Source organism: Ricinus communis, chromosome 1, assembly GCF_019578655.1.
Source record: "Ricinus communis isolate WT05 ecotype wild-type chromosome 1, ASM1957865v1, whole genome shotgun sequence".
Classification (NCBI taxonomy): Eukaryota; Viridiplantae; Streptophyta; class Magnoliopsida; order Malpighiales; family Euphorbiaceae; genus Ricinus; species Ricinus communis.
The window spans coordinates 34,912,920-34,984,778 of record NC_063256.1 but is presented as its reverse complement, the minus strand read 5'-3'; the positions used below and the strand labels follow the sequence as shown (position 1 = coordinate 34,984,778).

Here is a 71,859-nt window from a genome sequence, read left to right as displayed (position 1 = left end):
ATTTTGAGAAAGTAAGAGATTTTTCTACTGTTTGTCTCTGTTGAGACGAACTGATATTAAAAGGAAAAAAGCTAATAAAATTATATAAGATGTTAACATAGTGCAAATTTAAAATTTTTCTTGGAATGGACTTGTTCATATTCATTATTAAGAAACACGAGGATGGATGCCTCATCTTGTTCCTTTTGCAGGGTTAGATCTCAACATAATCATATTATTGCTGTTGGGCAATGAAGCCCTAAGCAGACACGATGCTAGCTTTTCCCTTAATAAGCTGCGCAGACACTTTGAAAAATTGGAAACTTTTAATGTTACAATGTGTTTTAATTGAGCTACAATCTCTTAGATAGATTTGGTCAGCAAAATAAGAATGCTAAATTAGTACACTGCTGGGCATCATTAGGATACCTAGCTAACAATTCCTAACCTACTTCCATCCCTCACCAAACCAATATCAGCCAACCATTCAACATAACACAGGGCAAATGGGCTTACACAAGCCATATGAAATTTTCATGTGATGATTTATCTATTGTGATCCTCCTTTCTCTGCCTCTAAAAACATCTAATAATCAGTTAAAAGCATTATTATTTGTGGATGAAGATATGATGCTTTTTCTTGCCTAGGCTTTTCTGTCAATACTTACCTCCAAATGCATGTCTACTAAAATGAGCTGCATCAAGCAGTTTGATCCTGCTCATTTAAGTCCATGCTACCAGTTTTGAGCTTTAATAATTTTGCTAGCATCCGTATTTGACTATTAGTATTCATTAAAGTTTTCTACTTTTGGTGTTTTGTCTTAATTTTTTCATTTGACTTCTGACTCTAATACTCAGTTTATCTTTATGGCAGCGCATCACAATTCCTGAAATCTTGGTAGATGAATGGTTTAAGAAAGACTACAAAGTCCCTGTGTTTGAGGAGAAAGAAGACACCAACTTGGATGATGTTGAAGCCGTTTTTAAGGACTCAGAAGTGAGTAGAAAAATTATAAAAAAGTTATGCAATATATGGAAATTGCTGCAATTGTTTTACTTTTTTATGGTAGTTTTTTTGAAGAGTATATCATTGGCATTGCTACAGGAACACCATGTAACAGAAAAGAAGGAAGAGCAACCAACGGCTATGAATGCATTTGAGTTAATTTCTATGTCAAAAGGACTAAATCTCGGAAATTTGTTTGATTCAGAACAGGTTCGCATGTTAAAGGCTTTCTTTATGTTACACCTTTAAACTCCTATATTGAGGACACCCCTTTTGTGCTTTTAAAGTAAGAGTTGATGCCTGTGCATATCCTAGGCTGACAGGTTCAGTAGTCAGGATATGTTGTCTTTTCCTGTGTTGCGCGTGGGCATGCGCATTTCGCATGGGCATGTATAATTAGCCCCAGTTCTATTGTTGTTCAAGCATCTGAAAATAGGGAATTTGAAGGATATCACAAAATTCAACAGGGAAGGAACTCAAAAAATAGATACATTCATATGCATGTTAATGGGAAACAATGGAGTACTCTCATTACTAGTGGATTCTTAGTCCTCATGTTAATTCATTAAAGGCATGTAATAGAGAGCATGATTCTTTTTAATCTTGCTAGAAGCTCCATTTTGAAAAGCAAGGATATTTATTCGGGCTAGAGACATTCTAACCTGTAAAGTCATGAACTATGTAAGTGAAAAGAAATATTCTTTTTTAAAGTGGTATTTTGTTTGTTTCATTATCTGTTTAAACTAGTTCAAAGTGAGGTTATCTTTGTGACACCTATGTGTCAGAATTTATAATTGGTTTATGGAAACAAATTTATTGATGGTTGATCAAGTTTGATGGAACCGCCATCTGAGACAAAGATGTTCTGGAGCCACTTGTACCAATCCTTAATCATATTTGTATTATATCATGTGGTTGGCTGCAGGGATTTAAGAGGGAAACAAGGTTCACATCCAAATGCCCGGCCAATGAGATAATCCATAAGATTGAAGAAGCCGCCAAGCCTCTTGGTTTTGATGTTCACAAGAAGAACTACAAGGTGAATAAAATATACAGTTTTTTCTATTTGGCTATGCATGAGTGTTTGAGGGTGATGTTTATTCTGTGTCTTTCTCAGATGAGGCTTGAAAATATGAAAGCTGGGAGAAAGGGAAACCTTAATGTTGCCACCGAGGTTAGTGAAAATGAAACTAACTTGCTGATAAAGTCCAGTGCGTAGTCATTATTTATTAATCGTGCTTTCTTCTATCAGATTTTTCAAGTGGCGCCTTCTCTACATATGGTTGAGGTGCGAAAAGCAAAAGGTGACACTTTGGAGTTCCACAAGGTATCCTTTCTCTTATTTTCAAATTCCTTTTAAAGGGAGATAAAACAGAGATTTTATAATATGTCTTGCTGCATTTTACAAGTTTGGAATTACTTCTCACCTACTTCAGGCGAAAAGGAATGGCCACCTAATAGTACATGTATCATTGGTCACTACAAAGAAGACCATAGGAATGGAATTATATCATTCCAGTTTAAAGATTGCAATTTGGTCCAACAATTTGAGAAACATTAGTGTGCAAATTGACACAAGCCATAAATAATGGAGGAGACTGTAGGCCTTGATGCTACGAGGAAAAGAAAAATACCTTGGCTTATCAAAATAGGTTTATAGTTGTGCAGTAAAGAAACAAATCCAAATTCTTGGAAATAATAGATATACGAGATGCTGCTAACCATGCCGATAATTAAAGGAGGAAGAACTTAGGGGAGAGAGAGAGAGAGAGAGAAAGGGGTTCAAATTTAAATACTTACAAAAATTGTGAGAATATATTGAGGGCGCTGAAGTCTTTGTTTATTCTTTTGATAAGTGAACTGTATCTACTAGCACAAGGCACCAATGGAGTTGCCATGTAAGCGTGTGAGGGTAGTTGATCCTGTCAAATGCTAAAGAACTGTAAATTTAGTCTTACAATGGTTGTGGTTACTTTATATTACTTATGTTTTCTCCATTTGATATTTGTGGTTTGCAGTTCTATAAAAACCTTTCGACCTGCCTTGACGATGTTGTGTGGAAAACTGAAGAGGACATGCAAGAAATGAAGTAACAATAGAGCCTGTTTTGAAGCGCGCGCTGAGCATCATCCAACTGTGTCATACTTGTTCTATATCTTCATTCTTTATCGCCCTCTTTTCCTGGGACCATTTTCTGTTCTGTAGAATTAGAGAGACATGAAAATTCAGGAATTATTTTCCGTGCTATTGTTATTGTAAAGCATGGAAAATTCTGATAGGCTTGTTTGTTTGTCTCTCATCTGAACGAAGTCAATAACTTGAAATTTGGCAAATGGAAGTGTTTGTATATGTTTCTTTTTGTGTTGTTAATATTATTTACTTGTGTTTTCTCCTTGGAAATCACTCTCTGAAAATCTTTACGTTGGTCCCAATTCTGTATCCTTTTCTTGGTTCTTTACATATCAATTTCCGAAGGTCGACTACATTGACTCGTAGATTATTAGTTTATAAAATTTAAAAAATTTTACTACAGTACAAAGAGTGATTTATGTATTGGTCCAAACTATTTAAGATTTAAATATTTAGAAATACATTTGGTAAAAGAAAAATAAAAAAGAGAAAAAAGACAATAAAAGAACTTTAAAACTATTTGCAAAATCAAGAAAAAGTTTAGGAACCTTAATGTAATCATGGATGAATTCCCCTCTGGCAAATCTACTTTTAACGTAGTTTTTGGTTAAAATTCATAAAATTTTTAGAATTTATTTGTAATTTTAAAATTTATATGCTTTAAATAGAATAAAAGTTAATTTAATATTCTACACAAATTATTATAGAATTGATTATTGACTAAACTAAATTCTAACAAAATATGTAAAATTTTCAAATAGATTTTATGTTAGTAAGTCAATATATTCATGACGGGTTAATTGCACCGCTGGTATCAAACTTTCACACTTTTTTCCAAATGGTATCAAATCTTTAATTTATTTTTTTTGGTACCACTCCTATTATTTTTGTATCTTCCACCAGTACCAATGAGTAATCCGGCACTTATTTGCTGATGTGGTTGCCGGATTTATGAAGGATAACTCACCACTTACCACATCTGTTGCTGACTTTTTCATTTTATCCTAGTCAGCAATTAACTAAAAACCTTTAATTTTACGAGGAATTTCCATTCCAAACACTCCTTTTTCCACTCGCATCTTTACATAAATTATTATCATCTTCTTCTTATGGATTTCTAAGATCTAGCAAATGGGTCTTTGATTTTCTCTACCTCTTTTGGAAGAAACGAAGGAAACTCCCCATCACCACCACCACCACCTGCGGTGGCCAAAACTTTAAGACGACGACAACTGCCTTTGAACTCACTAACACATTCCACACTCCCATTGTTGGCGGAGACCCCAAGTTAAGAGCAACCATTGGTAATTTTAGAATCGTAAAACAAGAAAAGGGAATTAAAACCCAGAAAAGCTTTGGTGGCTAGATTCCTGAATATGAACTAAACATTCACTAAAAACCACTTGCCACCGGCGGTGACTTCCACTAACGTGACCGGAGACATTACTAGTAGTGGTGCTTCTCCCTCCACCACTAGTCAATCTGACAACCTCAGCAGTCGCTTGAGCAGCGGCAAGTGCGGCCTCAGCAACCGCTGCAGTGGCTGCTGCCACAGCTATAACGTGCTTGTTCGCATCTAAACTATCATCAAACAGACCTGATAAAGAAATATCATGCTTATTGGAAAGTGAAAGAATTGTGTTTGAAGATCTAGCAAAACTCCATCGCTTTTTGTCCTTGGCCGTCGAGGAAGAACCGGAACTTGCTTTTTTCGGACCAAAAAGTTGTCGGAAAAGTCCCATGTCTCATAGTTCAAATTTAAATAATAATTTGGTAAAAGCGAAAGACATTTGTTGGGAGAGATGAGTGAAGAGGGAGATCATAGACAGAGAGTGTGAGATTAATCTTTTAAATCTAGTTAACTGTTGACTAGAATAAAATGAAGGAGTCAGCAACAGATGTGGCAAGTGGTGTGTTATCTTTATAAATCCGTATCGGAAGATACAGAAATAATAGGAGTGGTACAAAAAAAAAACAAATTAAAGGTTTGATACCATTTGGAAAAAAAGTGTGAATGTTTGGTACTAGTGGTGCAATTAACCCTATTTATGACACTAAAGTATCTCTTTCAACTTTATCATTTCTATTTTATCTTATCTCTTATGTCTTTTTTTTTAAATGAAATGAATTCTTTTACAGATTTCAACCAAATATGGCATAAGAGTAAATTCAACTCCTCTACTGTGAAGTTTTGATTTGGAGTTGTATTTAACTTAAAAACTGGAGAAGAAAAAGAGAAAAGTGATGATGAGGGTGGGGATTTGGTAATGGAGAGAGGGCCAGTGAGATTTAAGATTGGAGAAGTGAAAAATGGGAGAATTATTGATATTAGAGTATATAAGAGGAAGTGAAAAATGGAGGAATTTTTAATATTAGAGTGTATAAGAGGAACTGAATAAGTAAAGGAAGGAGAAGAGTATGCTTGTGATTTATTTATGAACAAATTTTATCATTTAGTTGAAAAGTTAAGTTGTCATTTTAGTACTTTCACACAATACTAAACACTTAACAAAAGGCAATTAACACGAGGAATAAAAAGTGCATTATTGACCTAAGGGTCAATTGATTTTTATTTTGATCTTAATACCTAAACTAAGTGTTGCTAATTAGTTGTTTGAGTATTTATAAGATAGTGCTTTAAGGATTTAAAGATTAGATAAAAGTGCCTTAAGCTCTTTAAGAATGGTTTAGGAAAATTCATAAAACATGAGGGTGCCTTCAAAGTGCGAGAGTGCTTTTCATTTGGTCAAGTTGACTATCTATGTGTAAAGAAAATTACTTTTTGCCAAATTATCAAGGTTTGCAATTTTCATTCAAATCCAAGAACTTCGTAAGCACTTTTAGACTACTCCAATTATTACATATTGATTTGTTTGGACCAACTAGAGTAACTAGTTTGGGTGGAAAGTCATATGCATTTGTTATTGTTAATGACTACTCTAGATTTACTTGAGTTAATTTCCTAACTTCTAAGAATGTAACTTTTAATGTTTTCAAATATTTTACAAAACGTGTTCAAAATGAAAAAAAATATTTAATTTCTTCAATTAAAAATGGTCATGGAAAAGAAATTTGAAAATAATCACTTTGGGATGAAATTGTATTTTTCATAACTTTTCATCTCTTAAGACACCAAAATAAAATGGAGTTATGGAGAGGAAAAATTGAACTCTAGCGAAAATGGCTAGAAAAATGCTTAATGAGTATAAACTTCCCTCTTACTTTTGGAAAGTTGAGGGTGCTTCCAGAACGCGATGGTGGTATTCAAATTTAATGCTAAGCTAGTGACCTTTACACAGACAACTGCTAAAGCTGTGCCACATGTCTGGAGCCATTGGAGTCCCAATAACTATATTCAAAAAGGGCGGATGCTCTATAATTGTAAGGGCGCTTTTTAGACATAAAGTTATTTTTTGCCAAATCATAAAGATTTGCAATTAATGAGAAATGTGCTATTTGTAACATCTCTTTAGGGGTTGATATGAATATAAATACTCCTCATAAAAATATATAATACAAGTGTTTGAATTTTTTAGTCCCCAAACTTTTTGCAAATTTATTACTCAACTTTCTATATTTAATTCTTTTTTTGTATAGTGTATTAAGTTGAAATTTTTCATTCAACTAAACAAAAAGGATTGTCGTATGAGCCTAGGTTAAAAACACAAAGAATCAGCTATTCATTAGAACTTAAGGGTTAAAAGACTTAGTAAGAGATAGGTTCACTAAGAGAAGAGGTTTAGTGTTAGCCTGTTAAAATACCAAGTTGTTGGGTAAGCTTGCTAAAGCAAAGGTTTTATAATCAAGTTTAATTATAGTGAAATACTTAGGTGTGATATTAAGGAGTAGACGTAGGGAGAATTGCATCCATTGTGTCAATTTCTAATCCTAACTCTCATTCCATTTCCTTCATATTTTCTTTATGATCCTTGTATATGTTTACTTCAATTTTATTCCATAATTTGGCATCACCAATTCAATCTCCCTTTTTAGTTCTAAGGGACAAAATGCATATTGTTTAAAAATAAGAAATATGCAATGTTGTTTATTCCAAATGTCAGGAGGGTATTTATAAATTTTCCTTTTCAATTTTGAGTGACGAATTGAAAAATACAAAAATTCACAAATCTCTATATGCAGATGTTTTGAACGATTCAAGGAAGCGTGCTTTTGCTCTTACATATCAAAAAATGACATCACTTTGTAGACTTTCTCTTCTGATAGTTGAGCTACCCCTTATAAAAAGAAAAGAAAAGGTAAATTATAGAATTTATAAACCTTACTTTTACATTATATTTTAAACTTTAATACCTTTTCTATTTACCATATAATTCCTCCAACCAAACAATAAATAAAATCTCTCTATTCTCAAAATAATCATAATCTAAAACCATCATAATTTGTTTTCGAAAATAACATCAAGAACAAGACTGAATGCATGTCTTTTATAGATTTTAGATTTTACTCTCAATTCTTTTTTTATCCATATTCATCTTCTTTTTAAAAAATTAAAATAAAAATGGCCATGGATTCTCACATTTAATATCAATTTTAGTTCATAACCTTGATTTAGTTTCAGTTTTTCAATTAACAAAATGAATTAAACTTGTCTTATTATTATTATTATTATTATTATTATTATTATTATTATTATTATGTTTTTCTACTGGTATTAATCTTTTCATGTTTTTGATTGCTACATGTTGCTTTTTGCCTTGGTTTGTTATCGTTTACTTCACTTGTTTTTACTGTTATTTTTTTGTTCATTTTATCATTACTTTGTTATTACTAAACCTTGTCATTATCTCTTACTGTTATGTCTTGTTTTTATTGTTGGTTCATCAACTAATTACTTTTAAGCTTTTGTTCAAATTTTGTAAGCTTTTATTAAAATCTTTAAATAAATGAATGCAAATGATTTGATTTTGTCCCGAGTTGATGGCCTTACGAAGCTTCAAAGAGTGTTGTTTTACTGTGCGTGAAAGCCATGAGTTCCACAATTAACACTTTTTTGAAATTTTTCACGAGCCTTATGTGCTGCTTTGCTCTAATCCTTATTATATCCTACACCTCATCAACACAATCAATAAAATGACATTATATATGAATGGTCCTAGGAAGTTATTGCAACCAATATGGGATTATGACCACCACTATTTCTTTATAATAAATACTATCTTACTCCTTATACTAATGATGCACACCATATGAATATCTTTTCTATTTTATGATTTTGTATATTTTATTGACGTTTTTATGAATGCATGGTCTAATTGCAGGGATGTTTTCCTAACTAATTTGATTATGCACTTTTAAGAGTCTATTTACTCAAATTACTTAAGTCGGTGGTTATTCGTATAATATTGATCATTACAAATTGGTTCAAGATTCATTGAATGAAAATGGGATGTTGGATTTATTGATTCCAACCATACTAATTATTTTGGTAACTGATTTTGCTAGTTGCAAGTTTTGCTATCAGAATCTCATACCAAAATTGAGAAACATAATGCAATAGATAACATAAGATGCAAGCTAAAAGGAGAGTCAATGAAATAAATGAATCATTGTTTACAACAAGTTATATAAAGTGCATCTATATCTATATATATATGTGATTATATCAAACTCATGAATGCATCTTTATTTAAGGTACTTAAGAATTACTTTGCATAGTTGTTGTCTTCGTTGTGATAAAAATAGAACGAGAGAGCGAACCGGTCAAGGTGCCATTTACTGATTCAATAGGTTTGATCAGTCCAATCGCTGGTTAGGCCGATCTAATAAAAATTGATTTTATTTTATTTATTATACTTCAAAATGTTAATTATAACAAAATAATACTAAATTAATAATTTTTAATAGTATCTAATAAAGTATAAACACTAAAATCTAAATAATTAAATAATAAATTTAATTTGATGCGTATAAATAAAATCATATCCTATAATAAGATAATAAAAGCATATACATAAATTATTAAAACTAAATTTTTTAAAAATATTTTTTATAAAAGTGATAATGATTTTAAACATAACTTCATCAAATTTTTGGTGTTATAACCATATTTTTCTTTATTTTATGGAAAAAATTATAAATATATAGGATTTAGGGTTTACAAATATATATATACATATATATATATATACATATATATATATATATATATATATATATATACATATATATATATATATATATATATATATATATATATATATCTAGTTGAACCGTTGTTTTCCAGTTTAGCTAATTTAATTTTGTTCAACTCCGGCCAAATCGGTTCAACCAAAAATTCTATGTTTTAGGCCAATTGGACTGACTGATTGTTGGTTTTCAGTTGAACTGACTCATCCAATTTTTAAACACTAGTTATGTTTTAGTTATGTCATATAGTGTTTTTAATGAAAAAATTATTATAATATTTATAAATATTTTATATTTTCTATAAATATGCAAGTAGTGGGTGTCGGAAGCTATCAAATGATTATTATCCACCTATTGTATAATATTTAAATATAGCAATTAATGAATGCAACATAAGTTGAATTTTTGTTAAAAAAAGCTTTAGTTTTTAAGAACTTAAGATTGAAGGATAAGGTTCAATAAAATTAAGCTTTTATCAGTTAGTAACCATAAGTTATAAAGGTAAGAAGACACAGAAGCAGAACCAACAAATCGATTTTTAGAATTTTCCTATTATATGCTCTATAACCATATCACGAAGAAGGGCTAGTAATAGTGTTTTATATGTTTTAAGTATTGAACTTAATTTTTCTATGCTGTAGGATTGCCAATTAATTTAGATGATGACTACACTTCTCAAATAAGTAATAATGTCTTCTATTTATTTTTTAATAGCATATGATTTCATTTTAGATGTGCTAAAAAATTATTTTATTTATCATAGTAATCGAGCATATTTATGAATTGAAGCTTGAATTATTTACTAAATAATAAGTGCGTTTTATTTGATTATAAAATTTAAAATAATGATACTTGATCTGTTGTTAATCTCATACTCTTTTTATTTTTTTCCAACTATAAAATATTTCAGAAAAAAAAACATATGAAAGAGCTTTAAACAAAAGTGAAGATATTAAAAAGCTCTAAGAAAATATTTCGAAGACAATCTACATGAACTTATTAATGGGACGGAGAAGAGTGGTTTTCTGTAAAATTTTAGCTTTCCTATCAAAACTAAGAATCCAAATGATGTAGAAAATTCTAAGAATAAACTAAAAACTTTAATGGAATACTTACAAAGGATTATAATTGGCTACTATTGGTTCAAAAAGTTTTTAGATTTCAAGTTGCTAACAAGTATTACTTGAAATTAAGTGCTTGTTTTTGTTGTATGGTAAGTAAAACTCTAAAAACTTTATAGAGAGATTATCTAAAACTTCTTAAAATAAGCAGTGAAAAGTCCATCTTAATTTGATTATATTAATTTATTGTATTTGTAATTTAACTAATTGGAATAACTCTTCGTTGTTATTTTTGTTGGTGAAGAAAATAGACGAGAAATTGCTTTATAGGACAGGCGATTTCATAATTTATAGAATGAAAATTCCTTCATAGATGATTTACCCTTTTTTTTTCAAAGAAGATACTTTGTATTGCAATATTTTGTGCTTAAATATTCTCTTTTCCAATCATGTACCTTTGCACACACAAACATAGTTTGATAATTGTTTGTTTGTTTCAATTTATAATGTGTCATGAATATATAATAGTTTGTTTTTGCTAAGAATTTATTAAGAGTATCATATCTAATCCACATTTGTCAACCTGCTTGAAAAGGATACTTGTGAAGTTGAAAATGACTCTTTAAAGATCAAAAGGAGGAAGGGTGAGAAGAAAATTTTTTACTTCAGATATCTAAATTGTAAAATTTTTGGTTGAGTTTGATGAGAACCAATTTGCATTTAATGCTCCTTACATAAGAATTAGAGAATTCTCTTCTCAAATGAAAGGAGGTATTATCTTTTAGCTTGTGCATATACTTTTATTTTAATTAATTTTCACGTGGTGATATTTTCATAAATCACATGTAGGGATATATTTTCTTAATGCAAATCTTTTGGACGGTTATTAGAGAGATGTGTATAAGAGCTTATAAAATATTATAAAAATGTAATTTCTTTGATTGTAAGTTTGATAATTTTTTAATTCTTAGGCTTAAATATTAAGTTTATCTTCTTTGTTGTTCGATTGCTGCATATTTCTTTTTGCTACATATTTTTTCAATTTTAAATTTTATTACTTATTGGGCATGCTTATATGCACTTTTAATCTTTTACTGTTGTATTCTTCTTTTATTGTTGGTTCATCAACTAATTATTTTTATATCAAACTACTGAGAAGTGTATTCAAGTTTTTTAAACTTCTATTAAAATCTTTAGGTGAATAGAGGAGGCAGACGATTTTATTCTGTCCTGGTTTGATGGCTTATAAAGCTTCAGAAAGTATTGTGTTTAGTATGCATTGAACCATAGATTTTGCCATTAACACTTTTTAAAAATCTTTAAGGCTTATTTGTTGCTTCTCTCTAGAAAGTATTGTGTTTAGTATGCATTGAACCACAAGTTTTGCCATTAATACTTTTTAAAAATCTTTTAAGGCTTATGCATTGTTTCTCTCTAATTAGTATCATATCTCACACACACATTTTAAAGCTATAAAAGGAAGCTTGAGGGAGGTACCAAAACAAGGAGAATCCATGGGAATTAAGTACGTAAAGATGATCTTATGATTTTCAGTAGTAAACTAAGCTTTATCAATACTCTTGGTTAAAATTTTCTTTTCTCCTATAAGTTTAAAATACTTATATTTTGAGAATTTAGAAAGTGTATGCTCTATATTTGTCAATAATTTTAAATCTTGTGCTTAGAGAATCTAGTTTCTCTAAGTATAACTTTGAAAGACTATTGTATTTTGTTATTTTTTTCTTCTAGAATTAGAAATAGTGAAAACTGGGTCGGACTATATTATTCATTATATTCTGCCTAACAGTGTATTTAATTCACTACCTAGAGTTAGAAAAAAAGACATGACTTAAGACTTCTATGTACTGTCTCTGTGTTAGTCTAAGACTATAAATACCCCACTAAAGGAAATTAATGATTGATCAATTATTTCATTTAAGGCCAAAATATAGTTTTTTAATTTCTCAATTTCTACATTTAACATTCTTGTACTTTACTTTGTTTTTAGTTGTTGGAAGAGTATTAAAAACTCTTGAGTAGTTTGAGTGTTAGCCAAAACACTTAATTAGGTTTAAGAGTGAGTCTTGCATAAGCCTTAAAAAACACAAAGAATTTAAGGTTTGTAAGTTTTGGTGTGAACTCAAACACTAAATTTGGAGTGAACTTATTAAAACTCTATTGAGTTAGTAAAAATTCCAATTGTGAGATTGGAGAGTGGATATAGAGTTCATTAATACTTGAACTATTATATTCTTACATCTTCTTTCTTTTCTATTAAAAGTTAAGTTCTTTGTTAAACTTTTAGGATATTAACTATTTCTCTCATGTATTTTTTCATATTATACTATTTACCTATAATATTTTAAAATTTATATTTTTTTATCCTTCTATTTTATGATTTTATACTAAAAACTCATTCTGTCAGAATTTTTCTTAAACAATAATTAACTAGGTCTAGTTTTATACTATTTACTTTTTGATTTTTGACGTAATATACAAATTGCCCCCTTGTAATTTATTTATTATACTAGAATCCCCTTATCTAATTTTTACATAAAAATTAATTTTAGTGTGTGAACAAAAATAATGAACTAGTGTTTTTTAATTACTCTAATTTCTAACATAACTAAATCCAAGTAAAATTTAAATATCTTAAAAGTACTTATTTTATCAAACTATTGAGAATTTATATAATCTAATTTTAAGTTATTAAAATAATATAGTTATTATTCTTACTATAAATTTTATTACACTAGAATTATAACTTTAATAAAAAGTTTAAGAATTAAATAATATTTTTTATCAATTTAGCTCTTTAATTGCATTGACATTCAAAACGTAAAAGAATTTTAGTGTAATAAATAAAATATAGGAAACAATTTATATATTACACCAAAAATTAAGGAGGCAAATAGTATATATTAAACGCAGTTAATGATTGTTTAATGAAATTTTTTTAACAGAATAGGTCTTTTTTACTTTATTTCTCTTTTTTTATCAAATAAAATAAATTATTTGATAAATTTCAACCAAATATAGCATTATATTAGTTTATGCATTACATTATATATTAGATTTTACTTCAATATATATATAAGGATTAGTATTTCTTTTTAAAAATCAAATAGATTCGGTCTTATACATACGCGAGGAAAGTAATCAAAAAAGAAAGAACTAGCCTTCTTTCTTTTATCACTTAGGAGCCGTGTGAGATGAAAATCTCATGCATGGTTCTGAACGAGAGAAAGAAGTGAGAAATCCTTTTTTCGACTCTGATCTCCCACTCCAGTCTAGACATAGGTGGTGCATAGCTTTCGTCAGCTCGTGTTGTAAGGTGTTGGGTTCCGCAATGAGCATAGCCCTCGTGTTTAGTTGCCACTATTGAGTTTAGAACCCTGAGCAGACTTCCGGTGATAATCCAGAGGAAGGTGAGGATGACATCAAGTCATCATGCCCCTTATGCCCTAGGCGACACACGTGCTATAATGGTCGGGACAAAGGGTCGCAGTCCCGCAAGGGTGAGCTAACTCCAAAAACCCGTTCTTAGTTCGGATTGCATGCTGCAACTCACCTGCATTAAGCCAGAATCGCTAGTAATCGCCGATCAGCCATACGGCGGTGAATTCATTCCTAGGCCTTATACACACCGCCCATCACACTATGGGAGCTTGCCATGCCCGAAGTCGTTACCTTAACAGCAAAGAGGGGGATGTCGAAGGCAAGGCTAGTGACTAGAGTGAAGTCATAACAAGATAGTCGTACTGGAAGGTGCGGCTGGATCACCTCCTTTTCAGGGAGAGGTAATGCTTGTTGGGTATTTTAGTTTGACACTATTTCATACTCCATTTTCTTTATTTTTTGTTTAGGACTATACGGACTCGAATTATAGACATTCTCGATAAAATAGATCAAACTGATTTTTATCAAAATGGTTCGGACCTTTTCAAAGACCCAACATGCATTTTTTTGCATTGGTCTCGTTCATTAACTGATATAAATAATCAGTTAGTCTACCATAATTCTCTTGGCAGAAAGATAAGAGGATGGCTCCACGTGCTCTGATTTATGGATTTTGATCCGAGAGCACTACCAAAGTGTTTCAAAGAAAGGTTATCCTAACGTAAGGTAGCTGGTGTATCAGCGGCTCCCTATTCAGTACTATGCATGATCTTTGGTAACCTCTAGTTTGATCAGGGAGACCACAAAAAATGAATCTTCTAATGAAGGTTATAGATTCGGTCAAAAGGAAGAAACTTATAATATCATAGTTGCTCATAGTTTATTTTGGTCGATTGATCTTCCAATATACCAATTTCAACAACTCTTGTTCTTTATACTTTTTTCTAGCTGCTTGGCTTGTAGTAGGTATTTGGTTCACTGCTTCAAGTATTAGCACTATCGCTTTCAACCTAAATGGTTTCAATTTCAACTAATCTATAGTTAATAGTCAAGATCGTGTAATTAATACCTGGGCTGATATTATCAACCGTGTTAACCTTGGTATGGAAGTTATACACGAACATAATGCTCATAACTTCCCTCTAGACCTAGCTGCTGTCGAAGCTCTATCTATAAATGGATAAGACTTTGGTTTTAGTATGCGTGAGTTCTTGAAAATAAAATAAAATAAAAAATAAGCAATAGCCAATTTCTTGTTCCATCAAGAGGGTTGGTATTGCTCATTTTTTAGTAATTTTTTAGTAATATATATATATATATATTTATTTATTTATTTTACATAAATATAAAAAGAATATAAAAATTTTATTTTCTTTTTTATTTTCTTAATCTTTACAATTTAAAAATAAAAGAATTTTTTAGAGAAAAACTTTTTATAAGTCGCTTTCTGAAAACTATATATATAATTTATATATTTATTTTAAATTGAGTATATGTTCTTCTTAATCTTTTTTTTTTACAGTTCTTTTTTTTCGATTGAAATAAAAGATATAAAAGATAAAACTTTTATTTTTATATCTTTTTATTTTTATATTTGTATTTTATTCTTATATTTATATCTCATAAATTTTTTTAAGAAAGATAAAATTTAAATTTAAATGCTAGAAATTGAAACTTTCTAATTCTAATATTTAATCAAATATCTATTTATATATATATATATATAGAAAGAGAAAGAAGGTTAACAATAACCAAATCCACTCTTTGCACTTAGAATTACATGCGATTGTTAAGATGATAGATGACAATCCTGTACATAGTAAACCTAGAAATTCAAACTTTGACGAGACTTTGAAAATTATTTATTTTAATAAATATATTAAAAATTAAAAAATTTATAAAATATTATAAATAATTTAAAATATTATATATAATTTAAAATATAAAAATTTATTTAAAATAATAATAATAGTCATACAACGTGCAAATAACAACTAGTTTATATTAATTTAATACATAATAGTTAACCCGTGGAGGCAACTCATTAAACTAAACCATATAAATATTTATTCTTTAATTCTCTTTTTTTGATAAAAATCTCGTTGTTTAATTCTCATTTTCACATTTTTCTAATTTCATTTTATTCTAAAATTTTATCTATATAAATGAATCAGTATCTTCAATATTTATTGGACTATCAGTTTAATGGTTTATTCATGTGCATTTTTGCTTAGTATGGTTGACTTGAATTGTAGGTTTGAATAGAATCGTAGGTTGGGGAAAATAAAACAAATCAAAGATTTATATACAATTAGAGTTTGATAATTTATTTTTAAATATATCATTACTGATATTATAAAATATGTATTTAAAATGGCCTCAAAAAGAAATAATATTTTAAAATAAAATATTAATTTATAATAATTTTATCAAATATTAAAAAAATTAATATTTTTTATAATTCTATAAAAAAAATTAATGAATTACTCAAGCTGTATATAGACACTATTACATACAAAAGAGTTCAAATAGAGTTCAAATAGCTGAATTCTAATTATTACAAAATTTGAAGGCAAAAAATATAAAATATAAAATTAAATTAAATTATTTTGATACATTAATTTATATGTATTCATTATTATTATAATATTTTATTAATTTTTTAAAATTTAAATATTTATAAATTTATAAAATATATAATAGTACATAAATTCGTATTATATAATTAAAAAATTATAAAATAATTAAATATTTTTTAATAATTATTATGTTATATACTAATCTATTAAATATTATATTATGACTTTTAATAATAATAATTTACCCAATTTTCTTTTGAAAAAAAAAAATAGAATGAAAGTTGACGCTTGACCCTTACTGACGAACATAAGAAAGAAATAAGAAATGATTAAAATAGAAAGAAAAAAAAAGGAAGCAGCAATAATTAATAGCAGCAGCAGCAGATCTCCTTCCTTTTAATGCTTGCTTCAGCTTATTACTAACTCTTGAAATTTCTGGTTTCTGTTTCAAGCCTATTTTCTTCTTCTTCTTCTTCTTCTTCTTCTTCATGCGTTGAAGCTTGAGAAAAAGAAGATCATGGTAAATGTTTTCTTTTCTGCAATTTTTTTTTATAAGATTACTTGTGGAATTAGTTAAAAATAATAAATTTTGCATTTCATGTTTTTTCTTTAACTTTTTCGGTTCAGAATTTCCTAATTGGAGCTTTCAAGCCGCCATGTATCATTTCAATTATTTTTGCTGATGGAAGAACTCGCAAACAGGTAAAAAAATTTTCATCTCAACATTCTCAATAAATACAGATAAATTCTTTTTGCTGTAGTGAATCATTATAGAAGTTACTAATCACAAGCATTATGTATGCAGGGATTTTAGGTTATATGATATGTATAGTTACAAAAATTATAATGTCCTGTGCATTTTTTATTTTGTAATAATTGGAATTAAAATCTGTTGGTCATAGTTTGCAATTCAATTTTATTGGATCATAATATATATGCATTTTGATCAATGATATATGTCAGTTTTGTTCAGAGGCTGCTTTTGATAAAATTCTATTATTAGAGCTTATTATTGCTTATGGTTTCAATGTGTATTTTTCTTGTATAGGTTCCATTAAAGAAGGAGAATGGACAATCAGTTTTGGTTCCTCTCTTTCAAAGTCAAGAAAACATTGTTGGAGAGGTATTTTGTGTGAGGTTGCAAATTATTATTCTTTCTAAGCTTTTTTGTTGTCTATATATTGTGTTCTTACTTAATGCTGTAAAATTGAAAGTTAGCTTGGCTTTGTGGTATTTAGGTTGCTGTAGAACCACTTCAGGGAAAGAAGCTTGAGCATACTGGTATTAAAATTGAGCTGCTTGGTCAGATAGGTATGGTCGATTGATTTCAAATTCTGCTGTTTTTTTTAGGTACTTCTGTATGATTTTTTCTTTTTAATTTTCATTTTTCCTATAAAAGAAGAGATAAAAGCGTAACGAACTAAGGGAAAGGCTTTCTTCATTGAAAGTCAAGAAATTAAACATACACATCTTATTGCAAACGAGCTCTTCATTTACTATCTGCATAAGAAATATTTTTTAAAACTAAAAGCTGAAATTCTTAAAACAATAAAGAATATTGTATCCTCAAGTAATTGCACTGGAAAATGGTGTTATTAAAGACTATTACGTTTATACTTCAATCAGCTTTTGAAAGTATCATAAATCTTGTGCACCTCCAAATAGTCCCCTCTGTTATCTCTCAAAGTCACTAAATATTGGTCAATAAAAGATCCTGCTTTAGCACAGGAAATCCACTGGTTCATCTTTGATGAGAAAAAGTATGTTTCACATGCATCATGCAATATAATACTGCAAACAAATGTATGTTTAATTTACCATTATGCATGAAAAAATTTTGGTCTTACCAAACTTCTTTTGATTAATGTATCATCTCCTTAACCTTTAACAGGTTAGATCTATAGTTTTGATAAAGAATGCCCATCCATGTGCATTCAGCACTTGAATTTCCCTTGGTTAACTTAATCTGAATTAAGACCGTTTTGTATTTATCTTTTAATGATAAGAATAATTTTATTTAATTATTTACTCTTTTAGCTCTTAGAAGCCACGATTAACACCTAATAACATAACCTGACTACAAATATTGTGAACTGTACCTTTCTATCTACAGTCATCAGATAATACAATTCAATGTTATTTATTATACAATTTTGTCCAGTTCAGTAGTACACATATAATTTTTAAACCAATGGCAGTTAAATGTTGTAATGCCTAATGATAATAATTTGGTTCATATCACTGAAAAATTCCTTTAATATCTGTTGCACCTAGACCTAGGAATTTCTTGGTCTAAACAGCAAAAATGGAATTAATCTTTCTTATTGTGCATTTGAAGTATTAATGTATTCAGTTACTAGAATATGAAATTGTGTAAATGGATAAAAGTTTAGACCATGATATTTCTCTTCCCCTCTTTGCAGAGTTATACTTTGACCGAGGCAACTTTTATGATTTTACATCTCTAGGTGAGTGGTAAGCATGCATTTTTCATGAAACTGGTAGCGATACTAGGTATATGTTATGTAGTTTAGTTATTTATGAACTGTTGACACAGAGGTTATTACATTGCACTTGTGTTCTAAACTTAAATCTTCCCATTGTACTTTATCATTACCACAATCTTATCATTCTTTCTTCTGGTTTTGTTCTTGGATTATCATTCTTCTATTGATTTTGTTCTTGGACATTGTCAATGAACTAATAAAGAGAAGTTTATGATTTATGACGAACTCTAATTCTAACTCTTGTCATCCTTTGCAGTTCGTGAACTTGACATTCCTGGTGAGCTATATGAAAGAAAAACATACCCATTCGAATTTTCCACAGTTGAAATGCCATATGAGTCTTACAATGGAGTGAACGTGAGGCTTAGGTAGGATGTCCTATTTAAACTGTTTTTTCTTGGTTATCTAATTGAAAGATTGTTAATTTTATTGAGAGAGTTGTGCTATTACTCATTCCCCCTAATTTTTCCTATAAAATTTATTTGCAATTTGTACTGGCTGTACTTTTGTGCATGATCTTCATTGTTATCCCTTTTCTTTTCATCTTCTACTCAAGGTGTTTTGTTTATTCTTTTCAATTATTTAATTGATTTTCAGAATTCCCTCTTTTATGTCTATGATATTGGATAAACTAAAACCATTTTTAACAGATGTTTTATTGCATACTTACAGGTATATATTGAAAGTGACAGTCAGTCGAAACTATGTTAGCAACATTGTAGAGTACCAAGATTTTGTGGTAAGTATTTGGCATCAGCAAGCAATGCTTTGGATTTTTATCATATTATAGTCAAAGTTACATTAAGTAGTGATGCATGAAAATGCACTCGTCTAGCTCTCGTTCCATTCCCTTCATTTGTGAATTCTTTTAAACTGTATGGATGTGATATGCATATTATCTTCAAATACCGACGAGGCTTTTGCAGTTTCTCTCTCTCTCTCTCTCTTTTATGTGCTTTTTTAAGATATACTAAGTGCCTTGGAAGGAAAAAAGTTAATCCACTATCTATTAGAAAGTGGTAATCTGTCATTATATGACCTGCTCTATGAAAAGGAGAGAAGGAGATTGTCCGAGGGGTTTAGGATCTTCTTGGGATTTTGAATTATTAATGAATATGTTTAGTGGTTTTATAGGTCTCATTAGAGTTGACAGTTTGTAACCTTTGTAGCTGTTTAATGGCTATATTGTATTCAATTCAAGTTGCTGAAATTACTGGCAGATTCGCATTTTTTCTGTTTTATATGAAGGCATACTTTGTGATTAAGCTGCTAACATATGCAGAAATTAGGGTTTTAATTGGGGCAATGATGTTACATATATGTTTAGAAGATTATAATTTTTGTTAATAAAAACTGAAGGAAATTTACTGTGAAGAAAGTAAAAACAAATGTAGGATGAGGTGTCCTGTCTAAGAAAGAAACAAATAAATCAAAATCAAATGGCAAAGTAATGAAGTAATACCATTCAGTTGTGCTGAATCTTCACTAAAGATACTCTTATGAATCTTCCTGAAGCATAATGATGGTAGCAAACTATTTCATCGCAACCTAGCTGTAGTGCCCCACTGATTCTTGAAAATGTGAGCATTTCTCTTCAACCAAACAGTCCAAATAACTGGGAGAAATGGACATGCCAAAAACTTTGAGCCTCTTTACTCGTTCCAAAAGCTTTAAATTTTATTTCCTGAAAATCCTCTTGTTACATTCCCAACTTAAAATCCTAAATATCGAATTTCAATTATACAAAGAAGCAATAGGGTTAGGACATCTAGCTGATTAGACCATTAAGAAACAATTTTGGGTGATTTGAGAGCTTGAAAGAGAAGCAATTTACATTGACAAATATGATGTCTGATGACAATTATGAAATGCTCAAAACAAAAGAAAGAATAGGCTGTAGGGACTGTTCACAGTGCAGGTTTAGCTGTAAAAAGCCTCCTTTATTGGGGAAGTTTGATTTATATGATGTAAGATTTTAACCATTATACTTAGATGTGTATTCTTTTATATTCCCTAGTTTTGGATCATGGGTCGAGCCCAGTATAACAACTTCTTCTATCTCAGGCATCACATTTGGGATTCTACAGGCATCATGAGACCTAGGATTAAATTGCATTAGACAATCCATAGAAGCAAAGTTACCGGAAAGACACTTCTAGCTGTTGATTGACCGATTCATTCTTCTAAAACAAAGCATTATAGGCATATATATATATATATGCATTGTCAAAAGAACTCTACGGGCTTTGGACTTTAAATATTAAAACTATGAATATTATATGCTAAATAAATCTTAGGTTATGAACAAAGAATTACTTAAAGTGACAGACTCAAATAAGGTCCTTCACAGCCAAGCCCATTACAGCGTATGTTGGAAATTATTAAACACGATAAGTCCTAAAGTTACAAATACTGCATCAACAGCTAATTTATTTGAATAAACATTCGGGAAAGACTCTAATGGATTAATAGCACTCTGTAATATTCAAGATAAACCTTCCATGAAATCTAGATATAATTTGTCTTTCTTTAAACTTCTGTTTTCCTGAATTTTGTTGCTGGCTATACTAGGTCTATGACTCATGGACTTTACATTTGTTGTTAAAAAATATGTGCTTTCTGGCAAATAGAGTAAATCCATGATGTAAGTGAGTGTTTAATCATTTACCATGCTTCGGGCATTTTGTTTCTAATACTTCCACCAAAGTTGGACTAGAAACTAAAATAGGACTAGACAAGGTAGAACAGTCAAAATGGCATATGGAAGAGCTTCAGAAATGAAGGAAATTATTATATTAGATACTTATGAAAAATTAGATGCATATGCATGCACATGCATTAGCTCAGGCACTTGCAAACGTGTGGACTAAGGAAATGATCCTGCAGAAATTGACATCTTGCTTCCTTTTTGTCCTCGAATCTGGCTTGTTTTTATGTCTGATGTGTATATTCTACTTAGCATGTAATAAATTGGAATCTAGTATTTTCTTGTTGACCATCCAATGAATTTAATATATGGAGGATCCTATCGTCAGGAAAGTATGTGTTCCATGGTATATTGTGGACATTGTTTTATGGCATAATTTGAGATGCTAATCCAGCTTATAGGTTGACAGGAAAAAGCTTAAAAGTTATAATACCCATTGGCAGTGGAGCTATGCAGTTGTATCCTGTGCTATGAGCATTTTGTAGGTCTAATCAGACAATATTTAGACAAAGACCTAATGATTCAGCAATGAGGTTGATAGGTCAACTATCAAATACACATGGTAAATAAGTGGTAAAGCAAAATGAATTAGCTCAGGTAGAAGTCCTGCAAATTGACCTTGTAGCTTCTAATTTTATACTCTTACATTAAGGTTCTAAAAGGAAAATTTATTCCTTATTAGTTTCCAATGAACAATAACGTGAATATGTACTCTTGATAATATTGCACAATAACTTGATTTTTTTTTTTTTTTTATATTTCTGCACCAGGTACGTAACTACTCCCCTCCACCGTCAGTCAATAACAGCATTAAGGTTAGTAGAGCTATAATCTTATGCATTGTTGTTTGATACTTTCAACATTTGTTATAAATTGTTGGTATCAACTTCATAATATGTGAAAAAGATTTTTTGAATGTGATTGTCTGGTTGACACCTTTTTCTTCCTTCTGACTTGCACTCTATCTCTCCATTGGCACAAGTACCATGCATTTGTGAGTTTTCTCTGATTGTTCTTAGGATGATTTTGCTTCAATGATATGTTTCAGAAAAATGTCTTTTGATGTTTATTATCTTAAGATTTGTGCCAGGGAAGTCCAAGACAAGAAATGCAATAATTGGATTATGTACTTATTTCTTTCTGCTGTAGTTTGCTATTTACTGTATTTTGGTGCCTCTTTTAGATGGAAGTTGGAATCGAGGACTGCCTTCATATCGAGTTTGAGTACAGTAAAAGCAAGTAAGTTTAAGCAAGATTCATTTATATATATATATATATATATATATATATATATGTGATTTTACTTCATACAATGAATTAAGTTTGAAGAGAAGTTTAGATCTTCTTATTGGTTTTTAATTTGTTCAGGTACCATTTGAAGGACGTCATTGTTGGCAAAATATATTTTCTTCTGGTAAGAATTAAGATTAAAAATATGGAGCTTGAGATCAGGCGCCGGGAGTCTACAGGATCAGGGCCAAATACATATGTTGAGACAGAAACCCTTGCAAAATTTGAGTTGATGGACGGTGCTCCTGTCAGAGGTATGCAGTTTTTACTTGCCCGAAAAATTGTACACAAGACTTGATATGTTTTTGCAAGATACTGGCTGAAAAAAATCTGGCCAACACATCTGAGACTTAATTTCATTTAGGAATAACAACACTAGCAGTGATTCAAAGTTTCACTTGCACTGAACTCAGTTTGTTTCTTGAAGCTTCTCTTGCAGGAATTATAATGTGGGTGTTTGGTCTTATTAATATAGATAGCTCGACCAAAAGTGCATGAAATCGCATGCTACTGATGAGTTGGACAATATAAGTTTATCATCTCCTCCGCTGACTTTTCTTTTTTCATCTCTTTTTCTCTCATTTGAACCCCACAGGACATAGACCCACAGTGAAATGTAAAAATACCTTATCCCATAACTAATTAAACTGCAATTTAATTTTTTTTTAAAGCATTTATTCCTATGCATCCAAATACCTCAAAATGTGACATAAAAGACATTATATTAAAGTACTTTCACCTCCTCTTTACTCTAATATGAATATGCTAGGATGGAACTGTACAATACCCCAAAATATTAAGAAATTACCGGAGGATGCGTAACCAGTAGCTACCACTTTTTAACGATCAACAAAGGGGTTCAGCATCTAATCATGTGCTAGTAATAGCAGCATTATGGCGCATTTGGCTTTTTAGTTTTGTCTGGTATGCTTGTACAATTGGGAGAATATTAAGATTATGTGAAATTGTTAATCATGTTATGTTCACTTGTCTCTGTTTGAAAATGGTCTCCTCATGGAATTTTGCTCATGTAATCTTAATGCCCTAAGCAGGAGAATCAATTCCAACCAGGCTGTTTCTAAGTCCATATGAGTTGACACCCACATATCGCAACATCAATAACAAATTCAGTGTGAAGTACTACTTGAACCTTGTTCTAGTTGATGAAGAGGATAGACGATATTTCAAGCAGCAAGAAATCACAATTTATCGGCTTCTTGAAAATTCTTGATCATTTTTAATGAGAAGCTGGCAGCCTGAGACTATTTCAGTTGAGAAAAAGAAGCAGCACTTTAATGTTGCCATTTGAAGGCTTCGTTTACCATCTTGATGGATTAAAGGAGGGGTGGGTGGGTCTGGGGTTCATGGAGAGCTTTTTCCTTGATTTGCATGGAGTTTGTTCCAAGTTCCAACGACATGCTTGTTCTTGATTAGTGCCAAACCTTTAGAATGATGGGAACCCAGTACCTGATTTAACACCTCATGTTTAGTTTTGATTTTTTGTGAAAATTATTTGTATCGATTTGGTTCTTCTCTTTTTCATTTATTTCCTTCTGATTAGCTGGTCAATTGTGTTAAACTTGGTAAAACTGAGACAGATTGATATAAATTTGTTCTCTCAAAATTATCTGTTCAGTAATACACTACTGTGATCTGGTGTCCTCTGTACGAAATAACAAGTTTGCAGGACTGCCAGCAGCACGGTGAGATCTAAAGCCAAATTTTCCTTTCTTGCATGTCTAATTGATGTTGCTGAATGCAGAAATTTTGCTGAGTGGCCATGTTGATTTGAGACTTGACACGCAGCTATGGAATTTGTTGTGTTGTTGATGCCCGCCTCGCCTTGGCTATTATCTGCAAACCAAAATGAGGTTAAAAACTTCTGACCCTGCTTCTAATTGCGGTTAACAACAGGTTCCTGCATATAGTATTAACCAGGTCGATCTTCCTTTTAGTAGAAGTGGCAGTGGCAACTGTAAGCTTCCTTTCGTTTCCAAAGTATAGGAATTGATCAAGGCCCCTATGCCTTTATTCGGCCAGTTGATAGCACTCTTTCCCAAGTTGATTGGCAAGACTCAACTGTACCTAAAACCCAACAATTTTACTTGTGTCATCTGTAGTTCATAAGAACCCAATATGCATCTGTTACTGAAAAGAAAAAGAAAAGAAGAAAACATCAGAAGGGTGTATTTATGACTACACCAACTACTAATGATGGGTTAACATCAGAAGGGTGTACTGATGGTTTCATTCGTTTCCCCCATTAGAATTTGCTCTCTCCTGATGCAAATTGTATAGCAGCCAAGCCCAACTGAAAGGCACAAAAAACATGTCAGCCAAAACCAGAAACTGGATTTTCACGCAGATACATTTTCAAGCACCTCTAAGCTGGCATTTCAACAAGCCTATTGCAATACAACTGTCAATGATACCATGTCCATAGAAGCTTATGAAATCCAAGCAAACATTTGCCAAGTTAAACCCTCTACTTAACATGCTTTGATTGACCATAATAGATAGGAATGAGGCTCCTCTGCTCTATAATACTTGGGGTTTTCTTTTATCTGCACGCACTTTCTCCAAAAGAGGTGCATTCAGCTATTGACCATAAACTACATCTACATGACAACAATTTTGATCAATAACAAATAACTACTGCAACTTTCAAATAGATTCACTGAAAAATAAGTGAGAAAAAAAAATTAAAAGAAAGGCTCAGCAAACAGAATAATAAGATGTCATCACAGTTGAGGACACAACAAATACAGTGATAACAGCCACATTAAAACTTGGGGATTGTACAATCTAAATGCAATTAATGTAAATGCACCGGAATGAAGGGAAAAGTGCTATATCAACAGAATCTCACTCATCAGATTTCATGTTTTCAGGATAAAGTGGCATTAAAAATGGAAAAATTTGCACCTTTGAATTACTGCAAGTTTATGTGGCAGCACTGAATTCATTGAATCCAAAATAATTTATTCAGCACTAAGATTTTCTACGGCTTTAGACCACTGGTATCATATCTTATCCAGTGCCATTTTCAACAGCAATAATACTAAATTACAGCTATTATTATTATTATCTTACAACTGATGGCTAAAAGCACAAGAGAAGGATATAACCAATGAATTTTAGGTATCCATATTTTCTATCAAAATTTTGTAGAACTCAGAATGTCATAACGAGTTGTCGCTATTACCAGTTACATGAGGCTTTTGGTACGACCACTTGGACTAAACCCTTTCCTGAACATTTCATCCACCCATCTCCTTGCCTCGCCTATTCTTCCATTCTTAAAAAGGCCATGCACTAAGATATCATACGTCCAGTGATTTGGCTCATAACCCTTCTGACATATTCTATCAAACAACTCACGAGCATGATCAATGTTACTCATGCTTAGTCTTCTCATCAACATATTGTAAGTATAGAGGTCGAGTGGGAAGCACTGTTCAATCACTTCTTCCAAGTTGTCAATTTGTTGGCTCAGCTTAAGACGCCCTGCAAATGCTCCAATTATCTGGCCAAGGATTAAAAGATTCAGAGAAGTCTCATTCTGCACCTCTCTCACTTGAAGCCATGCATCATAGAGCTCGTCGCTTTTCAAGGAATGTAACAAAAGTATGTTACCGATAAAGGATGTAACACGACGCCCGAATTTCTCCAAGTCAGTAATAAGAGTTATCGCCGTACTATATCTTTTATTTGAGCAAAGTAGCATTATAAGAACCTCATAACACTCAACACTAGGAACCATTCCATTACTCTGCATTTCCAAGAAGAAGGACAATGCAGAATCCACTTTGTTGACTTGGCAAAGACCAACAACCATGGTGTTGTATAGCTTTCTGCCAATCTTCCTTCTTTGGCCCACAGCATCAAAAAAATTAAGAGCATCAGATATTCTCTCACTCTTTAAATAACTCTGTAACATAAGAATGTTAGTACTCTGATTAGGTTCGATCCCACTTCTCTGCATCATTTCAAATACTTTTCTGGCGATATCAGGCTTCTTTGCGTGCCCAGCTCCATCGATAAAGAAGTTATATATCTGACAGTTAGGATCACGACGAGATAGTTGCATATCTAAATAGTTGAAAAATCGTGTTTCTGGGTCGTCCATTTCACATAGACTACGAATGACTGCTCTGAACAAAGTACGAGCAGGCAAATGACCCTTATCTTGCATTTCGATAAGAAGCCTAGCAGCAATATCCCCCCTGTTGAATTTGTTAAAACCATGAATCAAATTTGAGTAAGTACTCTTTTTAGCTACTCTATTAAATCGGTTAAGTTCTCCATGTATCAAGTACCCATCTTCTAACCTCCTAGCCTTGCAAAGAGCAGATATAAACTTATCATACATGGAATCACTTGGAATGAAATTGCGCTCCAGAGCCCAAAAAAACAGTTCGTTCATCATTTCAACCTTTCCTTCTCTATGTAAAGCATCAGTAAGCATGGAAAATGCTCTTTTACCTGGGAAATAACCATGCTCAGAAGAACTCTTCAACACATGGTATGCATCATCAACGTTACCCTCTCTGCATAAAGAATTGATGAGATAATTACAAGTCATGGTACTAGGTGAGAGGCCAAATTCTGATTTGCAATTGTACAAGTCAAGCGCAACATCCACCATTCCAGCTTTACAAAAGAAAGATAATGCAGCATTCATGGTGACCTTATCAGGAGAAAAACCATCTTCCATCATCTCCATCAACAAATCACAGGCTTCTGTGAGTCGGTTCTCTTTCAAGAGCCTGCACAGTAAAGCATTATAATGGAAAATCTCTGGAACATAGCTTTCTAAAGTTTTCTTTTGCTGAAAGAAGTCCAAAGCCCCATCAAGCTTACCTTTTTGAACTAAATTCCGAAGCCACACGCCATAAGCAGGATACAGAGGCACCACTCTCAACTCCCTAAATTCCTCAATTAACTGACCAGCCTTCTCAAACTGATCTTTTTGACAAAATGCACCCACAAGAATACCTACAGCAGCCCCGTTACCACTTTCACCCTGTAGGATCATGCGGCGCAAATATGCCTCAGCTTCATCCAACATCCTCTGCTTACAAAAGCTCTTAACAACAATAGAATGTGTTATATGACTCTCAAAACCCCTAATAGAAATCTGCTTAGCAATGTCATCAACAGCATCGAAACAGCACTCTTCAACCAAAGAATTAAGAAGAATATGATAAGCAAAAGCATCCAAATCACGACCTAGAAACCTCATTTTACCAAACAATTGAAGTGCAACTTGAGGCTTACCAGCAACAGAATAACCCATAATTAAAGTACTATAAAACCCATATCCAAGTTTATGATTAGCAAACCTATGCTTCATATAATTATCAAGAAAATCAAGCATAAGTTGCATAAGCTTAGCTTTAGACAAAATCTTGAAAATAGCATGAAAAGTGGCGCGAGTGTGGTAAAACCCAGATTGGCGACCAGCCCAATCAAAGAATTTAAGGCAAGAAAGAACGTCTTTTTTGGAATTACCATAATGGAGAACATCAAGAACCAACGATTCTGTTAAACGAAGACCCAACTGGGAAAGGGCAAGCTCATCAACTTCATCTTGGTTGCTTAAGATCTCGAAAACTCGATCCAAGAATCCATTGTTTTGGGTCTTGAACCACTCTTTAAAAGACTGGACAACGTGCTTGTAAGTATAGTTGGGGTGGAAATTGATTTGTTGAATTGGAATTGTAGATAATGTTGAATAGTAATGGTAATAACACAAGAATGGTAATCTTGTGCCATTGTTATTGTTGAACAGAGAAGAAGAGGATTGAGATAGAGCACTGTTGTTGTAATTGAAGACAAGTTTGGAAAATAGTAATGCTCTCCTGGATTTGCTTGCTTGTTTTATTGGTTGCATCTCTTTATTTTTTGGTGGCTCTTATTCTTCTTCTTTCCTTCTTATTCAATGGCGAACTCTTATCATCAGGCCGCCATTCTTTCTTTAGCTTTGTGCTTCGTTTTTTCTTTCCCGGTTTAATTTCATTTACAGTCCCTAAACTTATCTGCATGCCCCTAATTAGTATTCTTTTCAACTTTTATTTATTTCTTAAATATCCATGAATTACAATTTTAGCCAAAGACATATTTTTCTCATAAAATTTAACTATTTTATCATTTTAATATTTTAATTTTAAAAATAATTTCATTTGATATGACTATATATACTGAGTATAAGTGTTTATATATTATAAATAAAATAAAATAAAATATTTTATTAAATTAAATTAGAAATTTAAATTATTTAAATATAATTAAAAATAATATTTAATTAAATAAAAAGTTAAAATATTAATTTATTAATTAATACAAATTTAGAAACATAAAATATACATTTAACCGTAATTTTTATATCTTATAAATCTCACCAACTAATTCTCATTATAATTTTATTGAAAATCCAATATAATAAAGGCTTATATATCACTATATTAATTCTCTATTACTCTTTTCATGCTCAAATTCATTACATATTAAATCTCTTATTAACTTTGAACAAAATTGGACAAAAGAAATCATACATAAAAATATTAAAATTTCAAAAAATTTAATAAAAAAAAAGAGTAAAGTATGAGGATATTAATAAATGCATAATTATATTTAGAAATTTCGAGTGATAATTATCATCATTTATCTGTTAATATTTTTTTAATTTTGATTTTTTTATGAAAATAAATCTATTTATTACTTTTTGAACTGTAAGAAATATATAAAATTTTTCCCTTGAATAAATATTTACATTAATATTATAAATAAGCAAAGAACATTTAGATATTAACAATATCAAGTAATATGATTAAACTATCTTTTATATAAGGGCAGAACAGGTAGCCTTGGGGATTCTTCCTTGGAAAGCAATAAGGGTCTCAACTTGTAGTTCTTAATCTGAATAGTGAATACATCAAAAATATTAATATTGGAAGACCACAAGAATTCTTCCAATGAATTCATTTTTGGGTCTAAATGTAATTTTGATGAGTACTAATTGCCTACTAACATGTTAGTGGAAAAAGCTTTATAATTTTTCTATTCTTATATTCAATATTTATAAAATAGCAGCAATTTAGCTATCATAACAAAGTAATTACTATTTAACTACGATGACTTTACTTTTATATAAAAATTAAATTAATATTTTTTAAATTTGTAACCATATAGACTGTTTATAGTTTTTAAGTAGTGGCTATTCGAATATGTCAAAAATTAACGAAAAAAGATAACGACCACTTTAAAATTATATTTATGATTTCTAATTTAGCGACCGCACAACATTAATCACTAATGCGATTTATTAATTTTAAAAAATGATATCTTAAAATTAACTTTTCATGTAAGACATCTAGTCAAAAGTAGCAAACTATTTACATGTTGATATATCTAGAAAAAAAAGCTGCTAAAAAGAATAAATATCCACAACTAGACTCAATAGGTTGATTCTTTTGAAGATAAACTTTTTTATGATAAAGATCCAATCATATTACACATGAATAGGTTCCATACATTCAGTAAAATAAGTAATATGGTAGAATCTATATGCAATTTTACCTATTTTATTTAAATGTTCTATTTTATCTATTTCCTTTACTTAATCACTTAATACTTTATTAAGTAAAAAAGAGAGCATATATGTGAAGCCTTATCTCAACTAGAACTATTAAGTTGAATGTCACTGGATAACTTCTCTATATCTTCATCATTTTGAGCCACCAAGAATTAAGGTAAAGGGGGGCAGGTGCCAGTGAACCATATTGCTCAGGCATATGGTCATATTACTAGTGAACCATATGGTTAGTATGTTTCCCCTACTGCACCAAAAATGAGACAATCAAGGGTTCACCTCAGGTTTCTCTCGGGCTGGTTCTTCTTGAGATATGATGGTTCATAAGGGCTTTCCAAAACCACATTGATCCTTGGCTAAATTTTTAACTTCCAAAAGGCTTTCTACCCCAACCATGGGATGTAACCAGTTGTGAGACGGAGAGAATGTAGATTGAATTAGTGTCTTCTTCCATGTTTTCATAAACAAATATGATACCTTGAACAATTCAAAGTCATTCGGCTTGTTTGTTGATATTTTGAAATCTTTGAGGCTTGGGCTCCATTTGTCTTTCCACATCAGCACTTGTTCATTGTCTTCTTTATTGCATCCAAGAGGAATGCTAAAAATCTTCGCTTTTAGGGCATCTAAAATGGGGTGTAATGAAAAGTGTAAGCTTCCTCTCATAACGGGAGTATAATGCGTATTATGTGCGTCGTATTCACGATGCCTATAATAAAGAGTAAAAAACTGCAAAAATGAATTATATGAAGCTACAAAAAGTAATGTCTTTTCTTTGTATAATTCATATTATGCGCGTCGTATTCATGACACGTATAATAAAGAGTAAAAAACTGTAAAAATGAACTATATGGAGCTACAAAGATTAATGTCTTTTCTTTTTTTAGCAAGAGGATAACATATGACATATAGATTACACTTTGTGTAAACCATTATGGAAGCCCTTTAAAGTTTGACATATATTTTGCTTATAATGAGAAGTCAAACAAAATAATAAAAGAGAAAGTTCTTAGCTCTCCTGAACAAGAGATTTTGAATGGATCTAGAAATCTTGAGAATATCAACTTCGCGATTTTTGAGCGCATATAGAAAAGTATGTCAAATAAATATTAATTAAAAAAATTAGAATTCAGTAAATATAATTTCATTAGAAGTTTAGAGATCAAACAGAATTATCAATGTTTTCTAAACTTGACCCACTAATTAGTTAGTTTTGATAAAAATAAATAGAGAGAATAGTGTAACAAGTTGATAATGAAGGGACAAAATTAACATAATATAAAAGAATAGTACAATATGCCAAAACACAGGCATCTGCCATTTACCCTTAATAGTTCTTATTAAGAACTTTTACAAGTTAACATTGAGAAAGAAAAAAAAAAAAAAAAAGATAAATGATTCAATTTCTTTTTTTTTTTTTTTTTTAATCAAAACTGAACTATAAGTCAAAAGCTACAATGCCAAAAACTGTGAAGTGTGAACTAGTGCCATTTAATTAATACTCCAACAGGACACCATCTGCCAATTTAGAGATTTAACAAAACAAGATACTTTTTATGTAGTAGCTATTGGAAACTGAGAGACTAAACTTCTTCAGCAGCTATATCAAACACCCATTGAAAGTCATTAGCAGCTCATAATCTTATTTGGTTTCATGGGTATAAGTGATAACACAAAGGTCATCAAGAGAATGTATTAGCTAATAGTCTATCTCTATGAACAAAATACTTGGGAAGATTTGGGGGAAAGGAAAAAAGAGGAGACAAAAAGCACAATACTAAAGCTCAAGTTTCAAATCTTCTCCTCCTCAAAATTTTATCAACTTGATCAAATGTTAAGTGTAAAATTCCCAGAGTGTAGGCATTTTGTTGGGTTCTCAACAGTGGATGTAACTACTTGCAAATACTTTTCTTCTTCCCTACTCATTTTCAACAGCCTAATAGTCTCTCTAATACAAGGGAAAAATGCGTCAGGCCGAGCACAGAACGGTTGAAAAACAAAGAATAGTGCTTGCATATCAGCTTCAAACTGATTAATCCCAAAGCTAGAAAAAAGAATATCACTCACCAAAATGCTGCTTGAGATAAAATGGTCAAGCCCATCAGCAACACTTCTCCACAAATCAAAGAAGTCTTTTGGATTGAGACTCAATTTAAGAATGCGAAGCTCACTTTTAATGGTATCCAGTGCCTCGACAATATCAGTGGATATTGCTAAATCAGTGACTGCTGAAGTAAGATTTCCTCGCCCTTGCTCAAACTGTTTTGCATTCTGCAGATATTCCCAGGAGAGTGCTTCAAAATGATGGAGGAGACAAGTAATTATGTCCATAAGCCAGTTGGTCTCAAGCTCCAGCATGCTTTTAACTTCTTCCCTAAAAAAGCTATTATCATCAGCCCCATTGTCATTTCTGTTTATGTCTAAAGCTCTTTCAGCAATTCTCATCTCCAAGAAGTTGACATCATCACTCCACTCTTGTAGCTTAGACTCGATATACCTGGCAGCATTGATTGATACACAGACTTTGATCAAGGCATCATCTGGACTATCTATTGGAAACTCAGTGTTTTTGCATCTCAAAACCAATACATTAAGAAAATGCCAGAGGAATTTTCCAGCAGTCGATCTGATAAATCGAACACGTAGTAGAACATCAGGCAGAGTTTGGCATCGTTCAATCATTTCCCAGGAAATTTTAATGGCAGATTCTGTTACTAATGGGGCTCTATAGTCTTCTCTAGTTGCAAGGAAAAATTGTTCAGTCTCTGCACTGAGTTGGAAATTAACTCCACATTTCTTATCAATTGACCAAGCTGTCTCATCTTTTAGATCAAGTTTTAGTTTCTTCCAGGCATCCTTGAGCTCTATTTTTGCCCATATCTTGAGCCAATCTGGCCTATCACAAAATATCTTCAATACTGAAACTCCTCTTGAAGGCTCATCGTGCCTTTCAGACTCCAAGAAAAAATGAATTTCTGAACTGACAAGTGATTGCATCCGTTTATCAAAAGCAACAATATGATCTATCAAATGAAGCCATGAAGATGCAACTTCTACTTTTGCGTGTTTCTCCTTATACCTTTTAGCAAGTTCAGAAACAACAGATTTTGATAACAACTCAGAAAGCATTTGCACCATTGCCAAAACCCAAGCTTCTCTGGCGCTGTAACTCACCAGTCTTGCTCTATCAATTAAAGGTTGCAAAACATCATCCACTCCCACAATAAAGTCTCTTGTAATCCTATATACAAGTGCGAACATGAATTCAGGCTGTTCAACCCATTTAGAGAAGTGATATTCCATTCGTGAAGCAATAGGCGAAACCAGTTCATCAATAGCCCAAAGTCTCATGGTGCACTCCTTCTGTCCAAAAATGTTATGCTGTCGATCTTCCCTGCGTGTCTGCAGATGCTGCAAAGCACAAAGACCTAGAAAACTCTGTGAATAACACTTTCTTTTGTCTCCTTCCATCAAAACAAGGGGGTTAGGAAAGCTAGTAATTTCTCCAGTATCAACTTTTGATGTCAAAAGTTTAGGAGGCCAGCCTAACGAAGCAAGAAGAGCTCGGTGATCGGCAAGAATTTGAGGCCGAACAACAGCTAAAGATTTATCTACTCTGACATCAACAGATTCCAAAAGATGAGACCATTTAGGATGAACTTTCACAACAGTAACCAATATGTCCTCGATGTTATTCATCACTTTTATGGCTCTGAGTAGTATCTCTTGCTTTAACCCAAAATCCTATATTAAAAGCAAATTTTCACATTTAGTGTTAGACTTTTCTATTAGTTTACAGAACTAAATACCTGCGTGCCAAAGTACTGAGGTAAAGGAAATGCGGACTTTACAGTTGAAATCATTGAAGTCAAAAGCTTTGCTGAAAACTTGGCATGTGAATCTCCAATAGTGTAAATTGCGTCTTCAAGATCCCCAACCAGAGCTTCCAACTGTAAGGCAATATCTGAAATAATTAACATTTAAGCTTAGTGCCCAGCCTGCTAGGCCCGCGTACCAACTAATCAATTCCCGAACAAGAGATAATATTTATATCTGCATTGATGAGGCCTAGGCTACAAATTGAACTCATAAGAATTTCTCTCATGCATTCCAAAACCAGCAAGAAAAATGGTGCCCCAAACAGAAGAGGCCACCTTTCCCCAGTCTTTGCATCTATTTGCATGACTCAAAGCTTTCTCATAAAGGAGCAAACCAACAATTTCTCAATATCAGTTATCATGGATAGCAGAGTAAACATAGTAAATTCGCTACAAGTCAATGTCATAGACACATGCATAATCACAATTCAAGTTCAAAGATAATAGTACAACCTGGAATTCAACTAAACATATGCGAACCTTATGGATGAGGTTGCAAAACTCACTAGGGAGTTAGGGGACGTCAAACGGGATTTGGTCCTCCGCAAAAAGGCCGTCACTCAAGAGAGAGTTGACGCCACATCCCTAACGTATCCTCCTTCAGCTTATCTTTCAAAACTAGAATCATTTAAGACTCTATTAAAAGACAAACTTTGAAGGTACTCAAGTAACCGGATTGCTAAATCAAGATCATTGTGGAAGAACTCGTGAATTTCATTAGAATAACGATCTAACTTCATCTAACATCCTTGAGCTAAAAGCCATTCACAATAAAAGATTGTTTAGTAACTCGAACAATAAAGCTTTATATATTAACCTTCTAACTAACACGCTAAATACACCCCCTAATGCACTAAAATTTATGATAACATTAAGAAAGCGAGAAACTTCGTAACTTGGTGAGAAATTAAGTTAAGTTAAAAAGAAAAAGATAGAAGTAAAAGTAATATGATTTTTACACTCACCAACGTAACTGTGAATACATTCAATTCTTTTCAGGCCCTTGACAAGTTGAGGCATTTCCTCACTCAGAATTTTCCTTGGACAACTCCCATCTACACAAAACACAAAATAAATTGTAAAAAAAAATAAAATCTTTGCTTTATTAAATTTAAACAGCTTTCAATAATATCGAGCACTAAAAAAAAAAACTAATAAAAGATGAAATGCTAACATTGAGAAGTGTGAAAACTGAGATTCTCCAACATGTAATTAAGATTAGCAATCAATGACTTGGCTCCAAAAGAATGAGAAATCCATGAAACGGTGAGTTTTATATGATTTCTCTGTAAGTTTATGAAATTGGATTCTAAATCTGCATAGCTTTGCTTCAAATCTGTTAAGAGAAGTGGAGCTCTTGCGACAAGATCTTCACGGGTACTCAAATGTTGATCCAGAAACTCTTTCTGGAGAGATGATAGCTCAATTTGCCTTGGAAGAACTCCATCAGGTGTTGGACTGCATGGTGATTTTAACGGTGGCAGTGGCGGTGGAGGTTCCATTTATTGGAGGCAATAGTCACTGAAAGTGAAATGCACTTTTGAATGGCATTAATAAGCAGAGGAAGTTACTTTCAGACAGTTTTTTAATTACTTGTGTATATACTCTTTTCTTTTTTAATTTAAAGACAACCTTATCGTGTCAAGTTTCGGATTTTATTTTTATATTTTTATAAAAAATATTATATTTTTTATTCTATTTTTAATATATTCTTATAAAAGTTATTTATTTTTTAGATTTTATTTAAAATATATATTATATATAAAAATATCAAAACGGTACTAATTAATTAATTTTTGATAAATTAATTAAGAGATAGATTTATTATTTTTATTTTATGATTTTATAATTAATATTATATTTTTTTGTAGTTGCTAATATATTTTGATTAAATAAAATAATATTTTAAAGTATATATTATAATATATTAAAATATAATTAAAAATATATAAATAAAATTAAAAAATTATTTAAAAATATTAAAAATAACACTATTATATTTATAATACCTATTTAAATTTTTATTATAATAAAAAATAATAAGAATAAAAATAAAAATACTATTTTTATAATTTTATTAAAAATATTAAAAAATATTCATAAATGTAAAAAAATATTATAATCAGTTAAAGAAATAACAATAATTTTAGTCTGTATATATTTATAGTTTATTTTTTATAAATATATAAAAAATAACAATTTAAAAACTCAAAATTCTAAATGTTTAAATTTATAAAATAAAATAAATAAATAATTATAAATATTTCTTGGCATTCTATTTACTTATTTGAAATTATTAGTGTTAAAAATAGTATTATATTTAATTCTTTTTAAGGATCAAATGTTTGATTTCAAAAAAAAAACAATCAAATACATTTATATTTTAAATATTATTAAAAATATAACATATAAAATAGTATCTAAGTTTATAATTATTTAATTTTATTTTAAATATTTTTATTTTAAAAAACATACATTATATAATTATACTGAACTTATTTTTATCTAAATTATATTGTAATACTCATATTTTAAATAAATAATATTGAGATCGATGATGATGTGTTAATAATCTAAAAGTTATTATTTCATCAAATTTAATAGTGAATATATTATTTAATTTAAAAATGTAAAGATTAAAGGATAAAATAAATATAATTATAAATTTTATAATATGTTGGAATTTTGATAATTTCTCAATCGAATTTATATAACAAATATAAACATTAAAATAATGTTAGAGAATATCAGACACTATAAAATAATAATAAAATTATACCCAAAAAAGAAGGAAAAATTTTTTTCTGATGTTTACGAACACAACTGAAACATACACTGAGCTCAACTCATTCTGTTTCACTTTTCTCCCTCGCTATCGTTCAACAGCAGTCTGACACCCGCCGTAGCCAGTGTTGGAGCCACCGTACCAACAGCCTCCATTATTTTCATTGCACCTGCTATCATCATTTTATTTTTTTCACCTCACCGGAGGTAAAATCTCTAATTAGTATATGACTTCTCTGTAACTTGAAGTTAATGATGATGATGTTCCATGTAATCTTGATTTTTAAATTCTGTTTTAGGGTGTTCTCTATCTGGGTCTTCTATTCATTATTTATTTATCTATTTATTTATTTAGAGATATGTGCTTGAAATGGGTCTCAATTAGCCTCATCTGCTGTAATGTCCCAGTGAAGATTATATACAGATAGTATGTCTTTGTCAGATTTAACTAAAATAAGTTTTGACAAGTTTTCTATTGTCTCATGTCAAATTATACTTGTCTCTTCTTGGAGAAAAAGGCTTCCTTCTTTCTTTATGTTTCTTTTCCCCCTAAGTTGCTCTTTGAATTATATGAATCTTGTTGAATTGTGAAGGTTCCACGTCATTATCACTCATTTTAATTTGTTCTTAATAGATATAGCAGACTTGGTTTTGCATTTTGTGCTATAAATTCCTTTTTGGTAACAATTACTGGTTGCTTAGGATATGTTGCATCAGTTCTGTAGCAAGATATTCTAGTTCAGAACTGTGTTGTTTAGCATCGAACCAATGCAAGAATATGGAAAAACATGAAACTGTTTCAGGCTAGAGATGAGGTTCAGACTGAGATCTGTCATGAGTTAGTTTGTACATGGAAATAATGGTACAATCTATTGTAATTTTCACATTTCATCATTAATTGGGTAAATAGGAAGTCCTTGGTTGATTTGAGCTAAAATAGGTGTGTATATATACACACACATATATACACCTCTGTTTATGAAATAATAGAAAGCCTGGTGCCATTAATGAAGGCGGCAGATGCTCTAATACAAACGGTATTCTCTTACACTATTCATGCAATTTCCAGTTCGAGAAAGAGGAGAGAGGCACTTTTGCATCTACTTAACCTGACTATTGAATGACTTGGTTGACCCAAGAAAGAAAGCATAGCTGGAGGGTAGCTTTCGAGCAAGCTGTACTGGGACTTCCATTTTTCCCTGACTCTACACTAATAGCATTACAGGTTCCGTTTCTTCACCAAACGCCCTCTCAAAAGGAAAAGCCTTCTCTTTCGCTCTGCACATCCGAAATAGGTTGCACGATGTGTTTACCAATAACTTTTGGACCAGTTGTTTAGGACCAAGTTGAAACTCTATCAAACTTGATTTTTCGTCCTTTAAGTAACTCAGCTGCTGCCTTGAACTTCTGTTCTTTTTTTCTTTGTTCTTAACTAAAATTGCATTCTTTCTTTTTCCTCCTCAAACTGTAAGCTTAAGATATAGCAGGTTTATGCTTCTCTATTGGAGGGTGATATGGAAAACATAGTGTTCAAAAAAATGAAAAGCTCATTGGATTCTCTTTGATGAATGAATTGAACATATAGATATAGAATGCATATTTCTAGCTAGAATTTAGATTATTAGACTGTCATAGGCTAATAGCTTAGTGATTGAGTACTTCTGATGCACACCGTTGATTTCAAACTGTTGCTTTTGTCTTCCATTTTATTCAATTAAAAATAAATGAAGAAAAGAGCAAGATGATGAAGACCTCAGACTGGATTCTGGAGTTAAGATTATGAGATTTACTGAACAGCATGTCAATTTTCTTAAAGAAAATCAGCTTAGAGAATATATTTGAGGATTACCCTGCGCCTGCCTTAATCAAGGATGCTGAGGTCAAACATGATTAACACGTCAGGTCCTTGGGCACCTTGAAACTTGGAAGTGGTGAATGGTTCTCTCTTTTAATTGTAGAGTTCATAGTTTTTATTTTTATTGTTTTTTGGAGCTTTTAGACTTTTGACTTAAGTGATAAACAGAACTTATATCTGCATTATTTATCTATATTCTTTCACTCTTTTTATTTAATGTTTCAGAAAATGGTAAATTCCTTTTACGAAAGTTCATCTGCTTGCTCTTTGTACATGGCAGGGTATTTCTATATTCTCCCAATGGAAGATGACATGGAAGTAGACCACAAGCGGAGAAAAACTGCTCCTGCAGATTTGTGTTCACAGTGGAGCAAGTGGCAACTGCTTGATTCCATTCTCCCTACGGGTGGTTTTGCACATTCTTTTGGTCTTGAGGCAGCAATTCAAGCACGGATAATCTTGGGTCCTGAAGATTTTAAGACTCAGGTGATTCACATTTTGGAGAATACAGGGAGTTTGCTTCTTCCTTTTGTGTACTCTGCTACCATATCTCCAGACTTGGATAACTGGCAAAAACTTGACAGAAGATTAGACGCAACTTTAACGAATGAAGTAAGTCGAAAGGCATCCATTGCACAAGGGTCAGCTCTCATGAGGGTGGCTGCAGCTGTATTTACTGAAATCCCATCTTTTAAAACCATGAGAGATGCAGTTCTTGTTTCTGGGGCTGTTTCTTTCCATCATGCTCCTGTCTTCGGTGTTGTATGTGGTCTTCTTGGGATGAACACTGAAACTTCTCAAAGAGCATACTTGTTTATTACAATGAGAGATGCCTTTTCTGCTGCAACAAGGCTCAATTTGGTCGGACCCCTAGGCGCAGCTGTGCTGCAGCATCAGTTGTCTGTTGTTGCTGAGACTGTATTGAGAAAGTGGATGGACCATGCAGTTGAGGAAGCTTGCCAAACAGTTCCCTTACTTGATACTCTACAGGGCTGCCATAGCTATCTGTTTTCGAGATTGTTTTGCTCCTGATGCTTCAGGTAAATGTATATATTCCTAATGTAATCAACCTTTTCTTGCTCTGAATTCCAAGGAGTAATGTTCATGTGTATGCGCCAATATATGTCAAGTTAGTCCTAGAGATGGAGAGAAGAGTTAAAAACTGATGTAAGCAGGTATTTTAGAACTGGGATCAAATTCTAGAATTATGTTTTCAAGGAAACTTAATTGATCATGTATATTTTCTACCTACTTTAATTAGGGTCAAAATATTTTAATTATTCTTTTTCGGCTTAATGTATTTCCCGCATGAAAATTCCAATAAAATATGGACTATATAATATGAGTAACTATCCTTTTACCCTTTTTCTGTGGTTGTTATAAAGTCGAAAATTTTACCTACTAATGAGAGAATTTGAATCCAACTCGAGCACTATGAGTACTTTTTTCAATTTTACCAACGAAAAGCTTCATCAATAAATTGAAATATTCATATTTCTTCGGAAAAAAATTTAACTTGATCAGTAAAGTCCTAAGAGATAAATTACCTATTTTAATGGAGCTCAGGATCTATTGAACCTCCAATAAATTAAATAAAAAAAATTCTACCATTTTCTAACAATTTTTTGAGTTTTTATTCAATCATATAATTTTGATCCAAGAATTTTTTTGGGGGAAATTTAAAAAAAAAAAAGAAAAAAAAAATATTTTGCTAAATAAGCTGCTGAACTTTAGCACAAATAATAATTAAATTTTAGTTTGTTAGGGTTTTTTTAAGTTAATTAAAATCAAATTAAGGTGTTTAGTTACATAATCAAGATTGATGCAAATCTCTTGTAACAGACATATATAATATCATTATCTAAAAAGATCTGTCAAAAAACTTGGTCATGATTTTATTTATGAAAATTTCTCAACAGATTTCAAGCCTTTGTAATTAAAACAGCAAATAAAATAAAGAAACCATTAGGAAAGAGATCTTCAATAAAGATCACTGAAGTGGGTTCTATTGTGTAAACTTTTACTATTATTTTAATTATAAATATTTTCTTTTAATTTAAATACCAATTTGACTAATACTAAATATATAAAATAAAAATTTAATAACTAGCAGAACTTATAATATCTAAAATTTTGAGTTTTTTTAATAAAATTATATCTCTTTTTCCTTTTATAATATACGTTAATTATATTCTTTAGCTCAGTGTGATAAGTGAATTTATCTCGACTACTAAAGCTAATTTTTAAAATAAAAAATTAATTTATTAGTTAATATATTAATTAAGTCTATATAAATTAGTATTAAAAATATAAAAATTACATATTATCATATTTCTTTTATATTATAAAACTATAAATATGTATTAAAACTCTGTCTATATATTAACACATTGCATAATAGTTTTATTTTTCAATCAAAAGACTTTTTCTTTACATTTTTTCTTAGATTTTCTACTTATAAATCTTTATCTGAATCAGTATCATTAGCATGAGCAGAATTAGACTAAATATATTTCGAGCGAATTTATAATTTATTTTCATAATCACTCAGGCATCGATTTAAGTAAATTCTAAAATATTATAATTTATAATGACTTTCTATGTCTTTATATATTTATATAAAGAAAATTTATAAGATATGGATCAGATTTATATAAAATATTTTAATATACAACTTTTATATAAAAAATACATACTAAAGTAATTTTATATAAATTTCTTTAAAAAATTACTTTTTATATAAACAAATTTAGATTTTATAAATTCAATAAATATATAAAACTATTAAAAGTTGTTATAAATTACGGTACTCTAGAATTCACCGAGAAAATCGAATTTACGTTGGTCCCTTGAAGGAAAGATATCCTAAACCACTAAAAACAATAGAGGTGTATTCGCTCAACCACTATCATATACTATGCTCATAGTATGAACAATTTTTCTTTTAATATATTAGAGTCATACCAAAATCTATCAATTAACAAAATTATGAAAATTAAAGTATTGTTTATATTTTTTTAACAATATGCAACAATCAATTGAAAACAAAATAACTTTACTATTACCCATGTATTATTCTCAACCATCATATATGATTCATATAAACTTTCGAAAACATTTTATATAGGTTTCATGTACACGCCATAATAAATGAGTGATATGTATTATTAGTATTTTATATTTGGTATTAAATGATTGACACATATTCTATCATTTAAATTAATAAATATATGTCGAAAAATTCTTACTTAAATTTGGCATATGTCTCCATCTATACACTAAACTAATAGATGATTGATGCATTCATTAGTTTTAAATAATAAAGTATACTTCAATCATCCAATACTAAAGTACAAAGAACTATTAATTATAATGTGTACACCAAATTTAAATAAAAATTTCCCATATTTATTAATTTTTTATCAATTCATTGAACCTAGGTAAGAAGATTAATAAATAGACTAAGGATAAAAGTAAACTAGTTTTTTTTCTAAAGGTATAATAATAATAATAATAATAATAATAATAATAACAATTAGATCTCTAAAAGAAAATACAGTATCAAATAGAAAGAAGAGGAATCTTACCTAGATTTGGTATATGTACTTATATATACAAAATCGATAAGTGATTGACAAGTATTTCATTAGTTTTAAAAGATAAATATATGTCGATAATCAAATATTAAAATTTAAAATATTCATATATACGTGTGTCATTCTCCTATTAGTTATTAAACACGAAGGAAAAATCTAAAAAAGAAGACGGAAAAAAGAAAAAGAAATTTAGAAATCGGATGAGTAGGCATCCACAGTACAAGGTAACGATGGACCCAACAAACTCCCAATTTCAGTATTATTAGAAACAAATCCAACTCTCAAATCATCACATGAGACCACTATATTCTTCTTCTGCTGTGAACGTTGCTCAGGATCCATCTTACCAATTCCATTCAATATGAAGGAAAAGGTTACTGCAGTATTAGCATGATCTGATACCCTCTCTGTAATAGCAGCTTCAGCTACTCTTTGATTTATATATACAGACGAAGCAAAAAGATTAACCTGCACCAACTTCTTCGTATTACTATTGCTGCTCCCTTCAAGAAAAAAACTATCAGTCTTTGCTGAACAAACTCTCTCATTCTTCAACAAAATAGAAGCCTCCATATACCCAGAATAGAAGGAATGATAAGTGGCAAGCGTCATTTCTGCAGAGAAAGTTATGTTCCAGTTTGCTGTTATATAAAAAGAAGAAGCAGATGATGAAGAAGAAGAGGAGATGTCGAAAGGGTAAACTGTGACTGAATCAACACTGAATTCCAGTGTGGTAAAAGCATCCTCCCCGAACATCCCAAGAAGTGTAGCCAGAGTTATGATTGCCGAAAGAGCGCAGATAAGAAATATCCAAAAGGCAATTGCCTGTAAACATTTAGTAGTTGTTGCTACCGTCTGGCAAGCAGTAGCTGTGGTGCTTGTCATGGTTGTCTGGTTAGAAGTTAGAATCGGAGGCGGCAGTAAAGGGTGGTGGTGGTTGTTAGTGAAGTGGGTAATTAACATTAACCTATGGCAGCTCCACCTTGTTTTCCCCGTTGCTATGGTGGTGGTTATGGTGTGATATTCATCAGTGCAGTGCTTTCTTTTTGGTTCTAGTTTCAGTTTTTCAGTGGTATTTTCATTATTTCTCGACCTAGTCAAAGATACCAAAAGAGTAGAATCAACTAGGCTAAATACTCATCTTTTAATTGTTCAAAAAGAAAATAAAATAATCTAGGCTCAATACTTCAACGACCTATTCAAATTTAGATGTGAAAAGATAACAAAAGAACTAAGTTGAATCTCATTTCAACATGTGACTTTAAGAGACTACTACAATATGAAAAAATAAAAAATGTAAAAGAATCAAAGGAATTTATATATATATATATATATATATATATATATATATATATATATATATATATATATATATATATATATATATATATATATTAATTTTAAAATCTAAAATCTTTTTGACATGTATATTTAATTTTTGACCCATAAGATTTTTGATTTAACACGTGAGATTTAAACTTTTGAGTGGTTTTGTGATTTTTTCGATTGATTTATAAATTACATTCTAATTAAACACTGACTCTGATCCTGAAAAATAGTACATTAATTATTTTCTAATATTATATTAACTAATAAATAGTCTTCTAATCAGATAATGGTACTAATTTTATTTTAAATAATAATGTATTAATTATATTTTAATATCATATTAACTAATAAATTAGTTTTGTAATTAGATAATAATTCTAATCTAGAAAATAACATCTTAAATTATATTTTCAATATTATATTCAATAATAAATTAAGTTCTTAATTATATAATAAATTTTTAATTATAAAAAAATAGTAATACCAATTATATTAATATTTCTATTTATATAATATTAAAATTAATTAATAAATAAATTTTATATTATTGTATTAGTAAAATTTTAAAATTTTTAAAAAAATTAAAAGTATTTAAAAGTAGTTAATTTTTTATTATCTTTTAAAATTTTATATTTTATATTAGATATTAAATATTTTATTAAATTATATCTATCAACTTGATTTTCCGGTCAAAATAATAATAACAATCGTGCAACACACAATAAACGACTTGGCAATTGAGCTTGTATCCCAACTTCAATTTAGTTTTTTTCTAACTTTATAGAATTTTTAATCCAAATTTTTATATATTTGGCTCAAATTAATTCTATTTAGAGAAAAAATAAGAGAATAAGAGTCACACTCTTGCAAATAACGAATTTATAATAATATTTAAAAATTATTTTATAATTTCAATACAATTAATATATTTAAGCATTAAGTAGCTATTATTCTCGCTGAAATCGCTCTCACTTTCACTTCTTTCCACACCGCCGCCACCATAACTAACTGTGTTTTATCAGTAAAGATACTAAGAAGTAGCAATACCTTTTTATTATATTTTATTTAAATATTATTATATTTTAATTTAAATAATTTAATTTAGTATAGAAATTAATATTTTTTATTGTATTCATTTTCTTTCTAGAGAGTATGTAACTTGCTCTCTTACTTTTGTAAAAAATAGGATCAATTTGAACTAAATATATAAAAACTTGGATTAAAATATCTATAATTTAAAAAATAGATAAATTAAACCCGAGTAATAAAATCAAAAGGTAAAATAAACTCTATTCCACTGATAAAAAGAAAATTATTTGCCTAATTTAATCAAATATATAGATCTCATTGATTCATTTTGGCTCAGTTTAGCGATACAGTAAATATCTTATAATTAACCGCGGATAGCAGATAACTGATAGTTAATAGCTTATTTAAATGTATATTTAATAAATATAATTGAGTTATTATTGTTAATATCAATTGTTGGTATATAATATGACCAATATCAATTATAATTTTTTTTTAACTTCAATTACTATGGAATAAAATGCCTATTTGATGGATAAAGATTCCAAGAAAAGCAAATATAGACAATTAAGATATCAGAAACAAATTGCAAAACAATGATTAGCACACTGAATTTCGTGTTTATTCTATCCTATACCGTCTATTTATTGATAATCAAAACCATCGACACTAGCGCATATAAGCATATGCTAATGATATCTTTATTTTATGATGAATAAATATTAAATATTAAAAAATTTATTAAATTTTACTTATAAATTTGATTTTATAATTATATAATAATAATGGTCGTGCACCGTACTGGTAAACGATTAGTATATATTAATTTCTGAGACTTAAGATTTTTTGATATTTGTCTTTTTTTTCACACATAGAACTTTTATCTTTGACATATGTACTTATTTTTATTTTGATATGTGTATTTATTTGTGACATATGAGATTCTTTTTATATATAATTTTGTGATTTTTTTCTATTGATTTATTTATTAATAAGTTACACTTCTAATTAAATGCTGATTTTAATCCTAAGAAATATTATATTAATACTAAATTAGTTTTCTAATTAGATAATAATTATTCTAAAATAGTATATTAATTAAATTTTAATATTATATTACTAGTAAATTAGTTTTCTAGTTAGATAATGATTCTAATTCTAGAAAATAATATTTTAAATATTATATTTACTAATAAATTAAGTTTTTCAATTATATTATAATTTCTAATTTTAAAAATTATAATATCAATTATATTGATAACATTAGTTTAAATAATATTAATATTAATTAATAAATATTTTTAGAATAGTCTTTATATTAGTAAACTAATAAAATTTTAAAATATTAAAAAGTTAAGAAAATAATTAAGAATATCTAATTTGCTAGTGTTTTTAAAATATAATGAATAAATATTAAATGTTAAAAAATTAACTCTTATTTATAAATTTAATTTTATAATTATATAATAATAGCAACGACGCAATGCACGGGTAAACGCTAGTATATATTAAGATTTAAATAAAGAGAATGGTTTAACTACGAGCTTGCCATATAGGACTACTACAAGATGACATTTGTCACTTTTTTATAAATATTAATTAATAAAAATATATCTTTCTCCATTAATATATAATTGTAATAGTAACAACTTTTTAAATTTTAATTTCTATATATACTTTTTTATTATTATTTTAATTTATTTATTTATTTTATCTTATTTTCATATTGTATTTTTTGATATATATTACAAAATTTTGATTTAAAGTGGATTATCTATTTGATATATCTTTTTATTTTTTCTTTATTTACTTATTTAAGTTGATTAATGAATTTAGTATTTCTTTTTCTTCTGTAGTTTACTTACTTGTTTTGTTAAGTTTACTCATTTTAATCTAAGATTTGCATTTACTTATACTTTTTATCTTTTCCTTTCTTGTGATTTATTTTTAATTTTTATTTATATTTATTAACTGTAAAAAAATATAAATATTATATAATTTTATAATATATTATGATTTCTACTTAGAAATAGTCTGAAAAAAATGAAAAACTTTATTTTAATAAAAATGTATTAGAGTTATTTAAGTTTTTCCTAAATCGTATTAACTTTTTTCTTTTTCTCTCTATACTTTAATACTTGAATTTTATTTTATTTTAATTACTAATGAATATCAATTGTATTTATTCTATATATTTTATATTGTTATAAAAAATTAGAGTTTAAGCATGACTTTTTTATTTCTTCTTTATACTTTATAGATTCTCACATTATATGTTATTTTTCAATATTTAGATCAACAATTTATAAATTGGGAACCGAAATGGTTAAAATAAACTGGAACCGGCTCAAAAATCAGAAGCCAGTCAAGATCAATTTCTTCTCAACTAGAACCGGAACTATTAATTCCAATTCTAACTCATAAAAAAATCATTTTAATTAATTTTTTATTTTTTAAAAATTAGTTGAATCAAGCTAGAACCAGCCTTGGCCGACTCTATTGTCACGATATCTACTTTCATAAATGCTATAATAGTTATTATACTTATATTCGATATATAAATTAATATCAATAGGAAATATGCAATATATATGCTTTATTAATTATTTAGTTTATTTTAAAAATGATAATAATTTAGATGAAAATTGAGTAATATAATTATTATATAAGGTATAATAAATTTAGTTATAAAATATGAATATAATACTAATTTATATATAAAATATATATAGATTTTATTAAATTTCGTATAAAGTGTGGGTATTATACTAGTTCGCTGATCATATCAGCCAAGAAATAAAAATTAAACATGTGATAATTAAAATTATATAAGCATATATTATAATTAAAAGGTAACTTGTTGAGAGACTTACGTACTAAGGTAAGAAAATCGCAAAAGAATATCAAAACCGTAAAAGAGATTTGAAAAATAAATATTAATGTGTTATAGATAAAAAAGCGAAATGATGTAAATAAGAATATAAAATCTTAACAGAATAATTTTAAATATTAATGAAGATGATAGGTTATTTTTTGTATAAAAATAAAAATAACTAGTTACAATATATGTGCTTTATATAAGCAATATTTTTATGATTAAATATTAAATATATAAATTTCTAAATTATATAAATTGTATAAAATGAATAATAACATAGGTATATAAATTCTTTTCTAATATATTTTTAATCAAATCAACATTTTAATGAAAAGAAATTAATTGATAATGATTAATTGCAAAGTCGTATGTTTCTCGCGTACACCATTCAATATATACATATATTGATTGCTAAAATCTTTACCTGCAAGTGCACAAAGCAACTATAGCATAAGATTTGAAATCAAGATTGATTCCACAGGGATAAGATTTAATATATAAGTCTAAAAAGTGTGTAAAATAGATTATAGAATTTATATTAAAAATTACTAAGATAAGAAAGTAATTAAAATAGATAGATTAATCAGATTAGAATCTAAAGATCCGAAATTCATCTAATGAGTATAATTCTTGATATCAATTCTAGTGTTATTCTTGAATACAATTCTTTCTAAAATATACTTATTTTCTTTCAAACTATTAACCTGTATTTAGCTAAATGATTATCATTTCTCAAGAATGATTATCTAACTAAACTCATGAAGCAACAATTCTTGCATCATAATAAAAATATATATTTCTTTATCTAAATTATTATGTCTATTTTTCTAGATTTAGATATGTATTTCTCATTTTAGTTTATCATACAAAACCCTATATGAAAACACTATGGTAGACAATTAAAGCATTCACAATCATCACAAGAAGAATAAATCAAGAAGTAAATACTCTATATTGAATCCAAAATTAACCAAAAATTTTCTCAATCAGCTCTCCAACCGGTTCTAGTTGCATTTGTTCCAATTAATCGGTCATAGAGGCGGTTCTCCTTAACTTCCTTCTGTAATGGACTGGTCCTATTGCTTTTCTTCAGGTGAATCAGTTGATAGACCAGTTCAGAAACAATAGCTAAATTCTCATGTTCCCTAGCCGGTTCTTCGACCGGTCCTCTCTCCTTTAGCTGGTCTTAGAGCCGATTGAGCCTAAATTTTTAGTTTTAGATATGTGCTTCCCCTAAAGATATTGAAAGGATATTATTTTTAATTTATACTATTATAAATTCAATTTTTGTTTCATATCTTTTTATTTTTTTTTAAAATTTCGTTAAAAAATAGTAAAAGTATACTTAAAAGATACCGAAAATTTATTATTTTAATTTGTATTATTATAATTTTTTTTCTTTCAGAATTTTGAAGAAAAGATATTAAACTATATCTAAAAGATACTGAATGTATATTATCTTAACTTGTATTACTGTGAAATCAACCAAATGAGGTAGATTTATCTTTTTTATTTTATATCTTTATATTTAGTATTCATAAATTGAATGATTTTATATATTTTTATAGTAATTAGTATGTTGTAATGACATTAAAATATATATTTCAAAAAATACACCAAAATATATTAAAAATATACCAAATGCGGTTTAAAATACATGAAGATATAGTTAAAATAAAATTTAAAATTTTATTTAACGGTGACAATAATATACTAAAAGGATACTAATAAAATATTAGAGAAATACCATAGTGTAGTTTCAAAAAAACATATAAATAATTCTTTTTAAATCGTAAAAAAGAAATTGATTGTAAAAAGAAAATTTTACGGTCGCTTTCCCATACTTATATAAAAGTAGAGTGTTTGGTTCAGATGTTTTGTATAATTTATAACTGTTTCTCACTAAACAACTATATTAAAGTTCTTAGTAAATATTAAAAAATCAGCAACTCATAATTGTATCATCTATAGTTTAAAATTTTTTTATTAGTTGATTTGAAATTTTTATTTATTTGGGCAACATTATTTTTATTAAAACTTATTAATGATAACTTGCTTTAAATTAATCTCATATATATATATATAGTAATTTTTAAGATCTAATTTTTTTTGACATGTGTTCCTTTTTTTGACATATAAGATTTTTATATTGAAATGTATATTTATTTTTGACACATAAAATTTAAGTTTATGGATAATTTTATAGTTTTTTCATTAATTTACTAATTAATAAGTTATATTCCTAATTAAACACTAATTCTAATTTTAAGAAATAACATATTAATAATAAATTAGTTTCTTAATTATATAATGATTAGTTTTCTAATTAGATGATGATTATCTTAAAAATAGCATACTAATTATATTTAATATAATATTAACTAATAAATTAATTTTCTAATTAGATTACAACTCTAATTCTAGAAAATAATATTTCAGATATTATATTTACTAATAAATTTTATTAATTATATAATAATTTATAATTCTAAAAAATAGTAATACTAATTATGTTGATGGTATTATTTATATATTATTTTAATTAATTAATAAATATTATTAGAATAATTTTTATATTAGTTTTAATAAAATCTTAAAATATTAAAAAAACTAAAAATATCTAATTTTTTGTTAATTTTTAAAATATGATGAATAAATATTAAAAATTTTAAAATTTTATTAATTGAGTTTATAACTACTATAATAATAATGATCGTATAATACACGGATAAATGAGTAGTATAATAAATAATTATTATTTTAAAGTCATATTTAATAATTATATAATTATATTTATAATTATGACATTTGAAAGTACAAATTTTTTATTAATGAAATTTAAATTTTAATTCTTATTTTTAAAATAATTTTTATAAATAAATTTAATAATAAATATAATCAAACTTAACCGAATCAAATATAATATTTTTAATTATTATAAATTATTTATATTAGTTTATTTTATTAAAATAATATAATAAAATAAATTATATTTTTAATATTCATTTAAAATACTAACAATAACGATTAATAAATTATTTATTAAATATTTAATTTATCAGCTATTAATTATCATAACCACTATTAGTTACATTGGTCGGGCCATACGAGCAAATTTTGATTCTATATACAGCCATAAGAATTAGAAACTAACCCAACTGTCAATTCATCACATGAGAACACCGTCTTAATTATGAAGATAATCCACCTTAAGAAATAATATACTTTATCATTTTAAATTCTTAGAATTATCTTAAAGATATTTTAAGAAATAAAAGAATTCCAATTTAAATGACCCTCGCACCAACTTATGACTATTTAAGTTTTTTTTTTTTCAGAAAAATAAAATTTAAATTTAAAATGATAAAATTTGAATTACACTAAGTGGTTATATCCCATAGAATTATTCTTTTATCAAATACTATTGTAAGATTATTTTTGTAATTTTGTTTACTCCTATGAAAATGATTCTTTTAGACAATTTATCTTTTTAGTTGAAAATTGATTTAAAATTGAATTTCAAATTGAGAAAATCTTATATATATATATATATATATATATATATATATATATATAATTTTATGAGATTTAAATTTTATTTGACATATCTGTTTAATTTTGACACATTTAATTTTTATTTTGGCATGTGTACTTATTTATTTTGACATGTGTATTTATTTTTAACAAATAGAATTTAAATTTATGTGTAATTTTATAGATTTTTCTATTAATCTATTAATTAATAAGTTACATTTCTAATTCAATAGTGACTCTAATTCTAAAAAGTAACATATTAATTATATTTTTATATTATATTAACTAATAAATAGTTTACTAATTAGAAATAATAATATTAATTCTATCTTAGAAAATTACATACTAATTATATTTTAGTATTATATTAACTAAGTTTTCTAATTAGATAACAATTCTAAATCTAGAAAATAACATCTTAACTTATATTTTAATATTATATTCAATTATAAATTAATTATTTAATTATACAATAACTTTTTATTTTAAAAAAGTAATATCAATTATTTTTGATGGTATTAATTTATATAATATTAAAATTAATTAATATTTTTAAAATAATTTTTATATTATTACATTAATAAAATTTTAAAATTTTAAAAAAATTAAAAAGAACATTTAAAATAATTAGTTTGTTATTATTTTTTAAAATATTATAAATTAATATTAAATATTAAAAATTTTATTAAATTATATTTATTAATTTAATTTTATAATTAAAATAATAATAACGATCATGCAACACACGGGTAAACGATTAACTATTTTAAATTATTGCACAAAAAAATTTGGGAATGTCATTTATCAAATGATTACATTAATTCGTGTTTGATTTTGCTTTGTTGACCAAATTTTTACCAAACATAATAGGGAAAGTTATCCTTTTGTTTTCCTACTAAAATTCATTATTTATGGAAATTATTTAAAAATATAAATTATGAGTACATTACACTAATATGGATGAGTTTGTCTTTTAGATCATTAAAGAAATAATTATTCCCCATTGATGTGTAAACTAGCCTGAGAAAACTTCAATCATTTGAATAAAAATATGATAATGACTTGCAACATCAAACCTAATTTTAAAAGAATTGTATTATATTTAAGTTTTTCTTGTTTATTTTACTTCAATTTAGTGAAACAATTTGCTAACCTCACTCCATAAATTAATCCATTGTAACTTAAAGAAGTTGAGAATTTAAAAGGGAGAACAAATAAAATAAGGTAAAAGTAAATTTTCTATTTGCAAAAATATCTTCCTTTTTTTAGAAAAAATATTTTCTCAAATGTTTCTTTTGGTCAAATATTGATTTTAAGATTAGATAATGAAAGTTATTTTTTTAGTCTATTACTATTACTATACTACTAAAAATAGACATCACCTAACTACTCATTCTAAGACTTTAATTTTAATTTAATTTAATAACATCTAGATTTTATTTTCGTAATCTCTTTAATTTTTGATTTAACCTAATAAATACTTGAATTTTATTTTTCAATAACATTTAAATACTTATAATTAGTACACGTGAATATATTAAATGAAATCACATCTTAAAAAATATTTAAATATTATAAAAAAATAAGTAGAAGTATCTATTAAGTTATATCTCAAGTTAAAGTATTAAAATAATTCAATAAATAAAATCTAAATACCTAAATATATATTAGGCTAAGAAATTAATTGCAATATATATTAGGTGAGCATTTTCCGTCATATATCAAATATAAAAAATAACTATCTAATATTATATAATTATACGGTCCGTTGAATTTTTTATAAATGGAAAAACATTTAATATATATGAAATCTCACATATGATATCACTGAATGTGATAAAATTTTCTCCTTATATATTCTCACACCTTTAATACCATGCCAAAAATGAGTTGAATTAAACAAAAGTTGAGTTATTTGCTGCTAGAGTAGATGTTAGTGATGATGACTGTTAATTATTGTAATTAAATAGACTTATTGATTTCTGACTATATGAAACCCATTGCATCTTTTTCTTCACTCTTGGGTCCATTACATTCTTATTTTAATCAAATTCTATAGATTTCACTATACAAAACAAAACCCAAGATCTCTTGTACTATGAAAAAAAAAGGACAAAACAAAATACAAGAACCCAAGATCAAAGAATGAAAAGGGTAATAATAAAGAGTTAAAAGAAATAAAAAACATGTGAGAGAAAGAGAGATTAGGAAAGGGGAAATGAGAGAGAAGAAGAGTTAGCTGGTTATCTCTCCTTTTCTGACTCTCCTTCTTTTACTCTTCAATTGACAAGTCTTTTCCCTAGTTGAGTTTGGATGCTTCTTTAATACTCTCTTTTCTCTCATTTATCAGTCAAAAAATTCACTATTTCTTTCTTTCTTTTTCTTTTTCATGTAATTTCCCATCTTTTAAAAGTCATCACTTCACTAACTTAGCACTCTCTTTCTCTCTCTTCCATTTTTTTAGATCTTTCATTTCCACTTTTAATCTTTATGGCCAGAAGTATAAAAACTCTCTTTATTTCTATTTATAAATAATCCGATTTCATGAAATGGGTTTTACTTTGGTGGATCTGGGTGTTATCATTTTTATGTTTTTTGATTGGTTATCTTGTTTTTTCTTTTTTCTCAATGAACACCCACTCAGTTCTGGAGTTCCAATTTTAGTAAATGTAAGGCTTTTAATGGGTTTGATCACTTGTTGATTTCCAGTCCCATTTGTATGCCACTTATCGATCTTGTTAGTATTGTTAAACAAGTGTTTTTACCTCAAATCTTTCAGTTTTGAATTGGGCTTAAGGTTTTAGCTATTTTTGTATCAAACATTTATCGAACATTTAAAATTTTTAATTTAATTTACTTCATTATCATCACATTCTTGCTTGGTGGCATTTGATTTAGTAGTAAGATCATAGGCTTTTTAGTCTGCGAGGGAACTTGGAATTTGTGGATGCCTTATTATTATTTCACTGAATTTTGTAAACATCACCAGATTCTATACTCTTCAGGTAAAAGAATTCTTCCAAATTCCTTTAAAATTCTTATTCTTGATTAGTTGTTTTGTTTTGGTAGGTACATGCTGAAAAGAAAGGAAATAAATGAACCATTGACGTAACCCTCATTGAAATTAACAGAACTAACAGGAACCAACATGCGAAAAAACAAAGGGTGTTTATGTGGTAGATCATTACAATGTTTATGTTTCATATGCATGCATTGAATGTAATGAAAGACTTTTTTCATTTTATAACTGGGATTTGTGAAAGCCTTGTCTTGGTACTACGGATGGTTCAAGTGTTCTGCACTTCTAGATATACTATGTGCTATGATATATGTCGATGTTCTGCATTTTTTTTTTTTGGGGTTTGTGGCTTTTGTTTATTTATCAAGCTTACTCATATTTGCTTCGGAAATTGTGTTATTGTTTGGAACCCTGGTTTCCTATATCATAATTGCTGTTTGTAGTGTTCTCCTTTTATGATTTAGAATGAACTGCTCTACCTACAAGTTATCTCAATTCACTTTTTCAGGGATACTGAGGAGATGAGCAGGATGACAAATGGAGGTGAGGATCATAAAAGGTCAAAATGTCGCCAAGATTCCCAGACAATTGAAGAAGCTATTAACAGTCCGTTGAAGAAAGGCCCGTGGACCTCTGCAGAAGATGCAATTTTAGTGGATTATGTAACTAAGCATGGAGAAGGAAATTGGAATGCTGTCCAGAAGCACTCAGGGCTATCCCGATGCGGGAAAAGCTGTCGACTGCGATGGGCAAATCACCTAAGACCAGATTTAAAGAAAGGTGCATTCACTGCACAAGAAGAACGGCGTATTATTGAACTCCATGCTAAGATGGGAAACAAATGGGCACGAATGGCTGCAGAGGTTGGTAGCTGTGTTCTGTATTTTTGGATTTTTCTTTTTTAGTTGTGTGATGAGTTATTCTTATCTTTTTCTAGTTTCATCACAGCAGAGATTTCTTAACATGTTAGTGGACTTGAGTTGGGGATAGACTCTTTGCACATATTCAATTTAAAGGACAGTTTCATGTCAAATTCACTAGAGATTGAGAGGATAGGAATAAGTATATCTAAAGCCTGCACATAGCCACCAAGACTTAAGAATATTATCTTTCTGCATCAATTTATTGCTTATTGTGATAGTATTCATTGCTTTCTTATATCAGGCCCTGTGATTGTTTGAATGTTCCTGTGAAAAGTTATTTTCCACAATGAAGAAGTTCAGGTTTCCCAATAATTCAAAATTGCAAATGATACCATTTATGATGTTCAAATGTCAGTTTGACTTTTGTTTGTAACCACTGGGCTTAAATCTTAAGGGCTAAGGTCCTTTGGAGTCTTAAGTATACATTCAGACAACTATATGCTAATTAATAAACTGCTTTTTTCCACATAAAGAGTACAGTTAATTCCAAAGGGAATGCTAGTAAGATATGGCAAAAATGATAAAAATGTAAACAAAGTAATGATTAATCAAGCCTATTAATTCTATAAGCTTTGAGGCAGTTTGCTCAACCATAGGGAGGTTAGTCAAAACCAGTGAGTCACTAGCTCTAAATAAAATTGCATATCTTTTATGATCATTTAGCAGCTCCAAAAATAGAAGAGGAAATAAGGATCTTCTTTGGCTGTACATCGCTTAACAATGCATCAATTGCCTTCCTATTGCTTCTTCACATGGGTGCTTTAAGCACCCTAGCTGTGCTTTTAAGAGCATTAGTCAAAACTCATTTCATCTCTTGGTAACAGCACAAACAGGCTTTTGCTAATCTTCTATTTAACTCTTACCGGAACACTTTGAGATTGCACGTGAACTTTTCTGGCATTGTTTGAAAAATACAAGTGCTGTCATGGCTGCATATTAGGTGAGAAAGAAAAAGAAAATTTGAAATTGGCATATTTGTCTGTGGCTGTATGCGTAATAGGATTAAATACACAGGTGGTGTCTAATCTATTTGATTTTTATCAATCATGTTAACTTGTAAGTCATAGACATTCAAGTGTAAATAGCAGGCTACTTGAAAGTAACCTTGCAGGCTACTTGAAAGTAACCTTGCAGGCTTGATGAGTTGGATTTTAATTAGTCATAGAAGGACCCACTAAAATTGGTGTATCATAAATTAGGCAACTTTTTTATTCTTATCATCGTTTCTCCTCTGTTTCTTCATCTCAAGTTTCCTCTTCATAACTATTTTAACTGTGTTATTTTCTTCTTCGCTATCTAAACAATTGCTCACTAAAACACCTCTTTTCTTTAATGTTTCTTCACTAGAACTAATAAAAATAATGATAGAAATAATAATATTTGAAATTATCATGGTAATATAGAGGATACTTGGTACCTGATTTGAAATTGAGAATAGAAATTTTTTATGTAATTCTCACCTCAAAATCACCACTATCGAGATCGATAGTATTTGAAGAATGTGTTTATAATAAGAATTTGCACATAATTTTGGCTCCAATGAACAATAGAAAAATAATGAAAAATTTTGATTTTTTTAATTTCTGTTATTTACATGGGGGTGGTAGGTTGGTGGAGATTTGAGTACATTTGGAAGAGATTATTTGAATTAGTCTAGATCAAATTACTGGTGAAAGGTGGTTAGTATTGGAATTAAAATGCAAATAGAGGATTTAACAGGATATATGGAGGTTGGTGTTGGAAAGGTGTTCATTTTCTTGGTCACCATATGTTAGTTCTAATGCCAAAAATGAAACTAATCCATGAATAAAACACAAGAGTGATATTATTGTTGATGCAGTAGACGCCATTGTGGAGTAGGATCATGCAAAGAAAGAATAGAAATATTAATAGAAACAGAGTGATATTTGTTTTGTGAAATATATGAGAGAGAAGAAAAAGAGATAAAAAGGATGGTAATTAGAGATTTTTATTAGAATTTTTCTTTTGTTTAGAATTTGGCAAAAATGCAGTAACGATATGTGAGATTAGTCCAAGTGGTATATGTCTTCCACCTCAGCAAAGACTTTGGGCCATACTTTGCCATGTCAGCTTTTCTTACATAATCACTGGCTGTATACACCCAAATGTCTATAATTTACATGTTTACACACTCAATCGTAACTTCAAATAGTTTACACACTCAATTGTCAAAATTTAAAAAGTCTGGACACCATCAGTGTAATTATTCCTAACTATTTACAGGGGAGGGATAATCGATAGTATTGTTTCATAAGCTAGGGTGAAGTATTAGAAATGCAAGACTCAATCGTAATCACTGGCTATATACACCCAAATGTCTATAATTTACATGTTTACACACTCAATTGTAACTTCAAATAGTTTACACACTCAATTGTCAAAATGTAAAAAGTACGGACACCATCAGTGTAATTATTCCTAACTATTTACAGGGGAGGGATAATCGATAGTATTGTTTCATGAGCTAGGGTGAAGTATTAGAAATGCAAGACATCTTGCTTTTGGGGGTTCATGAAATTTGATTGTGTGGCAATTTAAGTGATGATTTATGATCTTAATGATAGTTATGACATGACCTTTTCTTTGTTCAAGAGAAATGTTATGATAAGAACATGGTGCCCCTAGGTGCATTTGCTTCTAGTAGCATCTTTTAATTCTGCTGTCCTCCTATGGAGGGTCATTTTCATGTGGGGATATGCTAGATAATGATTTATTGGGACATTCTATATAATTTCTTTTCCTTCTTATTGAGGCATACTAATTATTACAAAAATCTCTATAATACTGCTGTAGTTTTGGGAATCAACACTGCAAATCAAAATAATTATGAGTGCCAGTTTTGTAATTGATCTTTTACCTATGTTGTTCTATTCTTTGAAAAATCCTTGCTTCTAGTACTATTTATTTTCTCAATAATATTAATGTTCAATAGTGTATCATGCATGTTGGTCGTCACAGTTAAATGCTCATGCTTATGAATATTTTGGTCCCAAATGATTCATAGTTGAAGGTGTGGAATAAAAGATGTTAGCCTCTTTTTCTTTTCTTTTTTTCTTTTCCTTCTTTTTTCATGGATATTTGGTGCATTGAATTTTCTTTTGGGGTTGAATTTCAAGAACTGATTATTAGCTAACAAAATTATTTTGTTTTGTTATTATATGAATGTTGAATATGGGAATGGAGCTTGAGACACAAAAATTGTTCCATAAGTTAAGATTGGAAGTTAAGTTATTATCTAGTTATTTTAAGGGATTGCATCTAACATTTAATATAATGAGAAAAGACAGTGCTGACTGGAGTTATTATGAAGGGAAATGAGGAAGTTCATCTGTGCTAAGTATGAATTCTGGAGGAATCTTTTTTCTAAAATGAAGTTTTTCTTTCTGGAATATTTTTTTTTTTTTTGAAAAAGAAATTGTTTCAGAAGCAACTTGGATATGTGTTCTAACAATTTATGTTTTCTGAAAGAGAATGATTATCCTTGTTATATGTTTTCCTTGATAAGGAAGATTCTAGATCAATGAGGCATCTTTTGTTTCAAACCTGAGCTAGACAGCGATAGAAGTAGCCCTACTCACATACAGGTTCTTCTTGGATATGTGGCCTGTGGAGAAAGAATTGCAGGTAAGGACAGGCATGTGTTCTTGTAAATGGGAAGGGAGTTTCTTTCAACTCTTGCCATTTGGGGGGCTCTGCAAGGGAGAAAATGAACTCTTGAGCGAAGGGGGACTTACTATCTGACAAGTGGTTGTAAACTTCACACTTTCTGATATAAATGATGCTATATTTTGGATATTCCTGTATATTTTTAATTTAGATTCTCTTTGTTGTGAATAAGTAAGAAATATTGTACTGGTTGGTTTCCCTTGTGAAAAAAAATACAAAGAAAATTAAAAAGAATTGATAGTTGCAATGGTGCATGATTAATTTGTTAGCATGAAATAACTTTTATGGCTGACTTTTCTTCTGAAACAGATGGACCAGAAATGTCATTAGATTTTTGACAATTAGCACCTAGATTCTGTTTGTATTTTGGGTGAATATCATCTTTGAATGTGTCAACGCCATACCTGTACAATTCTAGTTTTGCTATGCAAGAATGCTTCTGCTTTGCATAGAAGAAATTGTGGCTGTTTGAATAGTGATCTCTATTATTTTACTTTCATCTGCAGTTGCCTGGGCGCACAGATAATGAAATTAAGAATTACTGGAATACGAGAATAAAGAGATTACAACGTGCTGGTTTACCAATTTATCCTCCTGAAGTGTGCCTGCAACTATTTAATGGAAGCCATGAAAGTCAAAACTTGGGTACACCACAAACTACAGACACACATAGCTCTGATCTAATTCAGACTGGCCATTATGAGATTCCAGAAGTGCAATTCCAGAATTTCGAATTCAGTCGGGGTCTTCTATCTTATCCGCCGAATATTCTGGAGATTCCTATGACCAGCATGCCGAAACAAGGTGTACATCCCTCTGATAGTGATGGCTTTGTGTTCCCAACTTTGACCCCTGCCAAACGCCTTCGAGAATCAGATTCCGAATTCCCTGTGCTTGATGGTGGCTCTGATGGTCTCCCAGCATATATTCAAGAACCCTTTGGTTTATCTTCTAGTTATGACTCTCATACCAACTACTATGGACAGCAATTACTGGCTGTTCCTCCTGGCAGTCATGCCCTATTAAATGACAATTCTTCTTCTTCTGAGCCCTTATGTGGGGCTATGAAGTTGGAGCTCCCTTCACTCCAATATTCAGAAACTCAACAAGATAGCTGGGAAAGACCCACTTCCCCACTGCCTTCACTTGAGTCTGTTGATACCTTGATTCAGTCTCCTCCAACCGAGCTGACCCAGTCACATTGTTTCTCACCACGAGATAATGGTACACTTGAAGCACTTCTCTATGGATCACAATCGCTGAAAAACTCAAAGAAAACTTTGGATCACCAATTTTCGGTTTCTTCTGTTGCACCTTCGGATATAGGGGATTGTCCCTCGAATACCGGTGAGACAGAAAAGGAGGCGCACGGTGACCCAAACTCTCCTTTAGGTTATTCTGCTACATCACTATTTAGTGCTTGTACTCCTAATAGCAGAAGCTCATCAGATGAACCAGGTGAACATACTTTACCATTGCAAGACTTGCAATTGTCTTTTATTGGTGTCGTTTTCCATGTCTTTTTTTTTTTCTTTCTCAGGTGATTTACTTTATACTGCAAAAAGTCTCTGGAATGGACTGCCATACTGTTTAACGCTAACATATGTTTCCTATAGGGATTGATCTTAAGCCTGAAATAGCCAATGAGGTTTTGAACCCCTTCCTTGAAGAGAAGGAAGCTTCCAATCACATCGACTATACAAGGCCAGATCTTCTACTTGGCTCATGCTGGTTTGGGTTCAGCGGCGGGCATGTTAAGGACGAATACTTTCAGAATGAAGATGTACAGGTACCATTTGATGATGAAGTCAACATTAAATGCTAGCAAATGGATGCTGAAATATTTTTTTTGTTTATGGAGATTGAAAATGAGATAATTGCCTATTTGTTAGTTTTCATGATCATTGATATATGAAAGCTTCAACCTTCATAATCTATTGATGTGATTGCATAGAATTGCTCTTTCAAGATCATATGTGAACAATGGCGGCAGAATTTGCATTTTCGAATCACCCATGCTCGAGTATTTTTCTTGATTAGTTCTTTTGAGTAGTACTGATCTTGAATGCTTTGGTGTTATTGAGTCATTATTGTTCTCTTATTGTGTATAATGAGGGCAATAATCAATTCTTTTGCTCTTTAAGCACAGTACTAGACTGGTCTTCATGTCCATATTTGATCAATGCAGTGTACCCAACATTGTTAGATTTGTTGTTCTTATTCACACATTTTATTTGAAATTATGGAGTTGAAATATTAAACTTTAATATATAAAAATATAAAATTATATATAGTCAAATGTTTTTTCAAAATTCCAATTATAAAACAATATTGTCTCTCGTCGGAGTTCACTGATCATCGATGGGACTTTGACCACCGGTGGCGCGTCGACTAACGGTATATGCGACTAGATAAATTATTACTATTTTAATTTATACTTTTAATTTAATTCCTGTAGACTTTATAAATAATCAGAAATTTAAATTTTTTTTATTTGTTGAAGAAATGATAATTACGCATTATGTTAAGAAATTGAGATGTTATTAATAATGTTAAATTAAACGGATTAAAATTAATAATTAGTTAAATAAGGAATATATAAGAATTATAATACTATTGTCTTGATGAGTAATATTATAAGATTAGATATTAATTAAAAGATAACAAATTAAATAGTTATAGTAATTGGTAATCAAGTATTATTAATGAAAAAGATTATTAAGAGTAATTATTATTTGTTAGTTATTAAATATTTGGAAGCAAGTAATTATAAATAAAATTACCTTTATTGATTAAAATATTTGGATTGGGTGGTGGATTTATGGGATTTTATATTGGATATTTAAATGGAATTATAGTGGATAGAGAACAAACTGAGGCAATCAAATTTATAAGAGAAATGTTTTTTTTTTTTTTTTTATACTACAAACATAATTAGTATATATTAGTTGTTAATGTTAAAGGAATTGGGGGATTTTCCAGGTAGGCTACTATGGGTCACACTCTTTTTCTAATATTTACGTCTTTACAGGAGATGGAAGGAGATTTCAAATTCGAGACTTCAAATTCGAGATCTCTATTTTTAAAAATAATAATCCTTATCAATCTGGTTAAGATTGGTTAAGGGAGATGTTTGATAAGCCCAAATGTCCTTTTTGTTTATTATAGATTTTTATGGTTTATTTAGTCAAATTCTATGGTTCAATTTAGATGAGTTTGATGAAAATTAGATTATTTGAAGTAATTGTCACTTTCAGATAATTGTAAGCGAAATTTGAGTTTAAGGATCAAAGTGGTAAAGAAGGAGAAATTCGGGGACTAAACTTTTATTATTTAATTGATTTGTAACCATACATCAAGACCTAAATTAATTAGGTAACCATCATCTGAATAGATCTATCTAGCCTTAATGAGCAATTTTTATCTAATTTGATGTTAATAAGGACAATTAATTAATTTGTTATTGCATTATTGGTTAGTGAAAAAATATCCATTTTATCAAAGTATTTGTTTGTCCTTTTTGTTATTTTGCATATTAGTAATTTTAGGATTGCGTATTTATTTTTCTAAATTATAAAATCAATATTGTCTAAAGTGTTTAAAATTTGTTTTTATTGTTTATGTTAATTGACATAAATTAAAAAAATAGATAAAATATTTATTTTTAGATATATCTCTTCAACCCTACGTGGGATCAATCTTAATGTGAATTAATTGCTATCTACAATAAGTCTGTCTGTTTGTGAGTATGTAAATTCGTATATCACTGTTGCCTAATTCTTAGTAGAACAAATTAAATAAAAAAAAAAGAAACATTAATAAGGTTATTTAAAAATGAGTTCACAATTAGATATTAAATATTAAATATTAGACATTAGGTGAGGATTATTAGGAATTAAGATTATAATAATTTATATATTATGCTTATACACTCAATTAATTGTTCGGAGTAGTTAATTGAGTTAAAATTATAATTTAATTTGGATTTGCATATTGAGTGACTCGATAAATTTTAATTTATATTTTTTAATCTAATTTAATTTTTTATATATAACTTTTTATCAAAATTTTTCTATTTCTAAAAAGTTGATTTAAGTTTAATTATGAATTTAATAATTTTATTTTAACTACCTATTTCTTTTTTAGAGAAAAAGGATAAATGCAGCTTTTATACTTTAAAATGTGATTGTTCATATTATATAGCTTTATAAATTTCTTCATCCAGTTAATTATTTATTTGATATTACTTGTATTTATTTATATATTTAATATGATAATTCTTTAATTTTTTAATTTTATTATTTATTTATTCTTTCATTGAATTTATATTTATTTTTTTGTTCATCTATCTATATAGAAAATAGAGCTAGAAATAAAATTCGATATAGTTTCAACTCACTGAACTTCATTATCTACAAAATAAAAATAAAAAGACGAAGGGAACTTTTCAGAAATATTCTAAAATATAAAATATATCGTCTTTACTGTGTATATTTAAAAAAAATACTGTTTTTAATTTTTTTTTCAAAAAATATAGTATAGTTATTTTTCATTTTTTTATTTTTCTTTGGTTGTTTTTTTGTTATTTTATCAAAAAATAACTAAAAAAAAATCAAAAAACAACTAATACTGTATTTTTAGAAAAAAGTCAAAAAATCATATTTTTGATATTTTTACATAGTAAAAATAAAAAAAAAGTTACACCATATTTTTGATAAAAAAAAATATTTTTATTATTTTTTCAAAAATGAATTAGGTGATTTGACCCAATTTGGGGCAGAACCATTTCATGTACTATTTCAATTAGTAAAGTTATTGCTTAAATTGAAACAGAGATGTTACTCCAAGTTTTTGAATCTATTATCGACAATTAATTATTACTAGTCGTCTATCAAGCATTGCATATTTGTTTAATAATTTTAATTATAATAATATAAATTGAGTTTATAGAAAAATCTTAATAAAATATGTAATAATTATTTATTATTTGTTAAATAACAATAATAATAATCTAAGGTATTTTTAAGTATCTTTCTTGATAAAATCTCTAATATTTTGAATTTTGTTAGTACAATAAATAGAAAAATTATTTTAAAATATTTATAAATTGATTTTTAATTATGTATAAATTTAATATTACAAATATAATTGATACTACTATTTTTTAAGATTAGAAATTAGAAACTAATTTATTATTCAATATAATATAAAAATATAGTTAAAATATTTTTAAATAATTAAAATTATTGTTCAATCAGAAAAATAATTTATTAGTTAATATTATTATTTATAGTATAATTAAAATACTATTTTATAGGAATAGAATCATTACTCAATTAGAAAAGTGACTTACTAATTAATAATTCTATATATTAAAATATCACATATCAAAGAATCTTAGGTTTTATATATAATACATACACATACATATTGGTCTATTTGAACATCACCTATTATGTTAATGATCTCTATCTTTTATTTTAAATTAAATAATTAGAATTTTATTAAAGATTTGAATTTAAATTTCTAAAATTGGGTTGTAATTCTTCAAATAACAAAGCCTAACTAATATGACCTATCTTGTTAACAATAACTAGGGGAGAGGATCCTAATCCCACATATTTTTGTGGATCACTACTAATGATATGTTGGAAATTATGGTGGCCATTAATTATTATTGTTTCCTCAAGTAAAAAACAATCATATTATCATTTATATCTTAAAGTAAATCAAAACTCAAATTAGGTAAATTTCATTCAATAATTACTTTATTCTTTGACAAAGATTTAGAACCTTATTTTATATCACTTTTTTCAAGTTACTTGTCAAAACAAATTTTAAAAAATACATTATTCATAAATAAACGAACCAAGGATTCTTTCACAAATTACATAATACAATAATAAAAATATTATTTAGTTAATTTTTACAAAAGTACAATTTCTTATCTTGGCTATATATATACTTCTTAAACCAAATTCTTTTTATTTTACTAACAAAAAATATATTTACACTGTGTTTGGTTGAAATTTATAAAATTTGTAGAATTTATTTGTAAATTCAAAGTTTATGTACTTTAAATGAAGTGAAATTTAATTTAAAATTCGACACAATCAAATTCGTGTGGCATTAGTTATAACTAAAATAAATTTCAATAAAATAGATAGAATTTTTAAATAAATTTCACATTAAGATGATTGGCTATATGGATATGTGAATCCAATAAAACGTAATTTGTATTACTTAATGCTATATATTGTAAAGTCATATTTGAGGGGGAGAGCCAAAATTATGTAACTAGTTCATAAAGATGGTATGAAAATGCATCAAAAATATAAATCAGAACTCAAGATTTTGATTTTTAAAATTCTTGAAATAATATTTTGCAATCTGTAAGAATTCTACTCAAGTACGCTCTATATTATTTTAACATATTAAATAAAAAAATATAAATCAAACAATAATATTTTAATATTACATATCTCATAATCTATTATGATTAATCTTTAAACGGAAAATATGAAATTGATAAAAGAAATATCTCGCTGTTTTTTTTTTTCTCTACGTCTCTCTATTAAAAAAATTCTGTTTTCTCGTCGTCTTGGGGGACATATTCTGGGTGTTCTCTTGTCAGCTGTGCAATCTTTAAACACTTGATCTCAACCACAATCTGACTCGCCGGAGGTATTCCTCATTCAGTCGGAAATATCCTTGAACTCTTCGGAGTTTTTTCCTTTCTTTCTTTTGTGTTTGCCACTTTTAGTTTGTTATTTACGTAATTTGTTTAGTCAGAAATATATTCCAATAGTGGATTCGATTGGTAAAAATGATGGAAAGATTGCAAATGAACCTGATAATGCAAATCCAACAGGACTTAATCTATGGTGATCCAACCGATAAAGTTACGAATAGTTAGTGAGTTTTACATTTACCTTTTATTTTAGGCACAAAATCTTAATTATTCTTTTCAACTATTTAATTTTAATTATATCTCAATATAATCATTTTTATTAAAAAAAGATTAATAGAAAAATAGTAATTAGAAAAGAAATGTGCCATGTGTTAATCCCTAAATTGGCAAGACGAATAAGAAATAATCAAAGTAAACTTGGTGACTAAATGAAACAAATTAAAATCTTAAAAATTTTAAATTCGGATGTAGTGTGTTTAATTATTTCGGCAACTGTAATATTCTTCAAATTTTCTCTTAATTTTGTAGTTTGTAAATTATTATGCTTTAATTTGTCGAGTGATTCTATTTCTGATGATAAATGAGAATGAGGTTTATATTTTATTTTCTTATTTTAAATATTTATTTATTTCAAAATGGTAGTTTTAAATATAAATTTTTTTTCTTTAAGAAATTTAACAACCACACAAGATGAGAAAGGGGATTCCCTTCACTTCCTATCTTCAATTAATCTCAAACCATGCATCAAAATTATATATTTCATTCCTCAAAATAGAACAAGAACAACATCATATTTATGTAGTTTATTCTTTTACTGGCATTGCCATAGACATACCATCCTAGCAATTATATAAACTATATATACACAATATAAAATAGAAGCATTCTCACAACTCATCAACTCCAGACATACCCTAAAAGATCTTTAATTAGATCATAAAAACGCAAAAGGTCATGTATTTTTCTAAGCGCGACAGAGGGTCGAGAAAATACTCAATATTCAGCTCTTCTGAGTAATTACATTTTTTACTTTTTCTGGCTTAGAAAGAAGAAAATGAAGGATTTGGACATGGATAAATTAAAACATAACTTAGGTGTTTTCACAATCTGATGTGTAACTGAGAAGGCTACGGATGTAACAAGAGACACTATGGCATAATACTGCTTATGTATTTGTTTATTTTGCTTAATTCCTTATTCAGTAAGGATTTTATTCATATAGGAAGAACTCTAATAATAGGGAATAAACATGTAAATCATTCAAGAATATTAAAGTATTGCTATTTGACCCAATAAGCACTATTGTATTAGCAGATGTTTTTCTATAATTAAATAATACTAGAGTTTTACCTGCATGTTGCACTACTCTAGTTATTATTTTAATTGTAAATAAATGAGCTTATAAAAAAGTTGATACAATTTTTGATATTTCTAGAATTAGAATTATTGATTATGAAAATAAATTATTAGTTAAGATACTAATTATATATTAAGCGTAAAAATTATATATTAGTATAATATTTATGTGTCAAAATATAGACATGTCAAAAGAAATTTATGTCAAAAATAAATATATATTTTAAAAAATTATGTCTTGATTTATTAGTTATATATATAATTAATAATAGACTATTTTTAAGATTAGTAATCGTTGTATAATTAGAAAAATAATTTATTAATTAATATAATTTTTAAGACAATAAATTATAAAAATATATATCAATTTGAATTTTATATGTCAAAAGAAAATTTTATGTAACACATCTCAAAAAAAATTCATATCATAGAATTAGTTTATATATATATATACCTTAAAAGAAAAAAAAGTTTTTGCTCAATAAGTCAATAAAAATTGTTGAGATATAGCAGTTTCCTCTCAATATATGTAAAGGTAACTCTCATATTTAGAAATAATTTGAATTAAACAAAACAAATAGCCATTTGACTCACATTTTAATTATATGTCAATATTCATATATATTACCATATAGTTTATTTCACAGTTGGTTCAAATCGTTTTTTTTTTTTTTTTAAGATTGTGAGATTTGAATTCTGACGTCTATTTTTAAAATAGTTTCACGTATATATCGAGTTATGGCTCGCGCCGGTTAATTAATTATGCTATAGTAATCAAGCTATGCTAGAAAAGGAAAAGATATTCAGTATAATCTCAATTTTATAAATTTTTTTCCAAATTGGATTTTGTGGTGGAATTATGTGCTAACTTAATTCAAAAGTTGGTTTAGAACTTTGAGATAACAATTGAGAAGTTAGTGCTGATTATTCTTTTAAAAAAAGAAAAAATAAAAGAAAAGAAAAGAAAAAGAACCAGTTTGGGGAGTACGTAGTTAGCATAGTAATAAAGAGTGAGAAAGAAAATGGAAAGATATGCGAAGAGTTCTAGTGGCCGATGGTTTCCAAGAAATTTTCTTTTATTTTCTTTCATTTGTTCTTCAACTAATACAAGAATAATAATCAGAAGGGCAGTCTTTCAGATCTATTTTGTTTATGGAAATCTCATTAAAACATCACCTAATTTCAAGAGATTTCCATTGCTTATTTGATTCTCTCTATCCAATCTTTCAACTTTTCTTTCCCTATTTTCTCTGTGAATTACAGACTTTCTTGCTTCTTTTACTCTTGTTTAAGCCGAATTTTCTTGCCCTGAAAATTGCACTCTTACAATAAAAACCCTAATTCACTTGTTTTTCATCTTCATCTTCATCTTCTTTTTGTTCTTTCTCTTTACCATGGAGAAACATAAACATGATCAAGATTCTGCTTCCAAAACAAAGTTTTACATAAAGATCAGGGTACCCAATCCCCGTAAAGAAGCTCCTGCTGTAGAGCAAGAACATGTAGAAGATGGTAGGGCCGGTGGCGGCGGAGATGATGGCGCCGATAATAAACTGCATGACTTGCCACCTGGGTATCGTGTTTGTGGATACTGCGGAAAGACTTTTAGTTCTGGTAAAGCTTGGGGAGGACATAAAAGGCATCATCTCAAGATCATTAGAGATAATAATAGGAAAAATCAAGAATCTTTAAAGATAAAGAAACTTCAGAAGGATACTGTAAAGAAACATAGAAGCTACAGCTATGGTGGTGGTGGTGGCCACAAGAATAATACTATTAACATAGGCGACGTGAAGGTTAGGGATGGAAAACCTAGTTGCTGTTTATGTGGGGAAGAGTTTCCTAGTATGAAATCTTTATTTGGACACATGAGATCTTATTCCAATACAGATTCCAAAGATATTAAACCTCCATCTTTTTCTTCTCCTTCTCGTCCAAAATTGGTATTTAGAGAAGATGAAAGTGAAGACGATGAAGAAATTTATTATAACCAGATCTCTCAAGCGAAGAGTTCAAACTCGAAGGGTAGTGTTGATTTGATGAGTTCTTTGGTGGGTCATGGTTGGGGTAAAAAGGACTTCCGTGGCCGGGATTCTGTAACGGACTTGATACCTCAGGCGGCGCGTGACTTGTTAGCATTATCTAAGGATCAAGGTAAATTAGTACTGGCATCGACAACATCAAAGGAATTCAAGGATAATGTGATGGAAATTGGGAAGAAATTGAACTATATAAGCAAGTTAAGGGATCTTGGAGCTGGTCATGAAATATCAAAGAGGGATTCTCAAGAAGTAAGTGGTACTATTAGATGCTCAAACCCTGCTAAGAAAAATAAGAGAGGTGAACATGTGAAAGATGCCTTTGCTGCTGCCACCGCCATGGCAGATGAAGCAGTTCCTGCATCAGAACCTGATGAAACTGATCAAGAAAGTGGAGAGGATCATGATGAACCTGCAGTACCAATTGAGACTACATTTCGTTGTGATACTTGTGACAAGACATTCCCTACAGGACAGGCACTTGGAGGCCACAAGAGATGCCATCGGAAACCTATTTCAAATGAAGTTGGTTCGTCCACAGGAGAAGCTGCAAGCAATATTCCTTCTGCTACAGCATCATCTGGAGAAGCTGCAAGCCATGTGCACCAAGCTGAAGAACCTACTCAGGCCGGTCATCAACATGGGATGTTAGGCATTGATCTAAATCAGCCTTATGTTATGCAGGATGGAGATGATGTGACTTCATTCCCCTTTGACAAGGATTGATTGTTGACCACCTTGACAAGGTACAGTGTTCAGATTTCAATGCATTTAGCCCAAAAAAAAAATCAAAAAATTAGTCTGTTATAATATGAAACAAGCAATTTCGCTCCTGAATTCTTATGATTTTCTGCTTAATTTGCTTGTAAACTATAGGCTAATCAGTTGTTTCTTTCTGATTAGATTTTCTTGCCTGTATAGTGTCATCATATGCACTGTATCAATCAAGAGCATGGGCATAAGAAGATTAGCATTGGAGCTGTTTGGGGCAAGAAATTGATCCTAAATCTGAAAAATAAAGACTTGAATGCCTCAATACATAGATGTTCTCTCCAACTCTATCATTGGAAGCCAGTGATCAATCTGCAGATTGCTAAGTTGTTGTTGGTTCCATATATTCTATAGCTATACAGTCTCAATAGCTTAATTAAGTGATAATTGCTATATATTTAATCTTCCACAAAATTTTATAGTGTGGAAGTATGAACAAACAGTTGCATGTGGTCTGAAGGCTTAAATGAAATTTGTTTTCCTTTTAAACATTACAGTACTTGAAGTATATGATTAGGTTAAATTTCATGTTCCTTGCACTTGAACCTTTTTTTTGGGTCAAAAAGCAAATAAATTTTCATGTACAAGTATGGAAAGTTTATATTATGACCATTAATTTGTTATCAAAAGGATCATTGTTCAATCATATTAAATCATTTGATTGCTTAATTTTAGTGTTGGTGCATGGGACTTCCTATAGTGAATGATTATCAATTAATCATTCTTGAAACCATTTCAAAAATCAAAAAAACAAAAGAAAAAGAATCTTGATATTTTTATTTTTATTTTTTTTTTAAAAAAGTGAGGCAGAAGGAGAGGATATGCATAAAGTAGATAAGATTTAATCATTTATCTTATCATTTGGAGCTTCTTATCCTCATTAGGAGTCTAAATGGACTATTATAAGTTTATATAACAGCATGATAAACTCTTATCAAACCAATTACTGTCATTGATCATAACAGGTTTAATTTTACTTTTCTTTGTTTAAAGAGAACAATCCATCTCTCTCTTTTGTTTTGTTTTGTTTCTTTGTTTTGATTGGTCACCAACACTTTTGCATAACTAATTTCAGGTGCTTCTGATAGTGAGCATTTGGTGCTCCTGTGTACAGAAAAATGAAAAAATTTCAAAACCTGAATTGGTTTTATATAAAATTGGAAAAACTGAGTCAAATTGCATTAAATTTTGAAGTCATAGAATCAAGAAGATATAATTTGGTGAAAATTTTCCTCAAAAAGAAAAGAAAGAAAGAAAATAATTAGGTAAGATTTCATTCAATCTGAAATCTATGATTCTTTGCCAAAATGATCTCTCTTACCATTTTCGACCACCGCACACAGCAACAAAACCGAAGGAAAATCATGTGCTCGGCGTCTCCGTCCATACTCTGGTAATGGTCAGTTTTGGTTGTTTCGAAGAGAGAGGAAATGGAGTGGTTGCCTTCAGTAATCTCATTCTAGCCAAACCAAGGTTTAGCGTTGCTAGTGCAAACCGCCACTAGTATGGAACCTGTTTTGCTGTCAGGAGGAACGTAGCTAACTAGAATCTCAGGCGAAACCACCGCCTTCACCACAGCCGCAGCATTCTCTGCCGCAACCGTGAGTCTTCAAACAATGAGATTGGTACATTCGGACTCCTCATATCGAGAGATACAAGTTGGTGACCATGTGTGCGTACTATATTTAATATACTTAGGTGGTTATTCTATTTATTATTATAAATTAAAATATTAATATTTTTTAAATCATAATTAAATAATATTATTATAAATAAATAAATTATCATTACCTACTCAACTAAATAATATATAAAAAATAATTATTTTTATTTATATTTTATTTCCGACCTTAAATTGAACAGTCTTTACTATAATTAATAATAAAATCAATTAGAAAATAAACTACCATCATATAATAATTAATAAATCAACATTGAGAAGTCATATTAACGATAACCAAAAAACAAATATAGGCCAAGTTTTCAGGGAAAAGAAGATCATTTTCAAGGAATTTTGACTAAAGTCAAATTCTATTATATTTTCAGAAATAATAATAATGATGATAGTATTTTAAAATAAAAATTAAACTC

General features: G+C 29.1%; 7 protein-coding genes across 22 annotated transcripts in view; 5 read left to right on the top strand and 2 right to left on the bottom strand.

Annotated features, from left to right (window-relative positions):
• The window catches only part of LOC8279866 (CBL-interacting protein kinase 32), an 8,964-nt gene extending 5,620 nt beyond the window's left edge, over positions 1-3,344 (top strand). For all 8 annotated transcript variants that reach the window (XM_048374331.1, XM_002532535.4, XM_048374314.1 and 5 more), the window contains 6 exons: positions 854-976; positions 1,085-1,195; positions 1,911-2,024; positions 2,103-2,159; positions 2,238-2,312; positions 3,004-3,344. In XM_048374331.1, the coding sequence (XP_048230288.1) occupies positions 854-976; positions 1,085-1,195; positions 1,911-2,024; positions 2,103-2,159; positions 2,238-2,312; positions 3,004-3,078 (555 nt within the window). In that variant the 3' untranslated portion in view covers positions 3,079-3,344. The remainder of the gene's footprint in view (positions 1-853; positions 977-1,084; positions 1,196-1,910; positions 2,025-2,102; positions 2,160-2,237; positions 2,313-3,003) is intronic.
• A 13,278-nt stretch (positions 3,345-16,622) lies between these two features.
• On the top strand, positions 16,623-24,446 carry LOC8279869 (vacuolar protein sorting-associated protein 26A). Its single transcript, XM_002532537.4, has 11 exons — positions 16,623-16,821; positions 16,929-17,003; positions 17,350-17,424; positions 17,540-17,612; positions 18,725-18,769; positions 19,065-19,176; positions 19,481-19,547; positions 22,286-22,330; positions 22,699-22,754; positions 22,884-23,059; positions 23,858-24,446. The coding sequence occupies exons 1-11, from the start codon at positions 16,819-16,821 to the stop codon at positions 24,034-24,036; spliced, it is 906 nt and encodes a 301-aa protein (XP_002532583.1). The 5' UTR covers positions 16,623-16,818; the 3' UTR covers positions 24,037-24,446.
• Positions 24,405-28,837, bottom strand: LOC8279870 (pentatricopeptide repeat-containing protein At1g71210, mitochondrial). Of its 6 annotated transcripts, XR_007215045.1 has the most exons (4): positions 26,011-28,837; positions 25,187-25,423; positions 25,045-25,116; positions 24,405-24,953 (listed from the first exon to the last, which is right to left on the bottom strand). XR_007215045.1 is itself a non-coding variant. In XM_015727486.3 (2 exons), the coding sequence occupies exon 1, from the start codon at positions 28,699-28,701 to the stop codon at positions 26,014-26,016; it is 2,688 nt and encodes an 895-aa protein (XP_015582972.2). In that variant the 5' UTR covers positions 28,702-28,837; the 3' UTR covers positions 24,405-25,116; positions 26,011-26,013. The 6 variants fall into 6 exon arrangements, 1 of the variants encoding a protein (XP_015582972.2); XR_003080753.2 differs by having other exon boundaries at positions 24,405-25,116; XR_007215044.1 differs by lacking the exon at positions 25,187-25,423 and having other exon boundaries at positions 24,405-24,659; positions 24,741-25,116.
• A 1,584-nt stretch (positions 28,838-30,421) lies between these two features.
• Positions 30,422-35,902, bottom strand: LOC8279871 (RINT1-like protein MAG2L). Of its 3 annotated transcripts, none has more exons than XM_015727493.3 (5): positions 35,452-35,902; positions 35,243-35,332; positions 34,251-34,363; positions 32,467-34,143; positions 30,422-31,108 (listed from the first exon to the last, which is right to left on the bottom strand). In XM_015727493.3, the coding sequence occupies exons 1-5, from the start codon at positions 35,777-35,779 to the stop codon at positions 31,100-31,102; spliced, it is 2,217 nt and encodes a 738-aa protein (XP_015582979.2). In that variant the 5' UTR covers positions 35,780-35,902; the 3' UTR covers positions 30,422-31,099. The 3 variants fall into 3 exon arrangements, with proteins under 3 accessions (XP_015582979.2, XP_015582978.2, XP_015582977.2); XM_015727492.3 differs by having other exon boundaries at positions 30,422-31,025; positions 35,452-35,901; XM_015727491.3 differs by lacking the exon at positions 30,422-31,108 and having other exon boundaries at positions 31,652-34,143; positions 35,452-35,900.
• Positions 35,903-37,046: 1,144 nt separating this feature from the next.
• On the top strand, positions 37,047-40,200 carry LOC8279872 (urease accessory protein F). 2 transcript variants are annotated; one of them, XM_048379179.1, is made up of 3 exons: positions 37,047-37,268; positions 38,131-38,286; positions 39,197-40,200. In XM_048379179.1, exon 3 carries the CDS (start codon positions 39,217-39,219, stop codon positions 39,946-39,948), a length of 732 nt encoding a protein of 243 aa, XP_048235136.1. In that variant the 5' UTR covers positions 37,047-37,268; positions 38,131-38,286; positions 39,197-39,216; the 3' UTR covers positions 39,949-40,200. The 2 variants fall into 2 exon arrangements, with proteins under 2 accessions (XP_048235136.1, XP_015582970.2); XM_015727484.3 differs by lacking the exon at positions 38,131-38,286 and having other exon boundaries at positions 37,051-37,268.
• A 13,137-nt stretch (positions 40,201-53,337) lies between these two features.
• On the top strand, positions 53,338-60,950 carry LOC8268819 (transcription factor GAMYB). Its single transcript, XM_015721816.3, has 4 exons — positions 53,338-54,287; positions 54,810-55,164; positions 59,418-60,369; positions 60,528-60,950. The coding sequence occupies exons 2-4, from the start codon at positions 54,823-54,825 to the stop codon at positions 60,734-60,736; spliced, it is 1,503 nt and encodes a 500-aa protein (XP_015577302.1). The 5' UTR covers positions 53,338-54,287; positions 54,810-54,822; the 3' UTR covers positions 60,737-60,950.
• A 7,285-nt stretch (positions 60,951-68,235) lies between these two features.
• On the top strand, positions 68,236-70,016 carry LOC8265543. Its single transcript, XM_048379610.1, has 2 exons — positions 68,236-69,743; positions 69,901-70,016. Exon 1 carries the CDS (start codon positions 68,353-68,355, stop codon positions 69,721-69,723), a length of 1,371 nt encoding a protein of 456 aa, XP_048235567.1. The 5' UTR covers positions 68,236-68,352; the 3' UTR covers positions 69,724-69,743; positions 69,901-70,016.
• Positions 70,017-71,859: the final 1,843 nt, after the last annotated feature.

What these genes read in the sequence shown, in the direction of transcription:
- LOC8265543 (XM_048379610.1), top strand. Translation starts at nt 68,353, where the DNA reads ATGGAGAAACATAAACATGATCAAGATTCTGCTTCCAAAACAAAGTTT.
- LOC8279872 (XM_048379179.1), top strand. Translation starts at nt 39,217, where the DNA reads ATGGAAGATGACATGGAAGTAGACCACAAGCGGAGAAAAACTGCTCCT.
- LOC8279870 (XM_015727486.3), bottom strand. Translation starts at nt 28,701, where the DNA reads ATGCAACCAATAAAACAAGCAAGCAAATCCAGGAGAGCATTACTATTT.
- LOC8268819 (XM_015721816.3), top strand. Translation starts at nt 54,823, where the DNA reads ATGAGCAGGATGACAAATGGAGGTGAGGATCATAAAAGGTCAAAATGT. An exon ending in GGGCACGAATGGCTGCAGAG is followed by an intron (nt 55,165 to 59,417) that starts GTTGGTAGCTGT and finishes TTTCATCTGCAG; the next exon opens with TTGCCTGGGCGCACAGATAA. An exon ending in AAGCTCATCAGATGAACCAG is followed by an intron (nt 60,370 to 60,527) that starts GTGAACATACTT and finishes TGTTTCCTATAG; the next exon opens with GGATTGATCTTAAGCCTGAA.
- LOC8279869 (XM_002532537.4), top strand. An exon ending in TGAGCTGCTTGGTCAGATAG is followed by an intron (nt 17,613 to 18,724) that starts GTATGGTCGATT and finishes CCCTCTTTGCAG; the next exon opens with AGTTATACTTTGACCGAGGC. An exon ending in GGACGGTGCTCCTGTCAGAG is followed by an intron (nt 23,060 to 23,857) that starts GTATGCAGTTTT and finishes TGCCCTAAGCAG; the next exon opens with GAGAATCAATTCCAACCAGG.
- LOC8279871 (XM_015727491.3), bottom strand. Translation starts at nt 35,779, where the DNA reads ATGGAACCTCCACCGCCACTGCCACCGTTAAAATCACCATGCAGTCCA. An exon ending in CAGTTTTCACACTTCTCAAT is followed by an intron (nt 35,333 to 35,451) that starts GTTAGCATTTCA and finishes TGTTTTGTGTAG; the next exon opens with ATGGGAGTTGTCCAAGGAAA. An exon ending in ATGTATTCACAGTTACGTTG is followed by an intron (nt 34,364 to 35,242) that starts GTGAGTGTAAAA and finishes TAATTATTTCAG; the next exon opens with ATATTGCCTTACAGTTGGAA.